The sequence below is a fragment of the Topomyia yanbarensis genome, chromosome 2 (genome assembly GCF_030247195.1).
Source record: "Topomyia yanbarensis strain Yona2022 chromosome 2, ASM3024719v1, whole genome shotgun sequence".
Classification (NCBI taxonomy): Eukaryota; Metazoa; Arthropoda; class Insecta; order Diptera; family Culicidae; genus Topomyia; species Topomyia yanbarensis.
The window spans coordinates 448,262,022-448,324,554 of record NC_080671.1 but is presented as its reverse complement, the minus strand read 5'-3'; the positions used below and the strand labels follow the sequence as shown (position 1 = coordinate 448,324,554).

The 62,533-nt window shown below is 37.3% G+C and overlaps 1 protein-coding gene across 1 annotated transcript; it reads left to right on the top strand.

Moving 5' to 3' along the window:
* The first annotated feature begins 8,222 nt into the window (after positions 1 to 8,222).
* LOC131681093 (uncharacterized) lies at positions 8,223 to 14,120 on the top strand. Its single transcript, XM_058961801.1, has one exon. The coding sequence runs from the start codon at positions 8,223 to 8,225 to the stop codon at positions 14,118 to 14,120; it is 5,898 nt and encodes a 1,965-aa protein (XP_058817784.1).
* Positions 14,121 to 62,533: the final 48,413 nt, after the last annotated feature.

The window sequence follows — 62,533 nt, the reverse complement described above, 5'->3', positions numbered from 1 at the left end:
GTAGCTGTTGCTGTTTGTCACATTTTGGTGGGCGAATTAAAATAAAATTATTAATTAATGCTTTATTTGTTTTCTGTTTGTTTTTTTTTCGGGTTGATTGCACATTGCGCGGTTGCACTTGCAGTGAATTATGAAGCCTTGGTAGTGTCACGGTGCAGCGAAGAAGTGTACGACTTCCTTTTGTGACTCGGGACGATGTCCTTGCGGTGAGTGGGAGGTCTCAGGAAGTACCTCAAGACAATAGTGTTCGTGTAGAGGTGGTAGGAGTGGGAGACTGATTGCCTTCTATCATTTTCATTGAAGGAGGCGGGGAGGTTTTCGTGGTTGTTTCAATCGGTCCGCGGGCCACTCATCCACCACCCGCCATTCATGCCCTGGTGGTGGTATCTTCTTCTAGAACAGATCTCAGACGAAGGCAAACGACACGGCACACCAATTTTAATTCGACTCAGATGGATGATGGACGTGAAACCGTCGGGGAATGGAGAGGAGAGAAAGTAGTAGTCGTCGTCGGCACACGGCACAAAAACACGCCCAAGTTCGTCGCGCCCATCAAATACGCCTTGAAATTTACGTTCGTAATAGGAGCGAAGGGTCTCGAAGAGGTAAACTCGCTTGAACGCCTCCTTCGCCGTGGCGTGCTCTAGGCAGAGGGCAGAGCGAAACATCGTTGCCGTGCATACACAACTGTATGCCAATGTTGTTGCTCGGGATGGTGGCAGTGTTGCTTGTTTGGAACGGTTGCCGGTTTTTTTTTGCAGATGGGATTCGGTAAAATTTTATCGAATATGATCTGTGAAATAAAATTCACATGTATCGTTTTTTAATCACATTTTTCGAAATTGAAATTTGATATTAATGAAACTACTTCCATGAAAATTTCGAATGATAGATTCCAATTGCCTTTAATTGATACGTTATTGGATTCCAGATTCATCCAACGAATTAAACAACAACATTTCTACCTGTGCCGGCGGAAGCCCTGCTGGGGATTCTACAGCTGAAAATTCGAATTATTTTTTTTATTTTATTTGACAATTATTTTATTTTATAGATATCGTGAAACCGTTTAAACGGACAGCGACTTTTGCTTTGTTCAAAAAGTAGAGTTGGTAATGTCAAAGATATAACCGGAGTAAAATAAAATAAAATTTGGGCAGATTCTTGTCACAATCCTGAGAAGTAAAATGAATAATTCGGTATACAGTCGTCTGATATTCTAAAAGGCCTATACTATCTAGCTTCTCACTTGCCGTTTTCATGTATATGACTGGCAAACAAGAAGAAGCCTCATCCCGTTCCACAGTGATCCAGAATGCAAATTTAAATGGAATTTTGAGATTTTACTAAAACTAAACAACTTAGCCTTATTAAGTCTTTGGAGAAGTTTTCGTAGTTTATGAGCCCCCTCTTTTAGTTAAAACAACAGTTAGGGTGGTTCTAATTTTACCACGACCAAAAAATGAACTTTTTAATCATTCTAGTTAGAGCCAACCGACCTTCAGCGAAGTTGTAGAACGACAAATTTTGGAAAAGTTTACTGAAGACATGTAAGCTCTATCTGCCATACTTTTTATTTTACAACAAATTTAATGTCGGAGCTTAGGGTGTTTCTTCAAAATACAGTTTAATTCCAATAACTTTTGCTGTATTCATTTAAAACTGAAGTAGTCTTCAGACAGCTTTAAGATTGTTTCAAGGCAAATAATTTGTTTCATGGCACCATATATCTAGCTACTTCCTTTCAAAAGTTATGAGTACTTCTCCGCCAAAAATGGGTTTGTTTGTAATAACAATATCACTCATTTGGGGCAAATAAAATTTAATTCTTTTTGAGCTAAAGATAAGGTCACGATTAGAGTTATAATTGAGCAAAACATGGCAAATACTATATTTTTTAAAATTTCATAAAATTGATTTAAAAAAACCTATTTTTGGAATATTAAGTGCTTATATCTTCTGAACAATAAAAGCTAGAGTTTTGATGTATTAGAAGAAAATGTTCGTATTCAAACACTCCGAAAAACATCTGAAGGAAAGGTTGGAAAAAAATGAAAACTGAAAAAGTTATATTAAAAATTTGGTTTTTCATGAATTGACTCTTTGTAATATGTTCAAATTACTTTCACGGTGAACAATATAAAATGTAGTTTCGTTTTTATAAAAAAAATTGCACCTTACAATACCTTTCTATTATTTTAATAGTGGGTAGGGTGGTTCTAATTTTTTTTAAATCAGAAAATTAACTTTTTAATGGTTCGAGATAGAGTTTGGCTGTTTTCCAGAAAATTGAAGATAATGAAATTTTAAATAACTTTGTCGATGACACTGAAACTCTATGTCGTGTACTTTTCATTTTACAAGAAATTCACCAAAAAAATTTAGGGTGATGTTTCTTTGTATAACTTTTGCAGTTTTGATTTTTCATTAAGATCACTTTAGAAATACTTTTAGATATTTTGAAGGAGAACAATTTGTCTTAATATATTGAACCTCTATCTTCGCTCGTTAGAAAGTTATATATACTTTTTACTAAAAATAAACAATTTTTTGAGTAAATAATGCAAAATATAAAAACATATCATATTTGCCATTTTTTGGTGATCTACACTACAAAGCATGCTATTTCATATGAAAGCAACAGTATTTAATGTTCGGTGCCCGAATCGAAGATAATTTTATTTGAAAAGGCTATATTTTTTATATAAAAGTTCTTATAACTTTAAAACGAAAAAAGTTAAGTAGTTGGTGTTTTAAAGCAAGTTATGCGCCCTAAAATAATCTTCAAGTTGTCCAAAGGGTACTTTAGCGTAAAATAAAAACTTCGAAAGTTATAGAAATAAAACCGTTTTTTAAGGAACACCCTAAAGCTTACATTTGAATTTCACGTGCAATGGAAAATATAAAAGTTAGAGATTGCATTTCTTCAGCAAATTGTCTAATATGTATTGCTCTACAACTTCATCGAAGACAGTAAAGCTCTATCTCAAACCGTTAAAAAGTTCTATTTTAAATATTGCTAAATTTAGAACCACCCTGGCATCGATTTAAACAAAAAGAAGGGCCTTGCAAAGTACAAAAACTTTGCCAAACATGTTGTGAGGCTAGGTCATTTAATTTTAGCAAAAAGTTAAAATTCCTGTTATACTCGCATTCTGGACTACTGTACATTCTTGTCGCTTAAAATAAATTTATAATAGTTGTATTATGTCGAAATGCACTTTAAAAAAAAGTACATAAGCATTACACTCTTGTGCTGTTAAAACAAAATACTTAAAATTCGCTATCTTACATCTTAGTCCTAGTTTTCCTTTCCATCTTTAAATTTCATTGCTTTCGCTTCTCTTAGTCTTAAATTTGCCGAAAATAGAAAAGAAAATCGATTCAGATAACAATTTCTCAATTTTAATATCATGTACAAGTGAAAACGGTGGAACATTTTTTTGTTTATTATTGTAAAGGGTGTTCAATAAAAAATGAGAATGATTTCAATATCTTTCTGTAATTTAAGTAAAGAGCGAAAATTTTATTATGAGTGGCATGATTGTTCAATCGAAGATGGCACTCCGCGAGCGTGTTGTACGGTTCTACGAAACGCATGGTCACCGTGGAAAAATGTATACGGTAGACCACTTTCGAGACGAAAACGTGCCAGTGAGAGCAGTTTACCGGATCCTGACATCCCTGAGCGTGGAGCGGAAGACCGGTAGCGGCCGTTTGGCGAAGATTTTGACGAAGAAGAAGAAGGCAGCGTTGAAAAAGCTGTTCGACAACAAGGATAGAACGAGTTTACGAGTCCATACCTTGATTCACCGAACCCGCAAGATGGAGGACATCATCTGTCGGAAGAAGACTCGGTCCCTCGAGTACACGGACGAGCAGATAGTGATCGTGAAATCGCATTGCCCGTGGATGACGAAGAACTACCGCTGGACGTCGTGCTTTTTTTCAGTCGGCATTGGAACAAATGATGTTATAGTATTAAAAATACACGTATCCATCGATACAAAAAAGTGGTAGAGCAATCAAATGCTTTTATTTAGTGTTGTAAATTTTTAAATCTGCTGTACATGTCTTTCAAAAGGGGTGCGCGACGTTTGGCATAAATACGCTAGGCATGAGTACGTTAGGCATAATGGACGTTAGGTATAATGGACGATAGGCATAATTCACAAAAATATAAAAATAATCGTAAGGCTTTCGTTATTATAGATATATCAATCCTAAACTTGTTTTTTCGGGTTTAACGAGAGACTTCAAAATGAAAAATACCATGCAACATATTTATCCCTTGCAACTGTAGGGTTCTTTCTTTTTTTTTTTCCGCGGACGAGATGAAGAAAGCATCCCTTGATTAAGGTTAACAGTTTGGTACAAGCACATTTCAAACCTTTTATATGTATAACCAATACAGTTACATCCAAATATTTGAAAAAGCCAAATAATGAGCAAACATTAGCTTTTGGAGCTTATGGAAACTTGCATTGTTATGCACAGCATCAGCCTACAGATTTTACGTTTGTGACGATACCCTTTTCGTTTCGACACCTCGTCACAGTACACAAATAAACTCTCTCTCTCTCGTATCAGACAATTTCCGTAGTTTTATTCTGATGGCCTCAAGAATATAATCATTGAACTTGATAATATAGGAGATAATCAATATTGAAGCAGCAACATTCTTATATTCGCTGAATAAATAATAAAATGCATCATTCTTTCTTTCATGAGCTGTTCTTCAAGAGCACATATTATCTTCTTGGACATGTATGTATGCACCATATATGTATGTAAGAGCTAATCTAAGTTGATGTACGTTATTCATACCTGAAGGTGCTATATACAAAGTTGTGGTGATAAAATGAGCTAAGTTCGTGCTTTTTATAGGGTTTTCTGTAAATTTTATTTGAAAAAGCGAAAGACAGTTCGCTAGGAGTACTATCAAAGATAGGAAAAACAAGTTGAATTACAATTTAGTTTACAAAATTCAAAACTTTTTGAGCAAATTCGCGGAATGTCACAATTAATCTTCTTAAGACCGATGTCTTCCGTTTAATTCCACTATATTAATAATAATGAAAAACAATTGCTTTTCACCATCAATCAGATACTACTATTTAAACTGTTACTTGTAGTCTTCTTCAGTGTTCATATCAGTATAAAGAAGATTGCTATTTTAGTCATTTGTAATTTTCACGTTTTACGTATTAATGCAAGTTTCCGCACACCACGCATTATTTGAACACTTACGTGCTTATCATTCTAGGCCATCACCGCCAAAAATTTATTTTATTGAAATGATAATTTATGCCTAACGTCCATTACGCCAATCTTCCATTATGCCTAACGTCCATTATGCCTAACGTATGTTATGCCTAACGTCATTTGTTAGAGAAGTAGAGTGGTTATTGATAGAGAGAATGTGGTCCTTTCGAGGAAATGGAAGTTGTATGGTGAAGACTAAATCAGCTATTCTCTTACCCCTCGCCAATGATGCATAAACGTTGTGATCAACAGTGGTAGGAATGAAGCGGGAGTAATTGTTGTGCGCGAAGAACCAAAATCATCGAAGATATTTACTACGTACCTACTCGCAACATTTGGATTTTTAATGTTTGTGTTCGCTAGAATCTGAGAAAGTGTTTTCTCAACGCATTTCCCACTGTTTGGCGTGAAAATCTTATTTCAACAAATTAGTGTTTCGGCGTATTCTGCATTTGTAGTGGTAGATTGCTGTCACTCATCTTTACATTGTGACTGAATGAGTCAGCTGTGGTCACGGAATAAGGAGAACAACAGAATGTCGAAAACTGATAACAACAAACGAAACAAACCGGATCATGATTCTCCAAATAAAGATATGTCCAATAATGAGTTAGCTGCGATGATAGCTGCACTTAGCCAGTCAATGCAGAATAATTTACAAAAGCTTGGGACTGATTTACGAGGTGAACTGTGCAAAGGACTGGATACGATCAAGGCTGATATAGCTATAGCTAAATTGGGTTCCAGTCTGATCAGCGTGTTTATATCAACGAAAATTTATCACCGATGACGAGAAAGCTGAAATCCAAAGCTATAGAACTGAAGAAAGATGGCAAGCTGACTAATGTTTTTACTAAAGGAGGAGTTGTTTATGTGAGATTGCCGGATGCCAGCCGAGATAACTCTGTGAATACTGGGGACGAATTACTTCAAATCATAAAATCTAAGTAGCCTATTTCCTACAAAATCTTCTCTTCCTCCCTCTCCCTCCTTATATTCCGTGTATCCACTCCTTAAAGTAAAAAATCAAAACCCCTTCCACGAACATTATTCTTTTTTCCTATCTCTCCATTCCTTGAGCTATCCTCTGATTCCCCTCCTGAAAGTTATGGAGCCGAAAGCTGTTGTTGTGGTTGTTGCTGCTGTCGCTGATGGGGTTGCTGCTGGATAGACCGAGAAGACATAGATTATGCTCATGCCGATTGAAGATTTGTGTTCTTATGATGATTTTAGTTGTAAATATTATTGTTAAATATTATTGTTAAAATTATGTATTTAAAATTAGCTTTAAACACCGTTTCGAATATGCTCCACACACATTCCTTTCCGTCCCCTACTACATTTTTAGACAATGGCTGATGTAAATAACAGTACCTCTACAAGTATAAGCATACCTGGTATAGTGATGAGATCTGCATTTATCAAAGGTTTCCGTATGCTGTTTGAATAGCCAAAGTATTTGTGCCAGAAAATTTTCTAAATTAGATGAATTGCGAAATCTTGCTTCCGTTTCTGATGTTGATATTATATGTGTTAGTGAATCATGGCTTAATGATAGGGTCCCAAATGATACACTAGATATCGATGCTTATTCCACAATAAGAAATGATCGTGTGGGTAGACTGGGTGGAGGAATATTAGTGTATATGAAAAAATATTTATCATATAGAATTTTGAGCAAATCGAACATTGAATCACCAACCGAGTTCATCCTTTTAGAAATTATACTCAATGACACGAAGGTGCTACTAGGAGTTTTCTACAATCCACCTCAAATAGATTGCTCCTATGTTTTGAGTGAAATATTTTCTACCATGGAATATCAATATGATAATATTTTGCTTCTGGGCGACTTCAATACAAATATTCTAGATTTAGAATCGGAAAAAAGCAAACGCTTTCAAAGTTTTATGTCCAATCTGTCGTTTTATTCAGCTGGAGGTATACCAACGCACTATCACAGAACAGGTGCATCTCAGATTGACTCAATGCTATCTAATCGTAAGGATTTTGTTCTATGCTTCCAACAGGTTAGTGTACCATTCATGTCGAATCATGATATGCTATTTGCTTCTATAGATGTATGTACCCAAACGATACCATCAAAACCCATTAAATATCGTGATTATAAGAACCTCGATCCAGCGAAGGTCATTTTTATGTACAATCAAGTCAATTGGGAAGAATTTTACAGCCTCGATGATCCAACTATGCTTGTAGACTTTTTCAACTTGCATATTAAGCATATACATGATCTATGTGTTCCTATAAGAACATTTTATAAAAGAGCTAAATACAACCCTTGGTACAATTCAAACATTTCTAGGGGAATTATAGATCGCAATCTCGCTTACCAGAAATGGAAAATTTCAAAACAGAATCATGATCGCGAAGTATACAGACGTTTACGGAACAAAGTTACAACTTTAATAACCTAATCTAAAAAAAGATATTATGGTGAACAATTTTCTCATAATATATCGCCAAAATATCTTTGGAAGCTGTTACCACCGGCAATTCTGACAGCACTGCCAACGGGTCGATGGGGGATGATTAGGCAGTTTTACTTATTGTGCGAGCAGAGTAGGCATTCGATGCAACGTGCTATCATTTAATTAAAACAATAATTGCGGTCAGTATTTCGGATGTGGAATTAAAATTAGAGGATTAGAATTCTTTGAAGGTATTAAATTTGAAATATTGAAATAGTGTTTTGAAGTAGTAAAAATCTTAAATTATAGGAAGCTAGGTGAGATACCTCGTAAGGAGTTACTTAACCTCACTACTTGGAAACCACACTAAAATTGTAAGTTGGATTATCAATTATCAAAACGTGAAATAATAAAAATAAATTTTAGCTTTAGCTGATGGAATAAATTATTTCGTCTGCTGATTGAAGGTGTGAAAACTTCCCCTTGTTGCGCGGCAACAATACTAAAGAATTTTAAGGTCAAACGATGGCTAGCAATGAAAACTGCTGCGCGGAATGTGACCGCCCCGACTGGGCGGAAGACATGGTCCAATGCGACGAATGCCAAGATTGGTACCATTTCACGTGTGCTGGAGTCTCGGGTACAGTATCTTCGCGGAACTGGTCATGTAGAATCTGTCTCCCGATCAGTGTTAGCAGCAGAAGTTCCTCCAGACGGTCGGGTCGTATGCTGCTAGAAAAGCAGCGCCTAGAAGAAGAGCAAAAGCTTCGACGAAACCGTTTTTTCCAAGAAAAGGAATTGGAGAGAAAGATGATCGGAATGGAACTAGCTGCAGAGCGGAAGCGTATCCTAGAAGAAGAGGAACTTGAGCAATCATTTCTAAAAGAGAAGTACGAGGTACTAGAAAGGATGCAAGAGGAGGGAACGGATAGACGAAGCGTTATCAGTAAAGCAAGCAGCACTCCAACGAGTGTAGAAAAGGTCAGTCAATGGATGGGAAATGACGGACATAAGGAGCCCAGCTTCAGCACGAACGGTGCGAACAAGATGGCACCAAATCCGGAAGTCTCGCAGCTGAATACAAACAACTCAATCTACACTCCTCCCACACCGATACACCGGAGCTCGATATTAACGAAGCCAATCATTCCTGTATCTAAGCCGATTGTACAATCCCAAGTGTTTCGTGGGTCCTCCACTAAGGAAACCTCGTTGCAAAGATCTCCTCAAAGCGTCAGATCAGGGTCAACACTGTCACAACCACCTGATCCATTTCCAGACTCAGAGCGCAATCATCGTGGAGCAAATATTAGAAAAGCAAAGCCGCCCATACATGCATCTGATCCGTTGTTGCCAGTTACACCGTTGCCATTGCCTGAAGCCGAAATGCAATCAACGGTGCCGTTGTTACCTTCACTGGAACCTCAGTTACTTGCTCCGCCACTTTCGGATTCCTATTTGATTCGGGACATTCAAGAACCTTCGTCAATGCAGCTCGCGTCTCGACGGGTTATGGCGCGCGACCTTCCAGAGTTCGACGGAAAACCTGAAGACTGGCCAATATTTATTAGCCAATACAACGTCACCACGCAGAACTGCGGATTCAGTAACGCAGAAAATTTAATTCGCCTGCAACGATGCCTTAAAGGGCACGCTCGTGAGTCTGTACGCAGTCGACTGCTTTTACCCGAGTCCGTGCCCAACGTGATTGAAACCTTAAGGATGCTGTATGGACGCCCCAGTATCCTGATTAAGACCCTTTTGAATCGAGTTCGTCAAGCACCCATACCTAGATTGGAACGCCTCGAGACATTGATCGAATTTGGAATGGAGCTTCAGGGGCTATGCGATCATTTAACAGCAGCAGGAGAAGAGGCACATTTAAATAATCCGTCGTTACTCCAAGAACTGGAGGACAAGCTACCAGCTCAGTTGAAGCTACAGTGGGCCATGCATAAGCGTGCGGATTCTAATGTGACTTTAAAGACTTTTGCCGAATATATGTCTCTAATGGTGTCGGCGGCAAGTCAGGTCACTACCTTTGTTAAGGATTCTAACGATTATCGAGAAAAGGATCGAAAAAATAAACAAAAGGAGAAGGCTCTGGTGCACGCTCATAGCGTCGATAAAGAAATCAAATTTCCTGCCGGGAAACAGAGCAACTCTGAGCGAGGGTGTCTGTCATGTAATCAGCTAAATCACCGAATTAAAGAGTGTAAGCAGTTCCTGGACCTAACAGTGGATGGTCGTTGGCAAAGAGTACACCAGCTGAAACTTTGCCGGACGTGCCTCAATCAACATGGAAGAAGTCGATGTCGGCTGACCACCAAATGCGGAATTGACGGTTGCGACTTAAAACATAATCGGTTGTTGCACACAAAATGTGAAAGTGGAACTACGCCCACATCTTCCGCTGAGAATCACTCTCATCGGGAGCGAGGATTCAAAACGCTATTTCGCGTAGTCCCGGTCACACTGCAAGGGAAGAATGGATCGGTGAATACCTTCGCTTTCCTAGACGATGGGTCGTCGTTAACGCTCGTGGAACAGTCAATCGTCGATCAGTTAGGAGAAAGTGGGCCTTCAGGAGAGCTTTTTCTTACGTGGACTGGAGATGTATCCCGATGCGAGGTTAACTCTCAAACAGTATCGTTCAATATATCGGGTGCGTCAACAGGTACTACATTCCAGATTCCGCGGGCTAGAACCGTATCAAAACTCAAACTTCCAGTACAGACACTGGATATTAAGGCACTGACGCAACAATACCCCTACCTGAAAGGCTTGCCAGTGGCGGATTATACTAATGCATCCCCCGGCATACTTATTGGTTTAGATCAGCTTCATCTTTCGTTGCCATTGAAAAGCAGAGAAGGGAAACTAGGGGAACCAGTGGCAACAAAAACTCGTCTCGGCTGGTGTATTTTCGGTTCATCCAATGCAGCAACGTCGTCTGGGCTATCCTGTCACATTCTGGAAGCAACAGAAAAAGATTTACATGAAATCGTGAAAGCATACTTTGGGCGGGAAGACGCCGGTGCGGGGCCGATACCGGAGTCCGTTGATGAAATACGCGCAAGAAAAATCCTAGCTGAGAGCACCGTACGAGTTTCCGGTCGGTTTGAGACTGGCCTAATTTGGCGATACGATCACTTCGAATTCCCAGAGAGTTACCACATGGCCCGTCGTCGGCTGGAATGCCTCGAACGCCGCCTAGCGCGTGATGCGATATTACGAGAAAGTGTAAGCAAGCAGATCCAACAGTACCAACACAAGGGATATGCGCACCCAGCTCTCGAGAAAGAGCTATCAAATGCAGATCCGCGAAAAATTTGGTATCTTCCGCTCGGAGTTGTGACTAATCCAAAAAAACCGGACAAGATCAGATTAATCTGGGATGCGGCTGCTAAGGTGGACGGTGTTTCGCTAAATTCGGCTTTGCTGAAAGGGCCCGATTTAATGACTCCACTCGTAGGAGTTCTTTTTCGATTTCGGGAGCGGCCAATTGCGGTAAGTGGTGACATCTGTGAAATGTTTCACCAAATTCGCATTCGTGCTGAGGATCGCCATTCACAGCGCTTCTTATGGCGCGAAAATCCTAACGAAGATCCGGACATTTATCTGATGGACGTCGCAACATTCGGGTCCACCTGTTCACCTTGTTCGGCACAATATGTTAAGAACAGAAACGCCGAAGAATTCGCTTCCAAATATCCTAGAGCAGTCGAGACTGTTATCCGATCACACTACGTGGATGACTTCTTGGACAGCTTCGATACCATCGAGGAAGCCCAGCGCATTGCTGAGGAGGTCCGAATGATCCACAAACAAGGCGGATTTGAAATCCGTGCATGGCTCTCTAATAAGTCGGAAGTTGTGAGACATTTGGGAGAAACGACAATTACGGCTATAAAAGAGCTCACCATGGACAAAGATACAGTACCCGAGCGAGTACTTGGCATGCGCTGGATGACCATAGACGACGTGATTGGATTTTCGACAGAAATGCGTGCTGACATAGCAGCGATCATCGAACAAGGTCTGAAACCGACTAAACGACAGGTGCTACGATGTGTCATGAGCCTTTTTGATCCTCTTGGGCTCCTGGCGGCCTACCTGGTACATGGTAAGATGCTCATTCAGCAAATTTGGCGTTCCAGAGTGGACTGGGATGACCAAATCGACGAACCGGCTTTCGAACGTTGGAAAAAATGGACAGCCTTTTTGCCCCTGGTTGAAACAATAAAAATTCCGAGGTGTTATATTACAGGAGTCGCTTCAGGTTTCATTCGTTCTGTACAGCTTCACACCTTCGTTGATGCAAGCGAAGAGGCTTGCAGTTGTGTGGCGTATTTTCGCTTTACAACGACCGACGGCGCTGTAACCTGTGCTATGGTGATGGCAAAGACAAAAGTAGCACCACTAAAGCCGCTGTCAATACCGCGCCTTGAGCTGCAAGCGGCGGTCCTAGGTGCTCGTGTAACTAAGTTCATCTCTGACAATCACTCGTTCAGTATCGAGAAACGGTTCTTTTGGTCGGACTCTAGCACGGTATTGGCATGGATCAGGTCGGATGGCAGGAAATATCGACAGTATGTCGCCTGTCGTATCGGAGAAATTCTTACGCTAACCGATAGTAACGAATGGTACTGGGTGCCGAGCAAATTAAACGTCGCAGATGAGGCAACGAAATGGCGGAATGGAGCTTGTTTGTCATCCGACAGTGCATGGTTCTGTGGACCGAATTTCTGCGAGGAATCGGAAGAGAAATGGCCGGATCAAAGCCGAGATGGATTATTTACGACTGAAGAGGAGCTCCGTCCTTGTCACATACATGGAGTACCAAAGCGAGTTTCAATCATCGATTTCAACCGTTTCTCACGTTGGAGCCGCCTACTTACAGCCGTAGCTTACGTGAGGAGATACATACACAACCTACGAGCAGCCCCAGAGTGTCGAAACTTGGGCCAACTTGGACAAGAGGAGCTGTTGGTTGCAGAAAATACTATATGGCAAATCTGTCAGGAACATTCATTCTCGGACGAGTTTGCGTTATTGCTCGCAGGTAAACCAACGATTGCGCTTCCTAAGGAAAGTCGGATTTACAAATTCTCACCGTACATGGACGAAAACAGTGTACTTCGCCAAGATGGCCGGATAGAAGCGGCAACTCACGTTGGATTCGATGTCAAGTATCCCATCATCCTACCTTGTGAGCACCGAGTTACGTTGCTAATGATCGACGATTATCATCGAAAGTATCTTCATGCGAATTCCGAACTAGTTGTAAATGAAATAAGGCAAAAATTCAAAATAGCTAAACTTCGGACTACAGTGAAGAAGATCGTTGGACGTTGCCAACACTGCAAAGTTTACAAATCGCTCCCAAATATTCCGAGAATGGCACCTCTGCCTTCAGCAAGGTTGTCAGCATTCGAGAGACCTTTTTCTTACGTTGGAGTTGACTTCTTTGGACCAATCCTTGTGACCGTGGGGCGAAGTAGCAAGAAGCGATGGGTCGCATTATTTACATGCCTTACGATAAGAGCAATCCATCTTGAAGTAGCGCATAGTCTCAACACGGAGAGTTGCATAATGTGCTTTCGACGATTTGTCGGGCGCAGAGGAGCACCATTGGAAGTGTACTCTGACAACGGGACCAACTTCCACGGTGCCGAGAAAGTATTGCGACAGCAGATCGCTGTTGGACTTGCAGACACCTTTACCAACACAAACACGAAGTGGTTATTTAATCCTCCTTCAGCTCCGCACATGGGTGGTGCCTGGGAGAGGATGGTGCGCTCGGTAAAAAACGCTCTCAAATGCATCGATACGGGAAAAAAACTGAGTGACGAAGGATTGTTGACGCTAGTATCTGAAGCGGAAAGCATCGTTAACTCCAGGCCACTAACATATCTCCCTCTGGAGTCGGTAGAGCAGCAGGCGTTAACACCGAACCATTTTTTACTCGGCAGTTCAACAGGAGTGAAGCAACCTGTAGCGAATCCAATAGACCATCGGGCAGCGCTCAGAGGTTGTTGGAATCAGATTCGTCACCAGTCAGACTTGTTTTGGTCTCGGTGGCTCAAAGAGTACTTACCAACTATTTGCAGGCGCACCAAATGGTTCAACGATACCAAGTCAATAGCTGTGGGTGATCTCGTCATCATAGCCGACGGCGGTAAGCGGAACAGCTGGGTGCGTGGACGAGTGATCGAAATCCAGCCCGGAGCAGATGGAAGAATACGTAGGGCCAGCTTGCAGACTTCGGCAGGAATTATGAAACGACCAGTGTCAAAGTTGGCGATCTTAGACGTGGATGATTCTTGTAAAACAGCGCCTGAAACGCAGTGTTACGGGGGGCGGAATGTTACCACCGGCAATTCTGACAGCACTGCCAACGGGTCGATGGGGGATGATTAGGCAGTTTTACTTATTGTGCGAGCAGAGTAGGCATTCGATGCAACGTGCTATCATTTAATTAAAACAATAATTGCGGTCAGTATTTCGGATGTGGAATTAAAATTAGAGGATTAGAATTCTTTGAAGGTATTAAATTTGAAATATTGAAATAGTGTTTTGAAGTAGTAAAAATCTTAAATTATAGGAAGCTAGGTGAGATACCTCGTAAGGAGTTACTTAACCTCACTACTTGGAAACCACACTAAAATTGTAAGTTGGATTATCAATTATCAAAACGTGAAATAATAGAAATAAATTTTAGCTTTAGCTGATGGAATAAATTATTTCGTCTGCTGATTGAAGGTGTGAAAACTTCCCCTTGTTGCACGGCAACAATAGAAGCAATTTGCTACTCTTGGGCTAAAAAAACTAGTGATGCAATAAGCACAATTCACACTCCAGACCAAATTAATCAGCATTTTGCAAACAGTTTTACTCATTCCACTAGTACAAACATTATTGATACTAGTCACTCTCTGACTGATCAATTTAACTTCAAACCAATAGAAGAATATGAAATTATAAATGCCATATATGTTATTAAATCTAATGCAGTAGGCCTCGATGAGCTTCCAATCAAATTTCTTAAATCAATTTTACCACTAATACTAAAACCAATCAAATATATTTTCAATCAAATTGTATGTACCAATATATATCCAAATTCATGGAAAATGTCGAAAATTATACCAATTAAGAAGAAAGCAGCGATTAATAATCTTGATAACATGCGACCAGTTAGTATCCTGTGTACTTTATCAAAGGCGATTGAAAAAATTTTGAAAAAACAAATGATACTTTTCATTGCTAGTAATAGTTTATTATATCAATTCCAATCGGGATATCGCTCGGGCCACAGTACCAAAACAGCTATGATTAAGGTATGTGATGACATTGGTGTGATTCTAGATAAGAAATCATCAGTCGTTCTTATTCTGCTCGATTTTTCTAAAGCATTTGATACTATATCGCATAATAATTTGTGTCAGAAATTGAAAAATAATTTTGGATTTAACCGTAATGCTGTTGAACTAATTCGTTCATATTTAACAAGACGTCAGCAGACAGTTTTTATCGATAGTAGTTTTTCCGAATTGCTGCCAATTGTATCAGGTGTACCACAAGGATCTGTTCTTGGCCCTTTACTATTTTCGTTATATATTAACGATTTGCCATCCAAATTATACGGGTGTGGTGTTGATATGTTCGCCGACGATGTACAAATTTATTTTGATTGTTCTAACATGAGCCGGGATCAAGTTTCAGATCTTATAAACAGGAATCTAAATAGAATTTTTCAATGGCCCGGTGATAATTCTCTCATACTGAATAGTAGTAAGACGCAAGCAATATTTATCTCTCGCTCGAGACGTGATGCTTTAAAACCTGATATTTTCATCGATGGCAATTGTCGTATCCTCGCTAAAATTTCTAAAAGCTGAACGCAAAATTTTAGCAACCGTCGCTCTCGAAAATCGTTCATTGAAATGAATCAATATCCCTCCTTTACCAAGCTACCCGACTTCCGGCTAGGACTTTGCGTTTTATGTTGCGTTTCCCCTACTCTTTTTTTTGCCCTTCAGAAATATTTCATGTATGACAAATACACGCAAATAGATTCAGCGTAGTACACTGTACACGTTAATCAAATAATATAATTTCTTGGGATATACACATATAATACTTTTACTGTCAATAAATTGCTAATATAGTTTTTAGTTATATGCCCACGAAAAGAAATTTAATTTTTTTTTAATGCTAATTTTGGAGTAACTACCCTGATACTTGTTAATGTTATTTTCCTTAGTGTTTCTAATGGATGCCTTATCACATGACACCGAAGATTTATTAGAACGCTATCATTATAATTGTTAAATAAGTTTATTTATGTTAAATAATATTCAATAATATTTTCATTAATACTTTTTTTTATTATTCTTTAATGCCAATGGATTCACTACAGCAATCAGATTCAATTTTCAGATACCGTTTGCAGTTTGGGTGTAACAATTCAAAATTTCTTTCATTGCTAAACAATGCGGTAAAATATATGCATCCTTGAGAACCCTTCGATTTAAAGCTTGGTTACTCAATTGATCAACAAAATTGTTTTTATTCAAAAGCCTAATCTACCCACATTTTCTCTATTGTGATTTTATTCTCACTCAAGCAACAGCCATTAGTTTAAATAGATTAAAAGTAGCTCTCAACTGCTGTTGTAGATTTATGTTCAATATTAATAGATATTCAAGTATAACACGTTTTCAACCTGCTTTGATTGGATGTTCGTTTGCCAATTTTGCAAAGTGTCGCACTGTAATATTAGTACACAACATCGTTACAACAAAGTGTCCGGCCTATCTTCTACAAAACTTTGTACCTTTAAGAAGTCAAAGAGGAAAAAAGTATCACATTCCCCGTTGCAGAACTTATTACTATTCTAATTCATTGCTTGTGAGAGGTATTGCGTTTTGGAATTTGTTACCTAGTGCATTACAGAATAAAAACTCTTTAGTAGGGTTCAAAAGGGAATATATCTAAATTGTGTGTAAATGTTAACTTTTCATTTAATTTAAATTTTTGGTTATTAATAATATTTTTAGAAACGCTTCTTCCTATCATTTATAACTAGAACATAAAAGGCACAGGTCTTAAGTTTATTGAATAAATTAAATAAATAAATAAATAAATATCCATCCATCCAGCTATCCATCCTCAATGTGCACGTTTTGAAAGTTCTACACATTTAAATGCCAATAACGGCGCTGGCCACGTCCGTACAGTCACCGGGGAAGGGAAGGAATGTTAGTGTAACAAACGTTGTTATGGAGACCGTGTATACCTCTGCATCTACACGTTTACCACGGGTGGAGAAAAAATCTGGATTCACCTTGATAAGTGACACGTTCTAAGCAATTCTCAGAAGTTATATGATGTGTTTATTACTCTGGGCAGCCGGCTGCCTAGAATTTATGATAGTTTTATCGTTTGTTGAATTAATTTTGAAATGTTCGGTTTCTAAAAAAAAAAAGCAACAACAGCTCCGGATTGCCGACAGTCGGGAGTGTTGCTTATGTTCAATTGAATCAAACGGTATGCGAACGATTTTATTATTCTTTATTTCTTTATTCAGGCGAAACCTTTAGCGTCTTAAGACATTTGTCGAAATAGATATGGTAATACTTATGCAATTTAAAGTTTCGTAATACAAGTATTATTTGTCGTGTAGAAACTTTGGTATTTATATAGCAAATAAAATGACAATTATACATCGGTTTCTTTCTCCGCGAACAATTTGATAAGGTACCGATTTTTATGCCACCATTATTCGCGTGCGTTGTTAAGCTAACTGAAGTGCATTTTAAATGGTATAAAATAAGCACTACCTAAATACCTGAAACGACTAGCTTTGTATGTTGAATATACAACTGACAACGGTAATTTTCACATTAATTACAAAATCAAGATTGGAGACAACAAGAACGAAAAGAAAAAACCTTTCACCTTTTACGTCAATAATCAAGCCAGAATATTTTTATACTCATGAAAAAATATGGTCAATGCATGACGACAGTAGTAATAGGAAAGCAAATGAAAGCGCTCAATACAATGAGAACAAACAATTAAATTGATTTAATTCATTTATTGAACTAAAAGTAAGCCAATGTATATGACGATGAAATATATGTTCTTCGTGCTGATATGACTGCTGTAAATTGATAACTGGCTTCTGATTCTTCCTGCGAACTTCCAATTCTGAACGCTCATACATGACTCAACAGTCATCATTTCACTCAGATAAGACCATGCGTATTCCCAAACACATTAAATGCCCAGTGGATACGTGTTCCCTTACTGTTTTATTGTTTAATTGTTTTGTTTTTTATTGAGAGGGAAAACCCGCGGGAGTGGATTTTCGATAACTCCTTCTTCCGCAAGCACAAAACCTCTATCTTGTAGGTATCAACAGTTAACAAACAAACCAAATGATATAATGATTAACACTAAAAACTCCTTATGATAAACACTACTTAAACTCTATTCTACATAGGTATATTATTAACATTAACATCAAATTTGGCTAACACTATCAGGTATGGGAGAGGGTGCGTGAAAACAATTTTTTAAGTACGAAATTAATTGAAGTCAAAGACATTGTAACATTTATTGAACACTCTGCATATGCTACTGACGAGTTCGTTTTTGCCATAATTAGTGCCAGACACGGGAAGACTAACAAAAGAGTGGGAACGAAGGTTTCGAAGGCGAATATCAATGTTGAGAAGACGGAGTAAATCAGGACAGTATAAAATAGGTGATAAGGGACGCGGTTTGGCATGAAGGGGTTAATTATGATATTTTATCATTTTATTGGTTCACTTTTGCTCTCTAGCAATATGGTTATTCCTTTCTTTCAACTTCTAATGTAGAGTATAGCTGAGAATCAAAATTTCTCAAACGGGCTTAGATGAAATAACAATTCCAAAGATCGAATTTTTTGGTAGTATTTGGCATAAAACGAATCCGGAGGAGCTTCACATTATTATTGACATTTTAAAATTTTAAATATTCAAGTAAATAAATCAGCATGAGTTAAACATTGTCTTCATGCTAACATATTTTGGAATACAGTGGGTGGGAAGCGGGGGGGGGGGGGATTATAAGTGTAAAAGGAAATTTTAGAGTGACCTAGATGGTGAAAATGGGTTCAGTTATCACAGAATATCCGATGAGACTTTAAGTCTGGAATACTGCCGGTGCGCAGGACTTCCGGAAATGTTGATGATGGGCAATATATTCGAATAATCTTCAATCATTCTGATTGATTTTTAACCTTTAAAATTTTACGATTGTACCGGTTTATATGGAAAATTCCTTTGTACCCGTACTAACCGACCTGTAACTCCGGAACCAAAAGTTAGATCTGAACGAAATTCAATAGTCAGCCAATTTGTAGAAATCAGTGAACAATTTTCTTGTAATAGGTGTGGCATTATCTTGGAAACTTGGCAAGTTGCTCGGGGATTCAAAAACCATGTCATAGGTGGCGAATATGGTCAAAGATACTATGATTGTTCTTTAGTGATATACGCTCCGAAACAAGGTGCACAAATGGTGAGTCTAGATGGATCTAAGTTTCTATTTCGGAGTTCCGAGTTGAAAAGTGCAGTCACACGGTAAATGCTCATTAAAACTAGTAACACTAAGATTATAGATTAAGGGCCGATTTCTTCACCCTCGCTTAATTTTTAAACCAGGTTTATCGGTACGTTTAAACCTGGCTTATGCGTTAAGCGAGCGTGAAGAAATTGTCCCTAAGTGACTAGCAATTTTCGGGATGAATGCGGGACGCACTCAAGAAACCTGTTGAAGTTTTACGTTTCCTAGGTATTTACGCAACTTTTTTAAGACTAAGAAGCTTTCCGCAAATATCATTCATGAGTAGTCGACAATGGTACCGTTGGAATCAGAATAAATTCGCTCAATATGCACGTTCTTCGCGTTATTCGGTAACGGGGTACCACGACTCAAACCTTTTATGAATACTTTTTACAATGTATTCCTGGAGTATTTTAAAACAAAAGTCAGCATACTGGAAAAAAAAGGAAAACTTTCTAGGACGTCTCAGGGAATTTAGGAAAGATTTTCACAAACTTGATATCAAATAAAAGAAATAATAAAATTGCTATTAGGTTCCATTCCGAGTTCATTTTCGATTCCGAAGTCCCAGGTTGATTAAGGCAGTCATGTAGGCATTTCTCACATAAACGGATATCATCATGATAACTAATTGGTAAAAAACTTATTAAAATAGACACCTTTGGTCACAATGTTTACTACCGATAATGCAGTGTCATATGGGGGAATTAAAGTCATATCATACCATATCATCACCATAGTCTGGTGATAAATTTCATACGAATCGGACTTATTCCGGAAAAAAATGCAGTTCAGTTCGTTGTCTTGATCAATTACGGAATCTACATACAAGTCGAATCCGTAAATTTTCCCAACGGCAGTATTACAACTGTATTGCTGATATTGAGCGCCAACGATTTTCGGTGTTCGGATGCCCTAATGCTTTCTAATGCACAATGTTTAGCGATAATATTTCTTCCTACGAGTTACGAACAACACCGTGATGGCCTACCCAAGTCTGAAACCGCAGCTACCAATTTTGTCATATATTGTTGCTGCCGTCTCTTCTGGGTGCACTGCTTTCCGCTTCATGTATTAATTTAATTTTTGGTAGTAACCAATGGTCATGTTTACTCTCTGCCGCTTGCTGATCATTTCGACTGCCTTCTCCTTCGCTCGTGTTTGCGTCCATGTCGTCGTCGCTGTAGCTTTCATTTTCACTGTGACATACTTGATGCTTTCGAGTGACTTTGGTATCGACGTCTTCTTTCTTTTTCATTTCTTCCCTAGATATGCTTACAATTGGCTTGGGAATACCATGGGTAATTGTTTGTCTGGCATTTTTTTTGGTCGGCTGTATGTGGTGTATTAGCAGATGTCGAATGTTTGGAGGTGTTGGTTGTAGTAGATAGGTTTTCATCAGCTGTTTGGCGCATGGCTTACCTTAGTGTGCGCTCTGGTCAAAGATCTGGTACGTGATATTCTGCCCAGGGTATGTGCATAGCGTTCTTTGTATGTAGTTAATACCTTGTGATAATCTGCCCTCGAAAGCCAAGTAAGACGGTATAGGATAGTTCAGCGGCAATTGCATCACCCGGGCACCGTTGAGCTTGCTAGGGAAGAAGTGTCTCCAAATGTCATTTGTGATGGATTCCACTTCTTCATACTTCGACATGAATCTTTTAATATAATCCTAGCTAGTGCGCGGTGCCAAATCGTATAGACGAATTTCCGTCAGATCAAGATCCATATACACGGGGATCTTGATTTTGACGTTTTCATACTCGACGTCGTGTTGCATGTTGTTCTTCGCTACGAAGGTCAGTTCGCTTTGAGACACGGACGTGACTACACGTATTCAAATAGCAGTCTTGATCCAAGCAACATATACCAATTGTTTAGTGCAGAGCATTGTGCTCGAGCACTAGAGTGTGTTAGAGCTGATAAAGATAAAAGCAAGAAGTGAAAATGGCGTCTAGTGGCTTCAGAGAGAATACAATGCGAATGTACTTCGGAAGGGAGCACATGGCTCCTGCAGATAAGGAAATATTTAAATTCTTCCGAGAAAACAGAATTACCAGTGATATGTTGGTATCTATGTATCGTGAAGGGAAAGAATACTCGATCTTTGCGAAGTTTAACAGTGAAAGCAGCTTAATGGAAACACTTCAGAGGTTACCTAGCCAAATAGGTTTGTCAACAGTTTTTTCGGCATTTAATTAGCAAGGGACTGGAAGGTGAAGTATATTTTTCAATATTTAGAGCCATAGTACTCAAGGGAGAGCAAGGTGTTGAAAGGAGAAAGTTTAGAAAAGCGTGGAAGGATCATATATGCAAGCTTAGAGCTCACCGGCGACTTAACCCTTTGTCTGCTACCGTAGTGGTCAGGGTCTTTTGGCATTAGAAATGCGAATCACCTGAGTCTACGGCATGTCCGAACAAGCGTAAAGTAACTTGTTACTTCATGCTGTCGGAACCGACAAAAAGTTAAGTCACGGTAAACTTCCACACTAAGCAGAACAAACAAAACTGGCTCATTCAATGAGTTTCAACGTCGCAAATGCAGTCGAATGGTATATAAGACTCGGCCCTCCGGGCCTCGGAAAAAATCTTGAAAGTTTGAGCGAATTCTATACATTTCTTTTATAAGAAATGTAAAAATCGTTTAGTACACTTAACTAAAAGATATTTGTACATACACTGATAGGACATTTTCTCAGCTTTCCAACGAAATCTTGTAAATAACGATATAAAGCATATTTTTTAGACTAGAGTCTTTTAAGCACTTGCATAGAAATATGACGTCCAAGAACAAATTATGAATCGTCCTAAAACCAGAGGTGAGTAAGAAAACCAACCAGTACGTACAGTCACTGGTATGGTGCTCAAAGTCTCAACACGTGTAAACGAGCGATCCACATCGTGTGCGGTTTTGATTTCGTTCACACGGTAAACGAAATGACAACCTCGACCGAGTGTCGGTTTTGAAAACCAAGCCGAGTCACTCAGCACCGTTTACATGTGTGCACGATTTTCAACTCGTGTTAATGTATTCTAAACAGCGGTATCGGTTCGGCTTTAGAAAACCGAACCTGGTTTTTTTCTGTACGCGGTGCTTCGGTTGAAAGAAGAGGCAGTAAATTCATGTGCAGTGCTGCCGAATAAACAACTGAATTGAATAAGGTTAGTTGTTGAGAGTCGATGGGGCAATATCGAAATGTTAGGTTCTGGGCTATTGTTAACGTTTCACAATTGATGTTCTTTACCATATTAAAAACCAAGATAACGGACACGAAATTCAAAATGGCTATCTTTCTTGGCGAATAATCGAATGAAACCGATAAATGTAGATATGTTTGATTCGGGAAAGTCGTTGATGTTAATGTAACAATGTTGAAATTGAAATTAATGACTTCAAAGAAATCAATAAAAACAATGAAATCAATACAATCAATGAAATCAATGCGATCAATCAAATCAATCAAATCATTGAAATTAATGCAATCAATACAATCAATTAAATCAATGAAAACAATGAAATCTATGAAATCAATCAAATTGAAAACAATCAATAAAAACATTCAAATCAATCAAATCAATCAAATCAATCAAATCAATCAAATCAATCAAATCAATCAAATCAATCAAATCAATCAAATCAATCAAATCAATCAAATCAATCAAATCAATCAAATCAATCAAATCAATCAAATCAATCAAATCAATCAAATCAATCAAATCAATCAAATCAATCAAATCAATCAAATCAATCAAATCAATCAAATCAATCAAATCAATCAAATCAATCAAATCAATCAAATCAATCAAATCAATCAAATCAATCAAATCAATCAAATCAATCAAATCAATCAAATCAATCAAATCAATCAAATCAATCAAATCAATCAAATCAATCAAATCAATCAAATCAACCAAATCAATCAAATCAATCAAATCAATCAAATCAATCAAATCAATCAAATCAATCAAATCAATCAAATCAATCAAATCAATCAAATCAATCAAATCAATCAAATCAATCAAATCAATCAAATCAATCAAATCAATCAAATCAATCAAATCAATCAAATCAATCAAATCAATCAAATCAATCAAATCAATCAAATCAATCAAATCAATCAAATCAATCAAATCAATCAAATCAATCAAATCAATCAAATCAATCAAATCAATCAAATCAATCAAATCAATCAAATCAATCAAATCAATCAAATCAATCAAATCAATCAAATCAATCAAATCAATCAAATCAATCAAATCAATCAAATCAATCAAATCAATCAAATCAATCAAATCAATCAAATCAATCAAATCAATCAAATCAATCAAATCAATCAAATCAATCAAATCAATCAAATCAATCAAATCAATCAAATCAATCAAATCAATCAAATCAATCAAATCAATCAAATCAATCAAATCAATCAAATCAATCAAATCAATCAAATCAATCAAATCAATCAAATCAATCAAATCAATCAAATCAATCAAATCAATCAAATCAATCAAATCAATCAAATCAATCAAATCAATCAAATCAATCAAATCAATCAAATCAATCAAATCAATCAAATCAATCAAATCAATCAAATCAATCAAATCAATCAAATCAATCAAATCAATCAAATCAATCAAATCAATCAAATCAATCAAATCAATCAAATCAATCAAATCAATCAAATCAATCAAATCAATCAAATCAATCAAATCAATCAAATCAATCAAATCAATCAAATCAATCAAATCAATCAAATCAATCAAATCAATCAAATCAATCAAATCAATCAAATCAATCAAATCAATCAAATCAATCAAATCAATCAAATCAATCAAATCAATCAAATCAATCAAATCAATCAAATCAATCAAATCAATCAAATCAATCAAATCAATCAAATCAATCAAATCAATCAAATCAATCAAATCAATCAAATCAATCAAATCAATCAAATCAATCAAATCAATCAAATCAATCAAATCAATCAAATCAATCAAATCAATCAAATCAATCAAATCAATCAAATCAATCAAATCAATCAAATCAATCAAATCAATCAAATCAATCAAATCAATCAAATCAATCAAATCAATCAAATCAATCAAATCAATCAAATCAATCAAATCAATCAAATCAATCAAATCAATCAAATCAATCAAATCAATCAAATCAATCAAATCAATCAAATCAATCAAATCAATCAAATCAATCAAATCAATCAAATCAATCAAATCAATCAAATCAATCAAATCAATCAAATCAATCAAATCAATCAAATCAATCAAATCAATCAAATCAATCAAATCAATCAAATCAATCAAATCAATCAAATCAATCAAATCAATCAAATCAATCAAATCAATCAAATCAATCAAATCAATCAAATCAATCAAATCAATCAAATCAATCAAATCAATCAAATCAATCAAATCAATCAAATCAATCAAATCAATCAAATCAATCAAATCAATCAAATCAATCAAATCAATCAAATCAATCAAATCAATCAAATCAATCAAATCAATCAAATCAATCAAATCAATCAAATCAATCAAATCAATCAAATCAATCAAATCAATCAAATCAATCAAATCAATCAAATCAATCAAATCAATCAAATCAATCAAATCAATCAAATCAATCAAATCAATCAAATCAATCAAATCAATCAAATCAATCAAATCAATCAAATCAATCAAATCAATCAAATCAATCAAATCAATCAAATCAATCAAATCAATCAAATCAATCAAATCAATCAAATCAATCAAATCAATCAAATCAATCAAATCAATCAAATCAATCAAATCAATCAAATCAATCAAATCAATCAAATCAATCAAATCAATCAAATCAATCAAATCAATCAAATCAATCAAATCAATCAAATCAATCAAATCAATCAAATCAATCAAAACAATCAAATCAATCAAATCAATCAAATCAATCAAATCAATCAAATCAATCAAATCAATCAAATCAATCAAATCAATCAAATCAATCAAATCAATCAAATCAATCAAATCAATCAAATCAATCAAATCAATCAAATCAATCAAATCAATCAAATCAATCAAATCAATCAAATCAATCAAATCAATCAAATCAATCAAATCAATCAAATCAATCAAATCAATCAAACCGGAAGTCGCCATCGTGGATTCCAAAATGGCGGTAATGGTTGATTTTCGGTTATGCTGACCATATCTTTAAAAATGACACCCATATTGATGGTGAATCTCACTATTTTGTGGTAACCGGAAGTCGCCATCTTCGATTTCAAAATGGCGCTGATGATCAATTTTCGGTGTCTGCTGACCATATCTTTTAAAATGACACCCATATTGATGGTGGTTCTCACTATTTTGTGGTAACCGGAAGTCGCCATCTTGGATTTCAAAATGGCGCTAATGGTCAATTTTCGGTGTCCTGATCATATCCTTTCCAATGACACCCATATTGATGGTGGTTCTCACTATTTTGTGGTAACCGGAAGTCACCATCTTGGATTTCAAAATGGCGCTAATGGTCAATTTTCGGTGTCCTGATCATATCCTTTCCAATGACACCCATATTGATGGTGAATCTCACTATTTTGTGGTAACCGGAAGTCGCCATCTTGGATTTCAAAATGGCGCTAATGGTCAATTTTCGGTGTCTGCTGACCATATCCATTCAAATGACACCCATATTGATGGTGGTTCTCACTATTTTGTGGTAACCGGAAGTCGCCATCTTGGATTTCAAAATGGCGGTAATGGTCAATTTTCGGTGTCCTGACCATATCCTTTCAAATGACACCCATATTGGTGGTTCTCACTATTTTGTGGTAACCGGAAGTCGCCATCTTCGATTTCAAAATGGCGCTGATGATCAATTTTCGGTGTCTGCTGACCATATCTTATAAAATGACACCCATATTGATGGTGGTTCTCACTATTTTGTGGTAACCGGAAGTCGCCATCTTGGATTCCAAATGGCGCAAATGGTCAATTTTCGGTGTCTGCTGACCATATCCATTCAAATGACACCCATATTGATGGTGGTTCTCACTATTTTGTGGTAACCGGAAGTCGCCATCTTGGATTTCAAAATGGCGCTAATGGTCAATTTTCGGTGTCTGCTGACCATATCTTTTAAAATGACACCCATATTGATGGTGGTTCTCACTATTTTGTGGTAACCGGAAGCCGCCATCTTGGATTCCAAATGGCGCCAATGGTCAATTTTCGGTGTCTGCTGATCATATCCTTTCAAATGACACCCATATTGATGGTGGTTCTCACTATTTTGTGGTAACCGGAAGTCGCCATCTTGGATTTCAAAATGGCGGTAATGGTCAATTTTCGGTGTCCTGACCATATCCTTTCAAATGACACCCATATTGGTGGTTCTCACTATTTTGTGGTAACCGGAAGTCGCCATCTTCGATTTCAAAATGGCGCTGATGATCAATTTTCGGTGTCTGCTGACCATATCTTTTAAAATGACACCCATATTGATGGTGGTTCTCACTATTTTGTGGTAACCGGAAGTCGCCATCTTGGATTCCAAATGGCGCAAATGGTCAATTTTCGGTGTCTGCTGACCATATCCATTCAAATGACACCCATATTGATGGTGGTTCTCACTATTTTGTGGTAACCGGAAGTCGCCATCTTGGATTTCAAAATGGCGCTAATGGTCAATTTTCGGTGTCCTGACCATATCCTTTCAAATGACACCCATATTGGTGGTTCTCACTATTTTGTGGTAACCGGAAGTCGCCATCTTCGATTTCAAAATGGCGCTGATGATCAATTTTCGGTGTCTGCTGACCATATCTTTTAAAATGACACCCATATTGATGGTGGTTCTCACTATTTTGTGGTAACCGGAAGTCGCCATCTTGGATTCCAAATGGCGCAAATGGTCAATTTTCGGTGTCTGCTGACCATATCCATTCAAATGACACCCATATTGATGGTGGTTCTCACTATTTTGTGGTAACCGGAAGTCGCCATCTTGGATTTCAAAATGGCGCTAATGGTCAATTTTCGGTGTCTGCTGACCATATCTTTTAAAATGACACCCATATTGATGGTGGTTCTCACTATTTTGTGGTAACCGGAAGTCGCCATCTTGGATTCCAAATGGCGCAAATGGTCAATTTTCGGTGTCTGCTGATCATATCCTTTCAAATGACACCCATATTGATGGTGGTTCTCACTATTTTGTGGTAACCGGAAGTCGCCATCTTGGATTTCAAAATGGCGGTAATGGTCAATTTTCGGTGTCCTGACCATATCCTTTCAAATGACACCCATATTGGTGGTTCTCACTATTTTGTGGTAACCGGAAGTCGCCATCTTGGATTTTAAAATGGCGGTAATGGTCCATTTTCGGTGTCTGCTGACCTATACGGATCCAAAATCTTACGATTTCTGTTCACAAGTCCGAATAAGAAATATTCTGAGCACCTGTTATGAACCTATGTATTATTTTCGTACCGCAAAAATGGGTTAATATTCTATACCATTCTTGCTCTGAAAATTTTGTCGAACAATTTTTGCGCTAAATGATATTTGACCCGCTTTTGCCTGAAGTTTTGATAAATATACAATTTCGGATCTAAGGGAATATTTTAACCCACTTTTGCTCTGAACAAAATTTTAATCCACTCTTGCTCTCAGTCTCTCATATAAAAATAGCGAAGGCTATTAAACTTCCTTTTACTTTCGATTTTTGGGCAGTTCCCCATACCAAACATACCCATATTGCAAAGTTCCTGATGATAAATCATCATGAAAATGCCGTAATATTGAGATAAGGTAAGTCATTTATTTTCTTCCAAAATGACGAGGAACATTTTTGTTGTACATGGAAGATGTCTCAGAACAATTTTTCAATTACCGAAAAAATACCGAGCCGATAAACATCAACCCGAATACACAACCGCAACGCAGCCGAAGTTTGGTTTCGGTATTCTCGTGTTTCGTTCCATACTCGTGCACCGGTAAACGAAAATCAAAACCAAACCACGGTGCTGTGTAAACGAAACTCGGTTTGGTTTTCGTGTCTCGTTGAAACACAACCAGCGGTAAGACCGCACACGATGTAAAGGAAACACAAAATCGTGTGAAAATTTGGTTTACCGCACCGGTACTAAACCGGTTTTTTCCCACCTCTGCCTAAAACCCAACTTTTGGATAATGGATATTGCTATAATCATACTTCATTATTTTGAGAAAATTAGCAAAAACCTTCTCAAAAACACTAACTTTTAACTACTTTACAGCTAAAAGGTAATTAAAACTAATTACTTAAAAGATATGAGAACACCATTCAATAGGAAATTTTCTCACCTTTCGAATGGAACTGATATATTTAAAATACAAAGTATACTTTTAAAGTTAGAGGTATTTTAAAACAAATAAGTTTTTTACACAAAAAGTTCAATAACTCTGTAACGGTTGAGATTTAGAGGTATGTGTAGAACAATTTTTTTCTCCAAATAGAGCAGTCTATCACCCCCCGAGAGATTCTTAACCATGAACCAAACACCCTGTATGGATAAAGGAAAAACAAGGGTAGGGGGAAGGATGAAGCAGGTAAGAGGGAGAGATTAATGGATGATGTAACACCCAACCGCATATTTGAGACTTGGTTTATGAAAATCGGTTTAGTCATCACCGAAGAAAATTAATAATACAAATAATTCATGCAGTCCATTGACGTAATCAAGGTAAGAAAATGAGAATGTGGTAAATGATGTGAAAAATCAAGAAACCTCGGAAGGAAATTTAAAAAAAAACCATGTTTTTTCAGCAGTTGCGTCTGGCTGTGTACTTGTGAAGTTCTTCGGTGCACTCGTTGTCGCCAGAGTGTGGAATTGAAGTTGTGCATTCCGGCTCAAGTGGTTGCTTAGCTGTGCGACGACCACGTTTGCACCTCGGAGCATTTTTTGGATTCTCTTTCTCTTTTTCGATTGCGTTTTTATTTTCGATTATCTACTTCAACAACATCTTAAATTATTATATTGTTAACTCAGGCGAAATATCTGACGCACTTTCATTGATGACGAGCACTTTCCTTTCACACTAGTATGTAATGTTTTGAACGGAACCTTGAACAGATACAATTGCGTTCTTTATGTCCTCTACACTTGGTTTCGGCGTTTATCGCACGAAATTGCACACAATTTTCCAATCAAAATGATTCAAATTTACATTGTAGCAGAAACCTATAGTGCCCCCAAACGGGTGACCTACCGTGTGTTTCATGTTGATGTCCGTAATTTTTTTTCAGAAACAATAATATCGAAAATCTCGTGTGCAGTATTTATTTTTCGTAAGAAAAAACTCGCTCAACATTTTTTTACATTGATTAAATGTAATGTAGCATGAAAGACGATGCGTTTTCGCAGCACAACACGCGAAAACATGAACGACGCCGTAATTAATACAGCTGATCCACGCTAACAACCGAAATGACAGTCGTCAATGATTTTCTCTATCGTGTATGCACGAAACACGAGCGACCTATGCAATAACGTAGCAAAGATAATGGTCTATACCAATTGTACCCCCATACCTATTTGAACCCATTCTACTCTAGCTATTAAAATATTAACATAAGATTTAGTTTGAAAAATTCAAGAAAATTTTTTAAAATTCATAATTTTAGTAGCTACAGAATTAGGGAACAAATTAACCAAAAATTAAATTAATAACGCTAAAGGAAATATAATTTATAGAATTACTAAAATGGACCAAGTAAAGAAATAGTAAAATAAACAAAATATTAAAATAAAACATATTAACAAAATAATAGATTCACTAACATAATGAAATTGTCAAATAAAATAAAATCAATTAACAGAAATAACAAGAACCTGTAACAGACAGATCGAGCTCCTATTAAATGACCATTGAAGTTCAAATATTTCATAATAAATGAAGAAACTATAACCGAACCAAACGAAACATCACAAAAAATGAGTAATTTTATTGTTCAGAAAGAATTTTCGGAAAACATTTGAAAAGTTAATACCAAGAAATAAATTCTTATTATAGAATGAAAACTGTAACGGCCCGAACACAATCTATTCCGGTTGTGGCGCGGTACGGAGCGGCAGTTTTTTTTACAAATTGGACTTCTTTTGTGTATCCACAATGATCGCGGGGTAGCTGATAGCTGCAACTGTGGGGCTTAAAATTCCTCAAAAAATGCGGCAAGCGACCAATTATTTATCGCATAACTTTGGATTCGAATCGACGGTATTCACAATTTTTACATCAATCGACTGCAATTAATGGAAGCCATAATTAAACAAGAAACTTTTGATTAGATTTCCAGGAAATTCTAAAAAAATAATTTAGAAATACGTTGTTTTAGAAATCCTATTTATATGCAACAAGTACATAATTCTGTATTCAAAATCGAAACGCAAACCCGAGGACCTATATAGTTAGATATTAAACACTTTATGAACAAAGCCGAGTACGTATACGCTCTGAAACTAATATCTTTTGGTTCAAAACATTTATTGGTAATCTCTCCTTCTAACGTCTCCGCACTGTACTAAAAATGATTTATGTATTTCCTGTTTGAATAGCATTTAGTTTGTAAGATCTGAGATGCAATCAAAGTGAGCGAAGAATTTTTATCCAAATCAACATAAATTGCTGTTAACAATTTACCCACATATATCAAACTGAGACTCCACTGAAAATACGTCAAGAAATGTTACTAGATTTGTCGGGATACCGAATCCTAGGAATAAAATTGAGCAGTCCTTTCATTTCATACAAATTTGCTGTTTCGTTACAGATAGTGTGCACAACACCAGTATAGTACCTCACGCTTGTTATAAAAGGAGAACATAATGTTCGTTAGTGTGACTCAACATTGAGCAATTATCGATTCGGAAGATTTTCACACTAAATATTATGCGTAAAAGAAATTCTATATAAAACCGCACGCTCGGTTTAATTTCATTAAAAATACTCAGAAGGCATCCATCCTAGCTACAGCTTGAAAGCTTCGCAAGTTCTCCATTTCGCACGGCACCCTACGATGCACGCCGCCGCTGCTATACCGTAGTACTGAATAGAGAGACCAAAGTTGACTGCCCTCTCGGCCGGTTCACCTCCGATTCGCATCGAACCCTGGTACGGACGACCGTTTTCCATCCAAGGACATTGCCATGTCATTGTAAAGTGCAAACGGCCCGTAAAGCCGTCTCCTCGGTGCTCATGTTCACCTGGCCAGTGTCTACCCGACGGTAGGAACAAGAAAACGAAAGTGAAATAAAAAAATCCGTATCCGGGGCTTGCGAAATTGGCTCATGGTCACAAACATACCTACTACCTTCTTCCGCTACAACATTGGCAACAACACAACCGGCAGAGGGTGACTTTGACGTAACCCTGACGGAAGTGCCTCGAGGTCGTTTGGATCAGGCTCGGTACCGTCGCGGATGGGCCCCTGTAATGTTCGCCTACCAACGAGTATGGTCTTTATGTAATTGCGCCGTGTAATGATGGGTGATATTGAACTTGGAAGTAACGAGGGTAGAGGCAGGCATTGTGGACTAGACCCAGAAGTCCCATATTGATGTTTCATTACGATTAGCTGCAATCGTGGGAGAATTATCTTGAACTATTTTTCTATCGAAGTTATGAACCATAAAGGTTCATAACTTCGATAGAAAAATAGTTCAAGATAATTCTCCCACGATTGCAGCTAATCGTAATGAAACATCAAAGGAAACAAAGCGTAATAATGTAAAAACCAACAATTGTTACAAATAGAATGATCACATTATCCATTACGACCTTTGAGGGACGAACCAACGGTCCAATCTGTTCGTTTGTAACGCTGTCAAACAGCTTCTTTTCGGCTGCTTTCCTAGTGGAAAAGAGAATCTTATGACGTGACGAAAACGTGACGACGACTGCTCTCTTTTTTCCCGGTCCATACAAAACAATGTAATACGCGCGGCGGTTGGTGTATAAGGCAAAGCGCCAACCCAACAACCAACCATCAAGAAATATGAACGCTTGCTTCTCGGCTTCCTGCGACCCCGGTAGCAGAGTATGGAATTTACGCGCGAAACCCGTTTTATCGACTGTGTGCTCTGGCGCGCGCACCAGGCGGATGATTGCTTGCCTGTTTTTCGTGCACTCTGTCGAGACGTGTTTGCCTGGTACCAGGCGCATACTGGAAGGTGCTCGAAGCGTGCCGATGCGCGCCACTGTTGCTGTTGCTTGTACGTGGTTAGAGCTGTTCGTTTTCGCGCCTATAGGTACGCGCGCGCTACCGCACGGCTGCTCGATAGTTGTTAGTAGACGTGAGGTGCGATGTGCTTTTTTCAGCTCAGTGGTAATTCAATCAATGCTTTATTTTATAATCTGATCTAAAAATGACTTTTAATTGTTTTCGGGGACATTTTTGACAAAACAAACAATTGCAGTTTATTTTATTTTCGTTGCAAATTTAACTTTAAGGTTTACAAAATTTCAGAGAATTAAAGTATTTGATTACACTTATCTCAAATAACAACTTTATCCATACCACCTTTATTTTTCCTGAACGAAAAAATGAATGTTTCAATTTGTGTATAAGGGCACAATAGTTAACTTGGAAAAGTTGGATTTGAATGGCAGCAAGCTGGTGTCAGTTACTGACGAATTGTCTTTACTTATTATGGTGTATCCGAATGTGATTCGTACGACAAAATTGTGTTAAAAATAACTTCTCATTCACTACTTCGATAATCGACATACATTGTTTTTATAGCAATACCTTTACAAGAAACAATCTATTTGATTATTTGAAAATAACCGTTCCGTACTGAGCAACACGCTTTCATCCGTACTGGGAAAGTTGTTCACGATGGCCGCAAGTTTTACAGACACGTCCTATGAGAGCCCAGTTTTGCCAAAAAAAAATCTGTTGGTTTGCCGAAATGCTGAGATACCCACGGAGCCACTGAATCGGTCGGGAGCATATAATGAACTGTTTGGTTTAATTTCACCTTTTTGTCTGTGCTTTTCGACAGGGTATTGCATTGAGTTATTATATACTAAACAATGATAGAAGCTCAAAACTTTTTGAGCGACTTAGTGGAATGTCACAATTAATCCTGTTAAGAGAGATGACTTCCGTTTAAATTTACTATAATAGTGGAATTAAACGGAAGACATCTGCCTTAACAGGTTTAACAGGTGACATTATTATTGAAATGACCTTTCTATTTGTAATAAATTAATGTTCAGGCCTGTAGCTTGGTACATCAGCATTAGTGCTTGCTACTAGCAGATGCTCTAATCGTTCAGATACGCAAATGTAGCATTTATTGATTGTGCCACTGGGTTTTACGCCAATTTTTCCGGGTCGGGTGAAACAGCGAATAATTTGATCTTAGCCTGAGTACTGAATTCAATTTTCTTCTTTTTTCATATATTTCAAATGTCTTTGTGCGACTAACCCTTCGTTTCAAGGATATCAATATGAGCTTAACAACAGCAATAATAAAAAACAAACCGACTTTATCACAACTCAGGGATAAGTTTACTGAAGTTTTAATTATACTTTTTACTAAGTTGCTAAAAATAGTTAATAAGTTAGCTTCCTTTCATTTCACCAAATCATATCACTGTTGATGGTGCACCTTAGCGTCTGTGATGACGAATCACTGCGTTCCTCTCACCCTTCTAAGGAATTTCAGAAGACAACGTAGAGTGCTTACCAGGTGGGATCGCTGTCTGTGCCTGCTCTTCTTTGTTTGGCTGTTAGTTGTGAAGGAGAGCAGTGCTTATTTGGATCATCCTCCACAGCGAGAGTTGCTGGTGCTTTGGATTCTTTGCGAAAGCGATATTCTACACCTAACTAAAATGATGAATGCAAAAATAAATCAAAGCTTCCGTTAAATATTACTGTCTCAGAACTGTGGTGAGCATTATACTTTGCCGAAATAGTGCATTCTAGCGTGAATATTAGTAAAATTTAGCAATTTACTATACAGCATTAAATTGTAAACTTGACGTGTTACAATATTGATTCCAAATTCTATCTGGTTTCTACTACATCCAGATCAGTAAAAAGAGCGGGTTAAAGTACTGTTTGACGGTTCTACTGCTACTAAGACTGATTCCTGATCAGGATACAAAGGTAGGGAGAATGGCTTATATGATCCAGTGGCGTAGCCAGAAATTTAATTTGGAAGGGCGAGTTTGACGAATATCATAGATTTTTGAAAGTGCTTAAATATCGTGAAAGTTTAATAAATTATTGAAAGTTCGGAAACAAAATTAGTCTAATAGATGACTTTTATAATTTCTTTTGTAATATGTCAATTAAGTCAAAATATGAGATCAACTTTGGAGTTTTAACTACCTCGATGAAGCTTTCCAACATAAAACGCATCTTTTGCTGTAATAATTTTGGTGATTAATTCTCCTAGAAGTCAGAGACTTGGTGTCTTCAGCAAAGTTGTTGATAATGTCATTTTACTTGTTGAACTTTGTTGAAAATATGAAGCATATATAAGCAGTATCGAGATATAAAACGATATTTATGAACCTTTCTGAAAGCCAGAGCTTTTAAATATTTTTTTTTAATGTAAGCTTCGGAGACTCCTCCAATGTGAATTATCTTGTTTATACACAGCAGATGAGATTTATCAATTGCAGTATTATCAGAATAACTTGTTTTAACCCTTTCATGCCCAACTTTTTTTGTGCATGTAGGGTTTCAACACTATTTTTTCTTGAAAACGGTGAGGTCAAGAAACACGAAAAGCCTATTTTCATAAAGTGAGCCTTACTTATTTTTGTGAGCAAATCTCGCCTCAATCAAAAGTTATAGCTTTTTAAAAACGTTGTTGTTCACAAACAACATGAGCATGACTGTGTTAGAGATTTTCTTTCACATATAGTCTAATATATCTCGATATTATGAATATACGGAGTATTCATATCTAGTAAAGGTGTAACCTTAGGGTCTTTTGGTTCTTTTTTCAGGTTAGAAAAATTTGATGAAAATCTTTGAAATAGCATTTTCGTGAACTTCGCTGAAGACACCAAATCTCGAACTTTATTAGTTTGAAGAGTTTTTTTTTCATAATTACTTCTAGGAGGATTGACCGCCAACATTATTTTATTAGATGGGGTGCTGCTTTATGTTGTAATATTCTTCAAAGATACTAAACACCCAAAGTTTCAGTTTCAAAATAATGTAAAAAAAATATTTTCGAGCATTAATTTTACTTTTCGCTCACAACTTCATAACGAGTCCTCGTATACAGAAATTTATTTATTTCAATTCAACACTCAACTATTCACTATTAATAGCCACTAAAAATTTAAATATTTTGATTTTTTTTATTATTTTCAATCCTGTTTATATAATTGATAATACAAAAAATGTCCATGAAAACCGATCCTGACCTTACAAAGACAAACGGAAATCGTCATTTTTCATTTTTTTTTCATTTACTTTCCAAAATATTGTCGTTATAAATCACACTGATTTTTTGTCTCAACTCTACGTATTCTCCAAAAAAATCATTGTAACGAATATTGAATTGTATGCAATTTTTCGGGGAGCAAGTTTTTGCTTACAAACATCAAACTGCGCTTCCCATTCGAATCCATATTTCTCCCTAATTCATATTTTAGAGTACCTTTTCATAAAAAAGCTCATGATAATTTGACAAGATCTAATTCCCACAATTTTCCAAAAGTCCCCGTGATGCGTAAAAAAGCAGAGTATCATGTGACGAAAAATTTATGAAAGCAAACTGGTCCTTTGCTAAAAAGCCATCACGTTGGCTGGGATAGAACAATACGAGGGGATCACAGTCTACTTTCTACTTCTGCCCAAGTCAGACGTACAATCGAACCAAGTGAGCAACAACTAGCAAACCTTTCGATCTAGTGTCCATTGTCTCGAGAACAAAGGAAACATTTAATTTATTCTTGCCATCATGAGTAAAGTTGACGAAAAAACTCAGCGGTCGTTGACTTTAAATTCTGTTCAATACGATTGAGTTTTCGTGAAGTGGAACACCTGCTGAAGGTGAAGATGCAGCTTAGGCTCAGGGAGGTTATGTATCTTCAATATCATCATCTTCGCAATGTAGTACTCATATCATCGTTTCGATATGCAGAACAACTTGAAGCACGTGGCAGAAAGTGATAAAGTTGGAATTAAGATTCCCGTGTATATAGAAAAAGACTATGTAGATGTAAAGCTACCTGACCTATCACCTCCTGATCCAGCTACAGAATACATGTCGCAATACGTAGAATCCGTTACACCTGATACATGGAGAAATTTCTTCCCGGGTACACCTCACGGTGTTCTTGTGGTGAGAATGCGGATCGAAAGACATATCCCCTCCAACTTCACTATAAAACTCAAAACCCACGAAGTCGCTATTAATCAAACTACGTTATGCACCCATGAAGGGCAAATTCCTACGTGCAAGTATTGTAATCAGACAGCGCACCACGGACAACCTTGCGCGGAAGATAAAGAGGAGAATGCATCTCTACCGATTGCCAACGCATCCACGGCAAAACAACCCAAAAAAGAGTTTTCCAATACCAATACCTGAACCACAAACGGTTGCCAAATTTGTGGCAGCTGTTCAGTCAACATTAACAACTGCAACAGCAGCATCCAGCACCCCAAAAACCAATGTAAGCAACATCGGCAAAGAAGATAATAACAATGACGGATTTACAATGGTCACCCGTAAGGGCAATAAGCAGGAAAGAATAGTTGATCGCGAGCACCAAGACACTTTTAACGATGATATCCTTGATGTGAAGGACAGGAGAGAATTAAATGGTCCCCATGACCCAGTAGGCGAGCCGCGAAAGAAAGTCTCCGCTCGCAATTAAAAGTTGCGCGCACGAGATCCAACGGATTATCAATAATATTTGTTTTTATTTTTTTTTATACATTTTGTAAACACATGAAAGATCCATGGCTCCGTTAAGCTACCGTTATGAGCTGGGTCAAATAAACAAAATAAAAAAAAATGATGCTGACTAATTTAATTAAATATTGTACAATAACAAGTATATTGTCTAATCACTATATTGACAACATAGGTACTGTTTTAAGCATCAAGGGGCATTTGAAAAATTGTGAGAATGGGATCTTCCAACTGATCCAATTGCCGAGATCTCATAGTTGTTAAATCATATCAATAGCAAATACAATATATATAAAATTATTATGAGCTCTTTTTGAAGAGATATTCCGAATATGGATTAAGGACAATTTTTCGAATGGAATGCGAAGTTTGAATACGTTGATTGTCCAAATTTGCTTACCGAAAAATTGCAAACATTTCAATATTTGCTGAATGTGTAGTATTTTAAGAAATTGTTAAAAAACAAAAACTCAACATGATTATTAAATAAAATAACATTTCTAAAAGTAGATTGAAAATTATGGAAATTGACGTTTTCCATTTGTCTCTAGCAGGTCAGGATCAGTTTTAATTTAATTCTTAATAGGTGAACCAGTTCACGACACAATATTTACAATATGATTCATCTTAATTGCGTTCTGAACAAATTCATATGTAAGACACCGTAAGTACCGACTTTACGCATAGGTACACTGGGCCAGGGCCAGTAACACTCAATTGTTTATAACTCTTTAGCGTGTGGGTATCAATGGATCAGTTGCTCAGATTCACACATTGCACCTTATTCCATGTGATGTTTAAAGAGCATCAGACAATCAAGCGGAGTGATGACAGCGGTAGGAAACAATTCGCTGCATGACCAGAATGGTATTGGGCCAATTGTAAAATGTCAATCCAACATTTCGATTCAAAAACAATGAAATGTTTTCTACAACACGTATAGAAAGTTCGAAATGTACCAAGCAGCAGCGGTAACCAAGAAGATGGCAAAATTTGCACAAGGAACCCGAACAGAACAACATAACAGAAAGCTATCAAATTTATATCTCATGTTGATATTTATTACTCACTGTGTTATATTTGTGATATCCTAATCAGCAAGGCAAACAAACTTATATCAAGATAATATCTTCTGTTGATATCATTGAACTGCTAATATGATATTAATGTACTCATATAACGATGATGTTATAGTAAGTTATATATTTTTTTCACAATTATCTTTGAACGCTAACGGTAAACTGTAAAGCGGCAAATGACCAGTAGGTTAAAGCCCCAATAAACAAAACAATCCATCAGTAGTGAATGATTGTTACATTGCACAAATAACCGTCTATTTTCTATACGTCGTTATTCAACTTTTTAAAGCAAATTTTCGAAGTTTTCATTGATATCCTAATATTTGCGTTTTCAACATGGATATTCAAAGTTCCATGATTTTAAGAATAAATAAGTTTTAGATGCAAGTGGCTGGAAAACTTTTCAGTAAGGTGTTTGACTTACTTGGTTGTATTTTGATTAATAGATTTCCTTTTTTCTAAGACACTCATCTGATAGACAGTTTCGAATATGGGGATTATGATTTCAATGTTGAAGCCTTTATTCAAAAAGTTTTGGAATCGTAAAGTGTTCAATAAGCTATTTTAAAGATTATAATTTTTATATTAAATTTATTTTAAAGAAGATGCAGGAAGCATCAAGTACTCCAGATGAAATAAAGAAAAGCGAATTGAAATAAAAAAGCATTTTATAAACTATTTGTTATGGTTTAGTCAAATGACTATATAACTAATTTTCGTTTTAATCCATTGTGCATATGGCGAAAACTAATTTTCAGAACTTAAAAAAATATCTGATATGTACTGATTTTCACAATATCGTTATGTATTTTGAAGATCTTCAGTCCGATTTCTCCAATTTATGCGGGTTTTTCATAAACAATCAAAACTTGTCCAGTTTGTGGTGCGTTCTCCGAATTACCATTTTTTTCATTTAAACTTTCGCATAAAAATGTTTGAGTTTGCTTGATTGCAGTATCATTTCATTTTATGTAGAATAAGTTTGACATTTTGCTGTTGAACTGACAATTGCTTTGAATGCGCATATGCTTTAATGTTTCAGCTGTATTCGATGGTTCCTCTTAAAAATATCATCGAGCTAACAAATTTTCGTAATAATCAAAATACTTGATTCATTTTGTAGAAAGTTAAAAAAAGGAATAAGGTGACACTGTTCAAATTGTTGAAAGATTAATATAAAGCTATCAATATTTCAAAATGGCCTAGAAATCTCTGAATATATACATATCCCAGCTGGTATTATTGTTTGCTCTTACAATTTAAATATATGTCTTAGATAATGCCTGAAATAGCTAAAAAATTTAATGTAAAAATATTGAATATTGAATTTCCTCCTTAAAATTGAATAAAATTTAGAAAAGAAAATGTATTTTAGAAAAACATGAAATATTCTAGAATTTGTCACACCGAAGAATCCTCAACGATTTTTCGAATTTTCTGATCATCGGTTATAATATTCACAGTTGATAGATTCAACTACTGTAAAAGATTTATATTTCTGGGAATTTCTTAGGTGTGAGATAATTGTACTGGTTTTCTTAATCTTCCTCATATTAAAAATGCCAATAACAAAACCCCAAAAGTGACTTTACTTGAAATCTCAAAAGGCAAACCTTAAAACTTTGGTATTTGTTTCTTTGAATATTTTTTGAATCATAAATAACATTTGTCGTATTCTCCGTTAAATATGTATGTGAAATATCCGCTCAATGTTACCATATCGCATCGACATTATTTCTAAATTCGTGTAAAACATATTAACGTGCAAGAAAAGCGCCGAAGCGCACCATTTAGAATCTAAAAATAGCCCCACTTTCCTAATCTGAAAAGATATTATAAAGCTATTCAGTCTATCGTAATATAGGCAGCTGTAGTAGTGAGTAAAACTGTATGAAAACAAAGCGTATGATACAAGGAAAACAAACAGTCCTTAGGCTTTGGCAAAGTTCAATGTGTGCGTCAGGCAACGTCTTCTGCATCTAAAATCGTTTCGCTCTTGACGGATGCGTGGAATATAGACCATTGCACGAAAATGTATAACCTCACTTTTCTGACAGTTCAGAGAGCTTGTTTACATGGACTTAGAATTCGAACCAAGTTTTTTGTACTGGGTGGAATCAAAAATTTTCTAAAACCATGTAAACAAGCTCGCTGATTTGTCATTTTTCGAGCATTTTTACTCTTATGACGTCATCTTGCAATGTCCCATTATGCTAACATTCAACATCAGTCGAAAACAACGTCGTTGGTTCATGCAGAAAACTTCCCCATCAAACTCAGAATACCCAGGTTCAAATCGCTACTATATCCACTAACAATAATCAGCGTGTCATATATTCATAATAACAATCAGCCAGCATGTATGCAATCATTTGACACAACTATAGAAAGCTTTTGCTACATGAAGCTTTTTGCTTCCAAACGAAAAGCGCCTTAATGTATGCTATATTTTTCTATTTTATTCTATTTATACACCTGCACGCTAAATTCGTTGATACTATACAATAGGTAATAAAAGCTATATTGGCCGTGGGAGAACCTAACAAATTTTGTTATAATTCTGATAGAAGCCTATCACAGGTTGTCATATTTTTGATCTATACTAGAAGAATTTCTGTTATGTTTTCTGTTATTTTACCAACTAACGAGACCAAAGTTATAACACAACTTGTTATCATAACAAAGTAACTCAGTCTGTAATAATTTTGTTATTTCTTTCTGATCGGGAAGCTATACAGAAAGTGGACGAAGAATATGTTCGAATTCGGTACACAATTCTTGTTTGGCAAGCGATCCGTCCCCGTGGCAAATTTTCATTTTTTCATCAAATCAGGGATTGTGAAGGGATAAATCAAGGACATAAAAATCCATAAAAATGACTCCGGGATTTCTTGAGGTCTCACTATACTTTCGTGGCCAGATAAGCCATTCTCCACTATGCCGTCGTAGTCTGGTACAGAACTAAATACCTTATTTTTGTATGGGTGTACCCCATTAGGCATACGTACGTTAGCATATTTAAGTATTACTTAACGGAATTTATTCTTTGGTGTTGTTCACTTCGGGTGGTAAGAGCGTGGATGTTTGAACTTTTTTGCTGATGTAGAATTACTCTGGAAGCTGATCAAACTAATCAACATTTTATTCTGCTATATATACTTGAAGAAATCTTTGCTCAAAAAAACGAAGCAGACCAAATGCTTGGCATGCGGAAATTCAACCTGCGTTTATTGCTCAACGCACAACCAATGAATTACACCTAACTAGAGTGAATTCAATCTGTTTGTAGAAAAGAGGAGGTTTTATGCCCATTGGAGATAGGTTTTGAATTAAATCTAGCGTCAGGGGACTTTACCCTGCTTCAAATAAAACAAATATATAAAACTACATAATAAAATCAATCTCATTTGTGTTAAGGTATGAATAACGCACATTGACTTAGATCAGTTTTTAGCAGTCTAAGAAGAAAATATGTCTTGAAGAACAGTTCATGAAAGAAAGGATGAATTTGCTACTTCTACACACTTAATTTTGTTCTACGGAATCCCAGCTTATTTCGCAACTTTTACCGAGTTTTACAGTGCCGAGCACTCAGCTAACAAAGCTTTAACCGAGATCTGAGTAGAAATTATGTTTGTTTTGCTGAAACTCGGAAAATGTATCGCTGAAAATCAGTAAATTAACGTCACTTTGCTGAACTAGCAGAATTTTCTTTCTTACTGTTCAGCTGTGCGGAAATTACCGAGCGGAATTGAGTGTGTACAATAGAGTGACCAGCAAAATTATGAATTTTTGAAAACTCAATCGGCCCACCCCTGAGTCGATTCCTAGTCCAACCAGGAGTACTTGCTCCAAATTTGAAGCAAATCGGACAAGTCTAGCTACCGGACCAACGTGTCTGAAGTTTGTATGGGATTTTTCGACAATTTACAGGGAGAAAACCCACTAACTCGCATTTTCGCCGCTTGGCGGCACTGTATACATAGTATTATCACTGTAAGTGTTCGGACGGCAGGCGAAAACATGATTTTTGAAAATCCGCCTTTTTTTTACTGTGCAGATCAAACTAACTAACTTCATTTTAATTTTCCGTAAATAATCGATTATTTGTCTTACTCACAATTGTTTGTTCTCCTTACTTTACAGCTTCCTCTTTTCCTTCCTCTATCGCTGTCTATCGCAATTTATTTACAATTTAGTATTCACATTTTTCATCGGTTATCGGTTTTAGTAATTAATTTGTACGTTCACTTACTTCGTTTTATCTCGGAATTGATAATCTCAACTGTACCGTTTGTACTTGTCCAGTGTTTGCCTCCGCGTATCTAGTCATAAATTTGTTGCTGTAATTCACTGCTTTATATTGTTTCACAAACTTACGTATTCTGGATCTTAGTTTCTTAAGTACAGCTTAATCTGCAATCTAGCTCACAACTTCTAATTTCTTACTCCAACGTATTTTACTATTCTACTACTATCACTTTCAAAATGGTCTTTTTCTATCCTGCTTTCCTTCTTATGTTGTTTGTTTACTTTTGTTGTCTCTGACATTTCCCTCGTCCGACATTCGTGATGCACTTCGTCGTCTGTCAGCATGACAGCAAATTTGTTGCATCTGTCAATTCGACACGGGTGCAATGGTGCAACTGCCAGTGATGCCAGAACAGTAAGTGAAAATAAGAAAGACCATTTAATTGCCTGCAACTTTGTCGAAGACTACTAGTGAATCCGACTTTGTTAAAAGAAGTTATTAAACTTTTAGCGATGTGATGTCTGAGTCAGTTTTGCATGGGGCCTAGCAATGCATGGTTGTGTATCGGTACTCGATTCCCACCAACTATACATTTTTGTGAGATAATGGTTTGATTTAGCTGAATAGTATGTTCAGGAGAATTTTAGTATATAATACGAATTATGTTTTGGTTAGAAAATTTTAGTTCCACCTGTGACCGCATAGAGGGTGTCAGCACTAACTTTTCATAGTAGTGAGATAGAGTATCGATATGTTCGGAAGAATTATATAAAAATGCTTGTTCTACAACTTTGTGGAAGACACTTAATGTCTATCTCTTTCCGTTGAAAAGTTAATGTTGGCGCCCTCTATACGGTAAAATGCGGAACTAAAATTTTCTAACCAAAACATGACTCGTATTGCTTACTATACATCTTCTGAACATACTATTAACCTAAACCAAACCATTATCTCACAAAAATGTATAGTTGGTGGGAATCGAGTATCGATACACAACTATGCACTGCTAGGCCCCATGCAAAACTGACTTAGACATCACTTCGTTAAAAGTTTAATAACTTCTTTTAACAACGCCGGATTCACTAGCAGTCTTCGACAAAGTTATAAACAATTAAATGATGTTTCTTATTTTCACTTACAGTGATAATATGATGCATAGAGTGCCACCTAGCGGCAAAAATGCGAGTTAGTGGGTTTTCTCCATGTAACTTGTCGAAAAATCCCATACAAACTTCAGGCACGTTGGTCCGGTAGCTAGACTTGTCCGATTTGCTTCAAATTTGGAGCAAGTACTCCAGGTGGAACTAGGAATCGACTCAGGTATGGGCCGATAGGGGTCATTTTTTCCTGTCACTTTAGTGTACATTGATTATCTCCCATATTATTCAGTTCGATAATTATATTATTGACATGAACTACGTATGTGTCTTATACGAAGAAGAGCTTTTTCGTATACTGTGACGAGATACCGAAACAAAAAAGGTATTGCCATGTACGTAGAATCCGTACGTTAATGCAGATGCTGTTCATAATAGTGCAAGTTTCCATAACTTAATAGCTGTACATTAGAGTGGCTTGCGGTTGTATAGGAAAAATTCAAAATGATTTAAACTAGCGTGCACAGCACTTTTTGAGTTCCTTTTGTGGTCCCAAATGCTTGTGTAACATTTGGTAGCGGTTGGTTGCTTCCCGGATTTGCGCATTGCGATCAAAGTTTGTATGGGATTTTATATGGTAAAATGAATTATTTTGCATTTTCATGAATAAAGATCGCTATTTCACTCGATATGAAAAACCAGCTTTATAAAACTATAGTTCCAACCTTGGTTAACAACTTTGTCGAGGACGGTAACTAGCTACGAGTTTTCAAAAAATAGTTATAACGATTTTAAAACTTATGGTTCAATCCAAATGCAGAAATTAATTATTTTTTCCAACACTGCCAGTGCACCACCGACATCGACATTCAATACTTAAATAAATGAGAATATGTTCATTGCAGAGACTTGGTATCTTTGAATGAAATGTTCAGAATGAATTGCTGAATAACATAGACGAAGTCAGAAAATTAAAAGAAGAGAGGGAGGGTGGCTTGTGTTCTCCCCAGTCTCCTTTTTTGGATTGTTTTGTATGAAACAAAGAATCATCCTTGTAAATGTGAACGACTGAATATTCTTAATATTTTGATAGACCCAAATCGTTGCTGTGGGAAGAAACATTAACAACATTTTGGAGTTACAACTAAAAACTTATGTGTTTCTTTTGCTTGAGGATAAAACAAACTCAGTTCTGGAAATCGTCTTGAGTTCTAACCTGAACTATATTTCAGATTTTCTAACATAACCTCTGTTTTGCGTTAACATAACTTAATTTCATCCAAAACTTTTTTTGAAGTGACTATCCTCGTTTCGTTCCTAGATTCTCAAACGAAACCGTCAATAGAAACAATTATGAGACTTCAAGGAATCTACGTACATGCATTTTTTTTCAAATTCTGACTCTGTACGACTAAGAAATAGGGTTTTAAAATATGTAAAACTTATAAACCGTTGTACCATTTTAAATAAGGGATTAGCGGGGCCCTAAATAGAAGCACTCAAACACGTAAACCCGCGATGAAGATGTGCTTTTTATGTTATACTAAACTATCTAATAAGGGGACTGGGGAGTACAAAAGCCCCCCTCCTCTTCTTTGCATTTTATGACTACGTCTATGTTATTCAGAAATTCATTCTGAACATTTCATTCGGAGGTATCAAGTCTCTTCGATGTATATGTTATCATTTATTTCAGTTTAAAGTAGCGGTGTCGGTGGTGTACTGACAGTGTTGGAAGAAATCATTAATTTCTGCATTTGGATTGAACCATAAGTTTTAAAATGGTTATAACGTAGCTAGTTACCTTCTTCGACAAAGTTGTTAACCAAGGTTCGAACTATAGTTTTATAAAGCTGGTTTTTTATATCGAGTGAAATAGCGATCTTTATTAACGTAAATGCACAATAATTGATTTCCCCGTATAAAATCCTATACAAACTTTGAATGCAATGCGCAAACCCGGGAAGCTACCAACCGCTCCATAGAGGCGTAACTAACTTCAAATCCTGGCCAAAATAGAAAAAATGTTGTTTTTGTTTATTTGTCAATATTGTCAGCTTAAATTGTTGTTCGAAGCATACTCTAACGTTTTGCTTAAAAAGAAAAGCGTTTTTGTTTGATAATTTTTGTATGCAATTATTTGAAATCAGTGATTTTTTTACATATTTATTAGCTTGAAAGCCATTATCCCTCAATTTTTCAGATTGCTCAAACACTAATTACCCAAAGCCAATATATAAATCAAAATCGTGCTTTTCATAGCAAGCTCCAGCAACTACAATCAACTGCGGTCAATTTTAGCTTTTCTTTATTTTGGATAGGTTTTATAAAAGTGCTCACTTTGTTCAATTTTGCACATATTCGTTAGAAAAAAAGTACTTTGTCTAGCAATGTCGGGTAAATCTGCTAAAAGGGGAAGATAATTTGGAGTGTCCTCTGACTGTTCCACGAAGAAAATATTCCCAATTAATTCCATTCGGTTTTTTACAGCTGTTTGAAAATGTCGTGTGTTTTGCTCAAATTTAATAGAATACAATTAAAAAGTATTTAGAAGATCTTTTATGAAAAGAATAATTTGAGACGACGTCGGTGGTTGAGTGGTAAGCATGACCACCGCTTATTACAGTTGACCTGGGTTCCATTCCAGCAAAGGTCATTGAGATTTTTCTAAGGTGAAAAAAACTGTGGTGACGTCTTCCTTCGGAAGGGAAGTAAAGCCGTTGGTCCCCGGTCCATGAGTTGATGGATCGATATCTAGTCCAGAAGTGAAGTCACCTCTCTGGCGTCGGTAAAGAAGAAGTAGTATCCAACTTCTATACTTATTAACTAATATCCTCCTCCCGTGATACTTGTGGAGTGCGCAGTAGTATATGCAGCCTCTAGCAAAAGCAAGTATCGGACTAACCATTCCTTCTTTTTCCTCCCGCGATCTACGTTAGGGCCTGGTCGGCGCCGGTATTGATCAATAAACGATTTAGGATTACCAGGAGCTGCACATTGAAAGATGTTTCGCTACTCCCAAGTATAATTATCTACTTATTCCCTGTACAACTTCAGCTAGTCCAGATCGATAACGGAGTAGTTGTCAGGGGTGGTCGCACAAGCTCAAGCTTAAATGACAAGAATGATTTGATTGAGTCCCCCATTTTATTTTTTGTTAGATTGCGTCCATTAACCAAATTGAGCTATTATGACCACGAAAGCCATATAAAAGAGTGTAAAATATAACTTCCACTAACCTTGCTATATGAAACGTAACGCACACAAGTTGCCTTGGAAACGTAAGTGAAGCATCAAACAAATTATGCAATCTTCTCATTCCAGTTCCTTGTCTCCAGATTGCAAGTGTTAACGTGAATAATCCAGATTGAATACGATAATCACTTGGATAGATTTCTGTTACCGAATTTACAAAAACTTGAATATTTTTTGTACTATAAGGAAACCAGAAACGCAAAATTAACATATGAACTTGAAACAAAATGTTTTAGATTATGAAAACAGTTGAAACAGACTAAATTTCCATGCGAGGTTTCCTCAAACTGATAGATTACTCTAAAACCAATGCTCGTGCGGGTGAATGATTTATAAGGTAAAAAAACCCGCCTTCAATAAAATCAATAATGCTCGTGGAATTCGTTTATTTTCGGCTTTGCATCACACTGCAAGGACGTTTAATATTTTCATATTTTGGTCATAAATTATCTAAAACCATGAAAAACCATTTGTCATTACTTGTTATCGTATAAAACAGCTTAAAACATGTGAACTAATTTTGGCCATGGATTTGATATAGTTACGCCACTGTGCGCTCCTAAATTTTGCACTTGCATTTGAGGCCACAAAAGGAACTCAAAAAGTGCAAAATGTCATATGTCGAGCCACTCTACTGTACATTATTAGTCTTTATTTTTCAATTTTTTTTTTCAATGGTAATGCATCCAATAAGCTTGAAATAGGCTTCTTTGTTTTGAAATGGGAATGAATCCAAACTAGAATGCAAAAAAAATCTAAACTTGTAAGAAATAAATATCTCGCTTGGTATTTTCATTTTTCTGTCTTTCGAAGGTATGCGATTGTAGACTGCAAAGCGTAGTTTGTTTAGCCCGAAAAACGAGCATAAAGTTGAAATCTCTACAATAAAGACAACCTTGCGATTATTTTTGTATTTTTGGTGAATTATGCCTATCGTCCATTATGCCTACCGTACTTATGCCTAACGTCGCGCACCCTTTTGGTACGAGACTCCGCCTTATCAAAAATATTTTAGGCCATCAAAATCTGGAATCAGAATATACTAGCTTAAATGGAACGTATCCTGTTCGATGTGTTTCCTATTTCGACTGTTCTATATGAATTTTTTTAAACTTAAATTTTTATTCATTTATGTTTGGGTTTACATTTTGTATAATATTGCAGTCTAAGTGATATAGCATTTCATCTTTTCATCTTTGATGAGTTTCGTTGATAGATGGTTGCCTTATTAATGAACTGCTAATAGTTGTGGTAGTTAATTATTGAATGGAATTGTATTGCTCATATTAATAGGTTCGAGTAATTTCGATGTTTTACTATGTTTATTTGTTTACGCAAAAATGAAGATATTGAACATTTGTACTTTCGAATAGTGAAAAGGCTGATTATTGCTATTATTTAATTTTTTTTCTCCTCCGGTCTTTTTCTGCAATAAGTTCCTATCACAGACACCAGAGAGGCGACTCTACCATCAAAACCCTAGACTTGCTACTTAACTACCGGCGCCGTCTTTGAGCTACTAGTTCGTTGAATATGAAAATAATAATGTTACTTATAATGTACTTCTCTGCTATCTTCGCCTCTCTGAGCCGTTCACTATAAAAGAAAGCACAAAACTTCTGTCAGGATGTATAACAAAAATCTACCTCAACAACAATTTGTGCATGAAGAGACACCATTGCAAAGAATCGTCCTGTTCCTGCAGCGAAAAATGCGAATATCCAAAATGAATGAATGTTTTTGTAAAGCTGGCAATTGACATTTTCCAGTTGCATCATATAAGGCACAGTAAGAAATTAAGAACAACATTGTACGAATCAATGTAACTTTTGTTGCAATCTATTAACAAGTTCAATTTTGTTGGCAGATTGCTAATTATTTTCCCTAGATTGTCATAGTGAAAGGACAATTATTGAATGAATCGTCGACATTGTAGTGTTGACGTTTAACCCGCCTTACTCCATCATTCATTCATTGACGGAGGCATTTTTCAGCCTCAAACAGCGTCTTATAACTATTATGGTCAGATTATTTGCTATTCACTACTAGAGGAAAACTGAACAAAGATGCGATATACCTGTGTTTTATTCAAGGTTCTATTTACGTAACTCAAACATATGCAATTTTTTTCCCAACATGAGTAAAAATTAATGTAATGAAAGTTAAAGTTGGATTTATGTACATTGGATTCATCTCATCAGTAACTAGCATCAACTTGGAGCCATACACTAGGGCCAGTTGTTTTAGGCATTCGCACAAGTTATGTGATTGTTTGAATTTAGCGTCTAACAGATGCTAATTTGGCGTTAGTTTGGATGGCTCCAAATTTGTGCTTGTTACTAATGAGATGGATTCCAAATACAAACTTCCAACTTCCTTATCTAAAATGTGACTGGTCCGGATCTTTCAGCATATTGATTAATAACGTGAGAATATTTTACTCTGTATTGTAAAAATAGAGCTAACAAATTTAAATTAATGTTTACAATAGTCGTTCTGCATAAACGGAAGAGAACATATCGTATTTGCTTAGGGTTAAGCGAAATTTGGGAAAGGTCTGTAATCGGAATGAGAGAAGCTTGATATATGGAAAATAATAAAATGAAAATTACTGTTTTCATTGAATTAAATTGTTTGTGATCATTGTTTGTGAAATATCGCTAAATGAAAGACATTTCTTATGCAACTGTTTTCTAAGTTCAGCTATTTCACTTTTAACCCAATAAAATTGTGAAAAACATGTCGAATACCGCGTGTACATCGCATATCAAGCTTTACAGGGAGTTCAAGTGTCAAAACATGATATATACCAACGGGTAGATACTTGATATCGTGGTTGTGTCTGTTGCATAACTCACCTGTGGGTTTTAATCAATTTTCTTTGTGTTCTTGTAGACTTATAGTTTTGGATTGATGGAAGCTATGTAGGGTACACTAAATCTCACATCTCGCATCACACGGAAAAAAATCGATCGCCCTTCTATATGCTGAAATGGAACGTCGTTCATGGATGTTCCCTTTGACAATGCAAGTAGCAGGAATCCATGGCCGGCGCCGGAGTCATGTTCTGTAGTATGAATGTTGACAAAATGGCTCCCACATAGTTTGTGTATGGAGTCTTGTTTGAAAATAACATAAATTACTAGTTGCGTGAAATGACACACTGTACCTTTCAAATGAGCCAAGCAGTATATCGTATTAAGGCATGCCGAAATATAAAGCTTGCAGCTACGCTTTGATGATTCCAGAGCATCTGAAAACGTCAAAACGTTCTAGTTTCATCAAATTAGACTGTCAAGTTACTTTAAAATTATATCCGATCGAATAGATACTACGCGATAGTCGTTGGCCCATTCCGATTTGGGGTCGATGCCAAAAGTAACCATGATTAGTCCAAACAGATCCGCTGGCACCCGTTCGACATTCCTCCCCATTCGGAATGGTAAGGGTATGATGATTGTACGCAAACAAGGTGGCACGTGCCAAAGCCAATCCCCCCCATTACGGATGGGTTCCCCACCAGTAGCGGCCAATCCCACCTGTTGCAGTGATGCTATCCGGGGAAAAAGTTGGCTCCGAAATAGCTGGCACTGCAAACAAAACTAGTTGAAAACCAAACTAGCACTGTTAGCTTCAGGTGGGGTTAGCGAATCGTTCGTCAGCAACTCAGTTCAGTTCTGGTTACTTTAACCACGCGTCAGCACGGACACGTGGTGGTGATGATGAATGAAGTTTAATCGCAGCATGCTGGCCTCTTGTGAAAACGTTGGCTCAGACCCGAACTTGCGGTGGTGAGTTCTACGCCGTGACTCCCTGGGTATCCATGGTTCCAGGGGACGACGGGTGGCACTACATTTAATTCCGACCTCGGAGATACGCTGCCCGAACCCAGACCGGTGCTACCGGTTTTCCTGACCTCCTGGTTTGAATTTTGCAGAAATATAATATTCTCTCACTCGCCAGCAACAGCAGCGAGCTTGAAAAGGAGGCCCCTCCACACAGGCACTGGGGGAACTTTTATTTATTTATTTAGTTTTGAAAGCGTCTTTTAGTTGGTTGTTTTAGTTTCTCCTCCTTCGGCGGTATAGGATCCCTTCAGTGATAGTTTTTATATTTACTACAAGAGACTACCTCCTGCCCAGTTATTGGAGCGCAGTTGCATCGGGGTCTGCTAGTACAAACTATCCGAGTATGCGGTATGGCGAGACCAAACAAACTAAAATTTTAGTTTGGGGCCCCGGAACTAAGAACGGCATTCAGACCGCGATCGGAGTAGTTTTCGTCGAACTACATACACACGCTACATACACACCAGTTGCAGCGGTACTGTTTCCCAACGTCAAAACTGCAACTGAGCGCTACAAAAGAGATGCATTCGACCAAGAGCCAAGCAATGCAAGACGTGAATGCAGCAACCAAAGCAACGGAGCTACACAACGACCGCCTAATGTGTGTTAGTTTGGTAGCTTGAGCAACCAACAGCAACAAGGTTCAGGGTAGGTTCATCAGGGGGTTGGACGTGTTGGTGAGTGGGTTTGCCGTATATCGGTATTCCTTTTTTGTTGGTTTTCTTTTTTTCATACCCAGGTTTGGTTATGAGAATAATGAAAACAAATACCGAAAAAAGTAATTTGTGCCGATATATATATATATATATATATATATATATATATATATATATATATATATATATATATATATATATATATATATATATATATATATATATATATATATATATATATATATATATATATATATATATATATATATATATATATATATATATATATATATATATATATATATATATATATATATATATATATATATATATATATATATATATATATATATATATATATATATATATATATATATATATATATATATATATATATATATATATATATATATATATATAGCAACACATATATCTTAGCAAAACCAAACAAACTATGTAATATTTCGCCTTAGTTGAGAAAAATTTAGATAAAAACTATTTTTTCTCTACTAAGGAGAAAATTGTTCAAAACTAAATTTAAGTTTTTAAAAAATCGACCACTCGTCGTTGTCGTTAAATCTAGACTGATTTTATGATAATTAAATTGATACATGCTAAACCCTTCTCACCGTGTGCACAACTGCAAAAGTTTCTCTAGGTCAGCACGTAATATGCCACGGTGCCTGGTGACTGCTGAGGTGTCGTCTGGTGCTGTTGCAGGGCAGCTAGGTCATTGAGTCGCATAAAAGGCACAAAACCTGTAACTAAATTAGTTATGGAGATGCGTTTCGAGCTGCTCTCATCAGAATCCGACACTAACTCAGTGTCGTTGCTAAGCAAAACCAAGTTTCGGTTCTAATGATTCTCATCAGCTTAATCAGGAGTTCTTTTCTTGGGGGTCATCACGCAGGGCTAGTGGTTTGCTCAGAAATTGTAGAAAGAAAATAAGATAAAAATCATTAGAAATAAATGGTAGTCAGTCGTAGCAGAAATAATATCTATAAGATCCCCCAACACAGATATCAAAGACAATTTTTGACCCCCACCTACTTCGATCGAAGTTTTTTAACATTGCTCCTATACACTGATAAAAATATAACAGTAACATCTATTAATTTTACACATAGATTTTTGCAATTAGCAGCTGCATATGCATACTATTTACTCGCACATAGATCTGATGAGAAAAATATCAATACATACTATTTTTGCATTGACATTTTATAACTTCGGCACATAAAACATGAGTCTATAGTGACACGTACATATAATTTATGTGTAAACTTGTTGAATTCTACAGTTTGCACTTAAAATTTATGTTTTGCGCTTGATGAATACACTCTTTTTGCGCATATAATTGCTAAGTGCGGGTAATAAATGGATTGTACAGTCAGATTATTTTGAGTGTACAGGCGAAGGTGGCAATTTTATTCCGCGTCACGGCAAGAGAGTCCGATAATCTGAGCTACCGACATAGCTATAAGTAATACTGTATGGGATGGTTGATTTCTAAAAAATTTTCACATTAGAAAAATTGCGAAAAATGTATGGTTGGCAGCATAGAGAAGAAATGTTACCAAAAACAAGGGATTTTGGAATGTTGTTTTCTTAGAAAAATATATTACAATATTTTTTCGAGATGTACCTTCGAGTTACACAATTTATTTTATTTTTCTCGCGTATTTCCCTACACTCAAAATAATCTGACTGTACAATCCATTTATTACCCGCACTTAGCAATTATATGCGCAAAAAGAGTGTATTCATCAAGCGCAAAACATAAATTTTAAGTGCAAACTGTAGAATTCAACAAGTTTACACATAAATTATATGTACGTGTCACTATAGACTCATGTTTTATGTGCCGAAGTTATAAAATGTCAATGCAAAAATAGTATGTATTGATATTTTTCTCATCAGATCTATGTGCGAGTAAATAGTATGCATATGCAGCTGCTAATTACAAAAATCTATGTGTAAAATTAATAGATGTTACTGTTATATTTTTATCAGTGTAGTGACTCTAGCAAATGGTTAGTGAAAAACTCACTAGCCGGGCACATTAAAAATTGCACATCGTAGTCACTTTCCGTGCACTTGTACACATAAACTTGTTTCTTTTAACGTAAAAGATCATGTATTAAATTTTACAACTATTCATTTATATTCTAAAAGTCATCTTATAATAAAATAAATTTTGTGCCATTAGCTTATGGCTTCTTCACTGGCTTCGCGCCAAACTAACACTGGCTGCCCGCAGCTCGTTCGCTGCCAAGTACAGTCGACATCTCATTAGGTGATTTGCAAACGTTGCCTATTCTGACGGAAACGATAAGACGCTATCACTGCACTGGTGTTGCATCGAGTATTGGTGTTGTTGAATCCTGGACCAAGGCACCTCCATATGATCATCGCACATCCTCCTCCCCGCAGAAATAACCATTTCTGGGCGATTGTAGCAATACTCAGTTGACCCAAGTCGTCCCTCGGGTTTGCTGATTCGTTGCTCGTTGAATACATGTAAGAAAAGACTCAGTAGATCTGGATGACACGCTAAAATTAATGGACAGGTCCTCACCTGGACCTTATATACTAAGGCCTTGAAAGATATCCTCAATCTGCTTGATCTGCTTCACAGAAACCTTTGCGTAGTATCGCCTGCACTGGACGATCTTGGGTTGACCGAGAAGGAACCCCAAGCTCTTGAAGATAACGATGCTGATTCACGATGTTTGCTGAAATGATTCATTCAGAATCCTCAGTACCCGATGAAGCGACTGGTAGAAGGCATAACTTTGCCACTGGTCGAGTGATGAATCCACGAGATGTTTGCAGAGTTACAACTCGTACGATCCCATCCGGTCCGGGATGCAGCTCGTGAACTCTTCCTGTAGGCCATCGTGCCGGTGGGAAGTTTTCATCCATGATGACAACTAAACGGTTTTTTCTCGATAGTGACTGGTGGATTGCACCATTTAGCTCTTGGTTGTAGGGTAGCAAGATACTTGCGATTCCAAATTTCCTGCACCGCTCTCTGCGTTTGCTGCCATCGTGTAAGTCTGTTGTACGGAATGGCCTCGAAGTTGGTGTCTGGAACTGCCTTCAGTGCCGATCCTACAAGGAAATGTCCTGGAGTCAATGGCTCTAGATCAGCAGGATCGTCGCTGAGCGGTATTAGCGGCCGAGAGTTAAGGCAGTACTCAATTTGAGCAAGGAGCGTCTCCATGCCATCGAAAGCCAAAGTATGTCCACTGAGAACTCGATGAAAATGTTTTTGAGCAGAGTTGATAGCCGCTTCCCAGAGACCACCAAAATGAGACGCTTTCGGAGGGTTAAAATGCCACCGAATTCCGTGGTCATTGCACTCTCCGGAGAATTTGTCCTTGTATTCCTTGCCTTGTACAAACCGCCGCAATTCGTTGGCTGCTCCCACAAAATTACGACCATTATCACTGTAAACATCTGAGCATAATCCACGACGAGCGACAAACCGTCGGAAGGCTTGCAGGAATTTGCTTGTAATACAGCCACATATGCTTTCAATGGAGCGTCTCGTCGATGCCTAGGCTGGATGCGAACAGGTCCCCAGAAGTCAACCCCGACCATCGAAAATGGTCGTGATGCAGTGACACGAGAAGCTGGAAGTTCGGTCATAAAATGTTGAATTAATTTGGGACGAGCTCGCACACAAGTGATACATTTGTGCACTATCTGTCTTGCGATGTTTCTTCCGCCAAGCGGCCAGTACCTCAGTCGCACCGTGTTAATCATCAACTGTGGCGCCGCATGTTACAATCGATGATGGTAGGAGAGCAGAAGTAGCCTCGTGAGTGCATGGGAGCTTGGAAGCAAAATTTGGTGCTTGAAGTCGTACGACTGTCCCAAACGCCCTCTAATCCGGATGACCTTGTCGCTTTCTGGCATAAGTGGGTGAAACCATCGTAAACGTGAGCTACCCGACACATGCTGTCCTTTAGAGAGGCGTTTCCATTCATCCGAAAAACATTGTTGTTGCACTAAGGGAATCAGAGTATACTCAGCACTCTTCAATTCATCCGTAGTGAGCCAACTAGTGATTCTCTTTTCCCTTTGTAGCTGGAGATTTTTAATATATCGCAGCAGATACGTAGTTACTCTGATCATTCGTGAATAGCTGGCAAACCTGGAACAGTACTCATCAATGAATGAGCTCGACACCGAAGTAGATGCAGCGGTAATTGGTGGTTTGCGTCGCTCGAGATCTGTGTTGCCTCCTTCCTCGTTGACCAATCTTTGCTGCGGCCATTTTTCAGTGCAGCTATTTGCCCATGACGAACCATTCCACCAACGTATACTGTTAAGTAGCTCTGGTGCGGAACATCCACGCGATAAGATGTCGGCCGGGTTTTCATGTCCCGAGATGTGTCTCCAAGTACAATTCTGCGTAGCATGCTGAATTTTAGACACTCTATTGGCAACGAACGTCGTCCACGTTGATGGTATCGCTTGAAGCCAACTGATGACAATTGTTGAATCAGTCCAAAAATAGGTATCAACAGCCATACGAAGGGATGAGATTATTTTCCCGTAAAGCTCAGCAGAGAGAAGAGCTCCACATAGTTCTAAGCGCGGAATAGATTGCTTTTTGAGCGGGGCTACCTTTGACCGCGACGTGAGAAGAGCGACCTTGATATTTCCATTGATATCAACTGATCTAAGATACGCACAGCTGCCATATGCGCTCTCAGAAGCATCCGAAAACATATGCAATTCTACCTTTACTGCATGTTGTATAAGTACGAAGCGATCTATCCTAAGTTGATTGAGTGACGAAAGCTCCGAATGATAAGTAACCCACTGTTCATGCAATTGTGGTGGTAGCTCTCGATCCCATTCCCATATAGATCCATTTTCGTCTGTAAGAGACCAGAGCGTCTGCATGAACGTTTTTGCTGTCACAACAACAGGCCCAACCAAACCAATTGGGTCAAAAGTTTGAGCAATATACGATAACGTTATTCGTTTCGTTAGCCTTGTAGTATGCGATAAAGGGAGTTGAATTTGATATTTTAGACAGTCACTTCTTGGTTCCCAATACAACCCGAGTGTTTTGAGTGTTTGATCTCGATCGAAATCGAGCTGCTCTTGAATAGCACGGTTCTCTGGAGAAACACCGTCTAGAACTGCTGCGTTATTAGATGCCCATTTCCTCAGCTGGAACCCGCCGGCAGAGAGTAGGGAATCCAATTGTTTCCGAAGTTCGATTGCTTCTTCTACTGTCGCAGCTCCCGAGTAAAGGTCATCTACATAGAAATCTGTTTCGACAGCCTTAGCAGCGATCGGATACTTATGTGCTTCGTCAATCGCCAACTGCTTGAGGACGCGGGTTGCCAAAAAGGGGGCTGATGCGGTGCCGTATGTCACTGTCTTTAGTTCAAACGTCTCGATTGGTTTGGTAGGAGAGGTACGCCAAAATACTCGCTGGAAATGAGTATCGTCTGAGTGTAAGATTATCTGTCGATACATTTTTTCGACGTCCGCAATCAATATTATCGGATGGAGGCGAGCACGAACTATCAAGGACCGCAGGTCTTCTTGAATGACTGGTCCCACCAGGAGTATGTCGTTAAGAGAAAGAGCAGTACTAGTTTTACACGACGCGTCGTACACCACACGAACCTTCGTTATCGTACTGCTCTCTTTGACCACAGGATGGTGGGGCAAGTAATAACATGACCTTGAATCATGTGCATCATTTGGAACGGGAGCCATGTGTCCTAATCGAAGATATTCGGTCATGAATTCCTGATACTGGCCACCAAGATCAGGATTGCGTGATAACCGATTTTCCAACAAACGAAACCGATGTAATGCTGTTTTTATATTTTCTCCTAGTCTCTCTATCTGACCATCTTTAAATGGAAGCCGCACTGTATATCGTCCCTCGTTCCCGCGCGTCACTGTTTGTTGAAATATCTCTTCACACTGAGTTTCTTCGAGAGAGTAATGACTAGATCCCGTATCTTCCTCAATGGCCCAGAATTTTTAAATCTTGTTCTGCAGATCATCAATAATAGCAAGATTGCAAAGAGCAGGGTAGGTAACAAAATCACTGCTGGTTTTGCCGGAAACCACCCAACCGTAAACGGAGTTGATCAGCAGTGGAAACGTATCACCAAGGTATATAGGGGAAAGAGGGTAACAGTGGAACTATGAAAACGTATTGTTTTCATAGTTCCACTGTTACCCTCTTTCCCCTACGACCAGGAATAGAAAATAAATCGAAAAAGATCTCAGCACCCAATACTAGATCTATTGCGTTGGGTTGGTTGAAGGCTGGATCGGCAAGAGTGATCCCATCGGCAGGCCCGTAGCCAGGATTTTGTTTCGGGAGGGGCTTAAAAATTATTGCATAAATGTATTAATTCTGATGACTTGAAACAATCACTGGAAACTGAACGTAATTATGAAAAGTTCTTAGTGAAAACAATTCCAAAAATAAGACAATAGACACTAAAAACTCTAATAATATGTTGCCTGTTACAAGAAAGGCTATAGTGCATCGACGAATTAAATTTGATTATTTTTGATTTACAAGTTAGAAATTTCTCTAGTTACAAAAATGAATAGTCAAGAGCTCAAAGGCTGCTTGAAAATGCTACGCTGCATGCTACGCTGCTTGAAAATGCTACACATTCGATACACCTTTACAATTTGTAGAAGACGCTAAATTGGAATGAGTATAAAAATATCCAAAAACCCGTCTCATGAAACTTTACACGCATTTGCTAATCAGAAGAACGAAACCAACGTCAAGGTTGTCCCCATGAATAGGAATATATCAGTGTGAAATCAAAGTTTACCGTTGCAAAGAATGTCCGAACAAAGTGAATGTCGAAATTTGCTTCAAATCTTCTGATAAGGCAGGCGATTTGTAGATGCAGAAAATAGGTTCAACTCCTATTTTCATGATCAGGTTTCTTTCTACTATTACTAGCTCTTTGACTTCATCCGAAGTTTGCGTTAACTCGACTTTATGAAATTTTCAATTTAAATGATACTGATCATGTCGTAATCAAAACAATCCTGAAAAAAACACATGTTTTTTTCATTTGACTCTCATAGGTAATGGGTTAAAGACTATCTTCGACAACATTATCAGGCAACTCAGAATAACTATCTTTTTATCTATTTAAGTTGATTCTTTTTAGGTACTTTTTATATCATTGTACTTATGAATTAAAAATATCGTAGACTGATTTTCCTAGATCCCTAAAACTATAGTAAAAGTCAAAATGTAAAGTGAGTGCAAAAACGACTGATTTCACTACAAAGCAAGAATGCCTTAGCTCTATTGACTTTTGACAATCTTGCAAAACCGTTGTAACTTGAGAAGATTACCTAGATTAAGTAAATATTATATTTGAACATTTAGGTTTTATTTATTTATTTGAAGGTTTTATTTCGGAATTCGTGGGGTTTTGGACAATGTCAAATATATATTTCAATGATTTAATCTACTAATGGAAACTACCCAGAATTTAATCTACTGAGCGAAACTGCTCAGAATCTATTCACAAATCGAAAGAAAATTACTTAGCACTGATTACCTCAATGCTTCTAATTTACATAAAATTTGGTAAATATAACATTGATGACACCACCAAAATAACTAGAGACTATAAACATAGATAATAATTTCAGCATCACTTGCTTCCGACACATGGAAGAGAACACATCGCACTTGCATCTAATTTGCCGAGGCTTTCTTTTAGAGTTGTCTGTTTTAAATTACAGCAAATTATCCGTTTCCTGTAAAACTTTTGCAAAACTCTTTGCCAATTCATTAAACAAATATGAACACTAATCTGTTTAGTAATAGGTTTGTTTGTGAATAAAAATAATTAGCTCTTGATTTTTTTCAATCATCATCAAGATTGGAAGAGATGTATGATTTCTTGAAGAAAGTTGTAATGTTTGTCTGATTACATGTTTGTTTTATCACTATTTGGGAAAAAGTTTCAATTTAAGTTGTTGCACCTAACGCAACGAAGACGAAATGAGAAGATCAGAGCGCAATTCGGAAAGAACTCGTGTTGAGTGTATAGTAAAGATAGAAGAGTGATCTTGAGTCGATTTAGATTGGTTGATTTTTTCCTCTCTTTGCTCTCTTATTTAAGATTATCTCTCTCATTTTATTCCATGACGAGCAAAAACGGAAGGAAAGACTGTCACATACTTAAGACATGAAATCGAAACTGTTATCCCAACTTATTGACTTATAGATTCAATCAGTCCCAACATTTTAGTCCCTCTTCGTGATTGCCTATTATTTTACCACTTTTTGCCCGGTCCACTTTTAAAAGAATTTTTTTGCACGTTTGTCGAAGATATCACGGATTTACGGATTAACAGTGTATTAGTACGGAACGAATTACTCGTAACAATGAAATGAAGCGTTAATAAAAATGGTATTGCGTTAAAATGACGCGAAATGAAAATTCTATTCTCGGCTCAATCGTTCTCAGATAAATTGAAATACTTTTTGTGTAGCGCAGAGTAGTGTACAGAGAACAGAGTGTACAGTGTGCACTGACCTAATACAGAAATTCAAAATTGTGTGCAATTCAAAAACTTATCATTTAAAAATAACAAACTGGGTCGTGGGTCTTTTATATATTTCCTTATGTAAACAATAAAAATAATATAACGAGTTTATGTGGTTGTCCTACAGATCTCGCGCAAGCGCTTAGCCATTGCACGTGGAAACCTGTTTACGAGGCGAGGAAATATTTTTTTCCTCACCAACTATGTCTTGGGGGGGAGTAGTTCATTTCTATCTCGCTATTGTACATTTCCGTGTCATCATCGTAGTTGCTGCCTTTATGTTCGCGAATATCTTTCTTGCTTTTCGCCCTCAATAATTGCCCTTCCAAATAGATTCCATTTCTCCCAAATGTGACATTAATCTGCGAGTAAGCGGTATCTGATCTTGTAGCGGTATATTCATTTTCTCATAGTCCATATACAGAAGGATCTTAATTATAGCATTGTCACACACAACCTTGTGCTTTAAGTTGTGCGAAATGAATGGTTTCGTCTGCACTAATTTGTTGAGCGCTAAATGCCTGCCATGGTAGAACTGGATAGAGCCGGTTTCCGAAAGTCTAATCTCTATTTACACCTTCAGGATGCGAATGATCAATAATTTTATAATCACCGCATTTGGCTGGAGCACCAATTCTTGCTTCTGCTAATCACTAATCTCGACAGATTATTACAGCTACAATTAAAGTAACAGTCTCTTGTATTCTTCAGACAAGGCACACAATATAAAAGTTACTTTTTTGTTGTTCGCTTCGCACTGGCTCGAGCAAAAGCATAAAGCACACTGAATTTCGTGACCATTGCCTTCGGTGGTTAGAAATAGCCTTCTTTAACCTTTTCTCAATAATTTGTTCAAACCAAATAAGCAACAAGTTTTGTTAAAAGTCACCGGTTTTTTAAATTTATTTTTGAAAAATTTCGGGGGGGGCTTTAGCCCCCTAGCCCCCCCTCTGGCTACGTGCCTGCCCATCGGGGATTTTCCATGTAGTGGTGTCTAAAGTGAGAGACGGGAGATCAATAGTAACCTTCAGGAGTATGAGAAGATCCACACTAGCACAAAAATCTGAGGTTCTCGATTTAATTAACGACTGGAATTGATATTTGACTGTAGCCGACGACTTTCCTATTCCAGCGATAGGTAAATCAACTCTAGTCTGTTTAACCTTCATCATTTGATATAATCTCTTGGTGGCGAAACAACACTCGCTGCCAGAATCTAACAATGCACGAGCTAAGTGCTCCTTTCCGGCGTCATCAATCAACACTATCAAAGCGGTTGCTAGTATTACCTTGGTTCGGCCGGGCACTTGTGAATTGCAACTGGTAATCCCGGAATGCGCCACGGTTACAGTTGGCACTGGACGTTGATTGGACGAGGTATTTGTGGATGTAGGTAAGGTAACCATATTCGAGCCAGCCGCAATATTGTTTGACGAATTCCCAGCATAAGGAACAGTTTTTGTGCACAATAGTGTGTGATGTCTTGCTTTACATTTTTTACAGCAACTCTCCGAAGCACATTCTCTAGCGAAATGCCCTCTACGGAAACAATTACGGCAGAGATGATTCCGTTTTATGAGTCTCTCCTTCTCATCGATCGGCAAACGAGCAAAAGTGTTACATTGATAAATGGTGTGCTCCTCAGAGCATGCGATGCATTTTCGGGATCGATAATCTTGAAATGCTCCGTGCGTTCCCAAACGAGGCTGATATGGTTTCTTATTTTGTGATTGATGTTGCTGCCGTGCTTCCACTGGTTTGGTGGTAATTTGCTGCAGGACGTTCACCCTTCGCTGAATAAAATCGGTAAGGCCTCGGAAACTGATGGTTTCATGAACTGCTGAATGTTCCTCCCAGTCACGTCGTGTTACAGGATCCAGTCGGCTGGCGAGAAAGTGAACAAGAAGAATATCCCAATATTCTGTGTGCTCTCCCAATTGGTTCAATACCCTGACGTTCGCTTCGAATTGTTCAACCAGTGCATGCAGATCGGTAGCTGACTCACGGCGTAGGGTTGGAAAGTCAAATAATGTTTGTACATACTTTCTCTTCAATACAATGGGATTCTGGAAATGTTCAACCAATAAATTCCATGCGACAGGATAGTTAGTTGCGCTTATCGGTATTGTTTGTATTAGTTTTAACGCTTCACCTCCGAGTGACGATCGTAGGTAGTAAAACTTTTGAATGTTCGACAAATCGGTTGACGAATGTACTAACGATACGAACAGATCGTGAAAATTTAGACAAGTCTCAAATTTCCCTTCAAATATTAGCAGTTGCACATCTGGCAGTTTCACGCGGTTCGTGTGGTTTATTTGTGGTGTTGGTGCCACTGTGGTGGCTGTTGCAGGAACATGCTGCAGAAGAAATCCTTTAATCTTGTAGAACGATGATTCGAACTCGGCTCTCTCCTTCAAGTATCCTTCAAGTGCATCTGGTGACTCATCCGTGGTTTCTAACTCCGCTTGAATAGTGTTAAAATCTGCCCACAACGACACGATTGCTTCT

Coding starts and splice junctions, on each gene's coding strand:
- LOC131681093 (XM_058961801.1), top strand. CDS start 8,223: ATGGCTAGCAATGAAAACTGCTGCGCGGAATGTGACCGCCCCGACTGG.